This window comes from Dipodomys merriami, unplaced genomic scaffold (assembly GCF_024711535.1).
Source record: "Dipodomys merriami isolate MVZ:Mamm:240054 unplaced genomic scaffold, mDipMer1.0.p SCAF_25, whole genome shotgun sequence".
Taxonomy (NCBI): Eukaryota; Metazoa; Chordata; class Mammalia; order Rodentia; family Heteromyidae; genus Dipodomys; species Dipodomys merriami.
The window spans coordinates 20,357,097-20,418,044 of record NW_027203937.1 but is presented as its reverse complement, the minus strand read 5'-3'; the positions used below and the strand labels follow the sequence as shown (position 1 = coordinate 20,418,044).

The 60,948-nt window shown below is 39.4% G+C and overlaps 5 protein-coding genes across 6 annotated transcripts in view; 3 read left to right on the top strand and 2 right to left on the bottom strand.

Annotated features, from left to right (window-relative positions):
- Positions 1-2,741: 2,741 nt before the first annotated feature.
- Or52w1 (olfactory receptor family 52 subfamily W member 1) lies at positions 2,742-3,704 on the bottom strand. Its single transcript, XM_070034745.1, has one exon. It carries the CDS (start codon positions 3,702-3,704, stop codon positions 2,742-2,744), a length of 963 nt encoding a protein of 320 aa, XP_069890846.1.
- A 12,113-nt stretch (positions 3,705-15,817) lies between these two features.
- Positions 15,818-17,887, top strand: Or52b2 (olfactory receptor family 52 subfamily B member 2). 2 transcript variants are annotated; one of them, XM_070034744.1, is made up of 2 exons: positions 15,818-16,929; positions 17,885-17,887. In XM_070034744.1, exons 1-2 carry the CDS (start codon positions 16,015-16,017, stop codon positions 17,885-17,887), a joined length of 918 nt encoding a protein of 305 aa, XP_069890845.1. In that variant the 5' UTR covers positions 15,818-16,014. The 2 variants fall into 2 exon arrangements, with proteins under 2 accessions (XP_069890845.1, XP_069890843.1); XM_070034742.1 differs by lacking the exon at positions 17,885-17,887 and having other exon boundaries at positions 15,818-16,983.
- A 12,398-nt stretch (positions 17,888-30,285) lies between these two features.
- Or56b4 (olfactory receptor family 56 subfamily B member 4) lies at positions 30,286-32,949 on the bottom strand. Its single transcript, XM_070035379.1, is given in 7 exon segments — positions 30,286-30,336; positions 30,338-30,409; positions 30,411-30,496; positions 30,499-30,718; positions 30,720-30,979; positions 30,982-31,116; positions 32,928-32,949. Coding segments are annotated over 7 exon segments (846 nt in total).
- A 6,019-nt stretch (positions 32,950-38,968) lies between these two features.
- LOC138836606 (olfactory receptor 52K1-like) lies at positions 38,969-48,085 on the top strand. The gene is made up of 2 exons (XM_070035378.1): positions 38,969-39,069; positions 47,110-48,085. The coding sequence occupies exons 1-2, from the start codon at positions 38,969-38,971 to the stop codon at positions 48,083-48,085; spliced, it is 1,077 nt and encodes a 358-aa protein (XP_069891479.1).
- A 12,478-nt stretch (positions 48,086-60,563) lies between these two features.
- Or52l1 (olfactory receptor family 52 subfamily L member 1) overlaps positions 60,564-60,948 on the top strand; it is a 996-nt gene continuing 611 nt past the window's right edge. The window contains exon 1 of the mRNA XM_070034741.1: positions 60,564-60,948. This exon is cut by the window's right edge and continues 611 nt beyond it. Within this exon, the coding sequence (XP_069890842.1) occupies positions 60,564-60,948 (385 nt within the window).

Below are 60,948 nucleotides of genomic sequence, written 5' to 3'. Positions count from 1 at the left end.
CTGGGGAGCTTGTGGATAACAGATGGGGTTGTTTATCCAGAGAGCATGTGGTACTCTGCACATGGCTCTTGAGTAGTATAGAATAATGCTAACAAGACTTTAGAGGAAATGGTACTATGGCTGAAGTAGTAGAATGTTAGCCTTGAGCAAAAGGAACTCAAGGACAGCACACAGGCCTGTAATCCTAACTACTCAGGAAGCTGAAATCGAGGATCACAGTTTGAAGCCAGCCTGGGCAGAAAAGTCTCCATGAGACTCTTATCTCCAATTAACTACTCAGAGACTTGAAGTAGTGCTGTGGCTCAAGTGGTAGAGCCCCAGCCTTGAGTAAAAAGAGGCTCAGGAATAGCACCTAGACCCTGAGTTCAAGCCCCTCAACAAAGAAAAAAAAAAGAGTTTAGAGTGGTAAAGAACTCTTAATAAATCTTATCTCTCAGGTTGCAGGGATAATCATACAGATCCTTCTTCATACCTTATTTGAAACTTTTATAATTGAGAACTTGTCAGATTATAGGAAGGGAATATATTCATATATTAAGAACTACTCCAGTGGGATTCAGGGAAGTGCTCTGTAATAAACACATCAACATTTTTCTTTTTCAGTTAATGTATGGATATTTGCATTAAATGAGACAAAGACTATAAATAGGATCATAATGGCTGAAGTCAGGTTTTAGACCAAAGTTACAGAAAAAAAAACCCTGCTTATTTCTTCAGAGATTTTTTTTGAATTTTGAAATTGCAGGTAAATGAACTGTCACACAGTTAATTTTTCTCAGGCTTTTATGAGGAAGGAAAGAGTACTGGAAAAGCTTTCTAAACATATCATGTGGTAGGTATGTATTACAATCTCAATCCAGAACAAAATATGAATTTTCAACTGTGTAGTTTTGGCTTGAAGGAAGAAAGTTCTTACAATGGACAACGTACAGCTTTGGAACCAGCTACCTTGAAGTTGTGCACAACCAGTGGTTGAAGGTGCCTTAGAAGAGTCTTCCTGTGGAGGGAGGATGGTGGATGCATTGCTTATGAACATTGGCTGCCCGTGATTTCCCTTTTCATGTAAGAGGGGAAAAATGGTGTATGTATACATATGTGTGACACGAGATAATCACACAGGAATTTCTTTATATTTCTTTATAATGTTGTAATAAATATCTTACTGCATATGTGTTTGCTGACATCTCAGTTATTTTCTCAGGATACATTTATTAAAGGAGACTCATGAAGAGGACATGGACATCTTAAACATGATCCATTAGGATTAATTGTTGTCACAAGTATCCACAAAATCACTGCTTAGAGGGTTTTTTGTTTTGTTTTGTTTTTTAACTCAGAAGTCCAGAAAAAATAAAAGTCTTGAGAATGAATGAACTCCCACTTGGGTTGACTGTAGATATTTTCCTCATTCATTTGGGTTTAGTATGACCACACCTGAAAACCATGCCGATCTGGGCCATCTCTTCACTTCCTTGTCTGTAAGGATCTGGTGAGACCCTTGCATGATCCTAGACATGGCATCATGTGCTTTCTTCAGTTCTGCAACTGCCTCTTCTGTTTGGTGACCCATGGTGCTTGCTCCAACTATTTGAGCTGCATGAGCTGGGTGTTCCTGGTTCAGGTTTTCATGGCTAACACAGGTATTGACATGTGGTGATAAAGGTTTTCTTGGAGCTTGGGTCTGCCTGTGCAGACTGCATCAGACCTAATCGTGACTCTTCTGTATGAGCTTATACTCATTTTGAACTTTCTGATATGAAAGACTGTCCTACAATGCACCTTCCATTGTATAATCTTAGCTGAAAACCCAGTATTAGGTAATATCCTGACACTTCCTGTTAGCTTTCTCTATACTTTGTCAGCTACAGCAGTGTGAAATATTCCTTTTTCATCAGATGGAACCAACATGGTTGCTTACAGTGACATTGAGAGTACAGATACAGGTGCTGATGGGAATTATATTGGAGGCGTTTATATTCTTGTTCAAATTGCACAGAAAGGCAGTAGGGAAGCAGTCATTGTGATGACCTCAGGCAGGGAGGTGTTGTGGTTATCTGGGATATTAATTTTTTTCTTTTCATTTGGGACTCCATCTCAAGTGGCAGGCCTAGAGAATGATACTCTGTTCTTGTGGCTTTGGGGCGGGGGGAGGAAGTGAGGATAGGGAAAGACTGAAGATTATCTGAACAGGGGATGTTTTTAAACCCATGTTCTATTTAAATTGGTATGACAGGGCACACATGCAGAACATAGAAGATGAGTCTGTATAACACCTTGAGAACAAGCTAAAAACAGAAATCTGGCCCCAAGGTAGGGAAGGCTTTGATCCCAGACTAGGACCCAGAGGTAGTTTATCCTCTGTGGGAGTGCTAAGTCTCCACATTTGGGATTGGTAGAGGAGTTAGGCAGACACAGGTTTAAAATAATGGGCTGCATATTGTGGGGGGGGGGGAGGGAGAGGTTATTAAAGAGATTTCAGTTAGATCTTATGATCTCCACTTTAGGTTCTTTATCTTCCTAGTTTCCCTGTATGTTAATGTGTAGTTCCCTGTCTCTACCTCCTTCCAAGCAGGACACATGGCTAGGCTAAAGTCTACAGATGCCAGTGGGGGTGTCATGGAAATGTCTATTGAGTGATTATCACAGTCATATACATACAACAGAACAGACAGCATAACACACATGTAGGCTCCAAGTAAACCTTTCTCTATTCCTAGGCCCAAGTGTTATCTCTCTGTCCATTAGAATTGGCCTTTTCTGAATGTGAGTGTTGCAAGGAGCCGATCCCTGATCTGTTTGGTGCGGGCCCCGTAGATGAGGGGGTTGAGGGCAGGTGGCAGCAGCAGGTAGATATTGGAGAGCAGGATGTGCACAGGCTTAGGAACAGTGTGACGACCAAAGCGATGTGTGAGGTAAGAGAAGAGACCAGGCACATAGAAGGCGAGAATGACACAAATGTGAGAACTGCATGTCCCAAAGGCCTTGGCACGGGCCTCCCGAGTTGGCAGCTGAAGCACAGCATGGGCAATGAGCCCGTAGGAGCCAGCGATGCCCAGAATGTCCACACCTGACACAGCCAGTGAGAGTGCCAGCCCATACAAGTTGTTGGCCCGGGTGTTACCCACCACCAGCTCTACCACTGCCATGTGTGCACAGTAGGCATGGTGTATGATCTTGGCATGGAAGTACTCAAATCGTGCCACCAGCAGAGGAAAAGGTATGACAATAGCCACAGCTTTCAGTGCAAGTGCCGAGGCAGCGTAGCCTACACGGGCTTTAGTGATAAGGATAGAGTAGTGCAGTGGGCGTCCTACAGCCACAGCACGATCACAGGCCATGGCCAAAAGCACACCAGACTCCATGGCGGTCAGTGCATGTACAAAGAACATCTGGATCAGGCAGGCAGCGTATGGCATAGGTAGAGGCCCAAGCCATAGCACAGCCAGCAGCCCTGGGGCTACAGAGGTGGCTAAGCCCAAGTCTGTGGCTGCCAGTGTAGCCAGAAGTAGAAACATGGGCTGGTGCAGTGTGGAATCTATCCACGTAACTGTCAGCAGTGCTCCATTACCTAGCAGCGCCAGCAGATACATAGGCCCAAGTACCAGTGTTAGCCAGGCCTGGGCACCCCCTAACCCTGGGATGCCAGTCAGTATGAAGAAAGCTGGGCGTAGGAAAGTAGAGTTGGAATGTAGAGTTTCTACCATCCTTGGGGGTGAGGGGATGATGATACAGGGTTTATGGGGGCATAATTTCTGATAGAGGAAGGATAAAAGGAGAGGTTTGGGAAGTGTCACAATGATACAAAGCCATTTATGGTAAAGGTATAGATGCAGAAAGGGGCCTGGAACATGACAGGAGTATAAGCTTTGCTTGGGTAATGAAGGTCATCCTTTGCTTCTAAAACCTATGAGTGCAATAGGGGAGATGCAAGGGCAGTGATAGGAAGAAGTAGTTAGGAAGCAGATGACTGCTGCAGTGGCTGGTATGGCCGGAGCGCTCTAATTGGAGGTCAGCTGAGGGTAGAGCTGTGGTCAGTGCTCTTCTCCCTCACAGTTCAAATGGAGTCACTCTTGGCATTTGTATATGGGTGGTTATCAGGTTATGCGGTCCAATTTTGAGAGGACCCTTGAGCCTCAACCTTCTCAACCCTACAATAAGGGTAAGTATAATGATCTTAAGTATTTCCTAGCTCTTAAGATTCTGGAACCAACTTTCTAAGAGGCAAAGAGGCAGAATAGAAAAAGTATAATGCAACAAATGGGATCTCGACGGAAGCTAGGAGCCTAGAGTAACAGGAGAAAACTGGGTGGGTTTGTAGATGTGGGATGCTTAGATTATTCTGAAATTGATGCTGAAATAGTAGACAAATACTAGGCAGAGAGTTAATGCTGTAACAACAGAGCAATGGAGAAAGAGATAGCAGCAAGAAAACAAACTTCCCTTCATTTGTCTTCTTTCATTCTTCACAATCCAGAAGAGGGTGCCACAGAGGAGGAGGAGGAGGAGGGAGGAAATGGCACTCAACCCAGAGTAGCAGGTACATGAAGAAGAGGCACCGCTGATGTTGGAGGATGCAGGATGAATAGATGGATTCCTAAATGTTGAGCAAGGAAGAAATCACTAGCAGAAGGTGTGAGCAGAGAAAGATCTGGAGCACTGTGTGTTGGCAGTCTCTCTTCACCTTTGACCAAAGCCTATGGGGCCATTTATGTAGCTGTTTTTATCTGTTTCCCTCAGGATGCTCCTTCCTCCCACTTGTGTCCTGTTAACTCTTCCCTGTTTGCCCTCTGCTCAATGAAGGTGGACTCAGCAATTAACTTAGTGAGTTAATTCGGAAAGGAGGCAAAGAAAGGGAGAAGCAAGGAAAGAGATGGAGTGGAAAAATTTGGGAAAGAACAATTTCTCTGGGAGATCTTTGCTAGGAGACCTGGGAGAAGGGACTGCATAATTCTTTAATAGAATCTACCCCACTTATTTGTAATTTTGTCTCATCCCAACAAACACTGTCTTCACTTCTTCATAATATCTAGCATGTAGTTGCCTATACATAGTTTTCTCTCTTCTTTTTTTTATTAGTAGATAGTGATTATACAAGGAGATTTCATTGAGCTATTTCCACACATGCTTATAATGTCCTTTATTAAATTCACTGTGAAGTTTTTGCATTTGGCTATGGGACAGAACTGTTAGCCTTATATAGCTCATGTGGGCAGCTACAGTTTTAGGAGTCTCAGGTATCCATGGAGAAGAGAGTTATTCACTATCCACTATATACCAGGTGCAGTGTTTTCTACTATAAAGAAATACCTTTAAAAACACCACAGTATGTCGAAAATTCACTTACAACATTTGAAAAAAGGAGGAGAGTCTAATAAAAATAGTGGAATTACTTTACACATGTGAAATAGAAAGTGTACAAATATGACATCTTGCCTTGAAAAAGATCTGAGTCTTCTTTGTTGAAATGAGTGTTGAAAGTAGCCTATAAATGACTGTGAAGCAGTATGAAGACTTAATAGAAATTGAGAGCTCTAACACCAAATTCCGATGGGTGTAGTTTACAACCTTACGTGATTGGCTGAGGTGGGTACTAGATGTTTGAAATGTGTACATGCTGGACTTTCCAGCTTGGTTATTTGTGTGCAGTTTTCTTTGTTCACCTTGTTTCTCAAAAATGAAGTAACATGTAAGCAAAGCTGAAGGCCACATGATGTTCAATTCCCTAATATATCAATGTGTTTTAACTAGTCTGCATTTCAAAATCAGCCCTGTGACAAATTGTTTGTTCTTGGCCCTGTGCCATGTAATGAAGACAATGGTATACACATACCCTGTTGTTTGAGTGATACCAACAGTTTGTTGGAGGTCAATAAAAACAATTGCATTAGCTGAGCTCAGGGCCAGCTATCATGGCAGTAAGGGAAAGCAGTCTTCCACTCTTCTTGGGAAGGTCAGTGGAAATGATCTCTGATCAAAGTAATGACCAACAGTCCCATAGCACATCTTACATTCATTTACTGCTTAAGACCTAACCTCTCAACAATCATTCAAGGTAACTTGGATGAGACAAAACCTTTCCCCCTTTTACAAAGAAACTATAGGCATATAGAGGTTAAATAACTTGCCTAAGGTCACACACAGCTAGTAATTAGCAAGAGTTAGAATACCAATTCAGACTGGCTTTAGCATATTTTTGCTCAGCCATTAACTTCAATAATTTCTGATTTAGCACATTACTAGTGGTTTTCTATAATAATTTAGGGGAAAATCATACCTGTTTCTGGGATAAAGCAAGCAACAAATTTTATAATTGGCAGATGGCTCCCAGATTTCCTACTGGGAATTTGTAGGAAGAACTTTTGATTTTTTGGGCTGTGTGATCTCTCAAGGAATGGGGAAGGAATGGAACACTCAGGAAGTATGAGCAGGACTTTGAGAGCCATGGCTTTATTTTGGCCACAAGAGAATGCTAATGAGACTTTTGGCTGTCTTGAACATTTGCTTAAATAAATCACAGACCTGTTAAATCCAACAAGGCCAAAAACGAAGTAATTAAGTTCTTAGAAATCTGCTGTCTTTTGAGTTCCCCACTCTCTAGTGATCTAAGATACATTGAGAGCTTGATCTCTGGAAATTTTCTGTTATTTTCTTAGGAGCTACTGCACACTTCTAAAAGTTCTCTGAGCACATGTAGGGGTTCCCTGGCTGGTTTTTCCCTGTGATAATGGAGGAGACAACTTGACACTATCACTGTCACCTTGTGAAACTCTGTCAGAGCCTGCTCCCAGGAGGATACCAGGCCTGTGCAGTGGTGGGAAATGTGATGGAAGGAGGAGAGGAAATTCATTTGTTGACTTTGAAATTGATTCTGACTTTACCACTGCGGTTAATCCAGCTACCATTCAATATTGTTCTCAGATATCAATTTCTGTCCTTGTGTCTATGGTTTTCTGCTTTCAGTGATCCTGGAGCAACAGCACATAGGAGTGCATTATCCACATACACAGTAGGTTACGGTGTAGCAAACCTTGGTTCCCGGTGGTCTCAAAACTGAATCTTTCTCTAGAAAGTTGTAATGCCAACTCTCAATTGTCAAATCACAATTCTCAGGTCACTGTGAGAGCCCTCTGTGACTACGTCGTCGCAGTAGTTGAAGGCTTACCTTTTCTTGATTTCAGGAGCCTATGTAGGTTTCTATTCTATGGAAATGTGGAAGGAGCCATGAAACTACTACACCCATTCTGTCTGTAGCTTTACTTTTCTCTATCTCAGACTTTCTAGTACTTCACTGTTCTGGTTCTTAGTATTTATTAAAGCTCTGGAGGTCTGGGAGTCCCCCATCCCTGACATAATAGATAAGCTTTCACCAAAGCTACAGATTTGAGAGAGCAATTGTTCTCCCTCTTCATTATAATAGAATCTGGAAAACTTAACGTAAGGTATATTAAATAGGTAGGTTTCATTAGGTAGCCGTGCTATTTAGGCAGGAAAAGAAGTTAATTTACCGAACTGCTGCCCCCACCATGCATGGTGGAGAAGCATGGCTGAAAAGGAAAAGGGCGGGGGAGGGGGGACCCTCTGGGCCAGGACTTATCTAGGCCAGGGACAGGAAGAGGTGTGGCCTGGTGGGGGAAAGGTGTGGCCACACTGGATCTGGATGTGACCTCAGGGTCTGGGACCCTCCTAAGGTCAGATGGGAGGCATGTGACCAGAGGTGGCCCAGGATGTGATCTAGTAGGAGGAGAAGGTGACTGCTTCCAGGTCTGCCAGTTACCTAGGTAACAGATACTGGGCAGAAACTTAGCCAAGAGGTAGGGAGGTGTCCCTGTTCAGACCTTACACATAAGTTCTAGTAAGGGTATGGAAGAGGTCTCATCTAGTGTTTACAAACCCTCTTGTGATATTTGCTCTCCCTATATATTTCTTCTTTCTCTGCAAAAGAGTCACAGAATCTCCGTGACATAACCTTTGACCAAATTCGTCCAGTAACCTCTTGCAGGCTGAATTCACAGTTGCTATCCCTGTCTCCTAGGCAACACTGTTGCTGTGTGCTTAGATTAAGACACTGAAACCCCTCAATGCATCCAGTAGTTCTTGTCCCTCAATGAGAGGCAGGGGAAAAGTGCTTCTTTTCTTTTCTTTTTTACCAATAACGATGGAGGAGATGAGTTCCAGAATTGTTTTCCAAAGCCTTTTCTTACTGAAGATAAGTAGTTCCCTGTAAGTGCTCTTCCGCATCCAGAAGTGAAGCATTCAGAAGCTCCTAAGTGAGATCAGATCAAGTCCATCTCTCAAGACGTGAATTTCTCTGAGGTACTACATAGTGCCTTTATCTTTTCTCCTCTTAGCTCCCTTCCTCTTTATAAACTCACACTGCAATGGGTGAGTCTTACAATGAAGAAAGTATTAATAACATTGACAGAATTTAGCAACCACTATTAAGTAGTCATTGCATGTCAAGTACAGTGCTGTAGGTGCAAAAACAGACTCACTACCTTTGTTAGGGATTTCGTGTTTGAATCTTCCTACCCCAAATTGTGGTATGTTGCAACCTCATTCCACAGTGTTATAGTGTTTGGAGATGGAGACTTTAGGACACAATTAGAATTAGATGAGGTGATGAGGGTGGGGTATCCTGAATGAGATTAATGTCTTTATAAGAAAAGGGACAAACACACACACACACACACACACACACACACACATATGTGCACCCCTCCCCATTTCAGTCTTTGGTGCTGTGTTACATGGACTAAGACAATATTTAAATATCCATTAAGACCTATCTCATTAGGAGCCTGTGTACCAGTCTTCTCTTGATTTCTCTTGGAGTATGTCCTATTTCATACCTCACAACTGTATTGTGGAATATTGCAGCAGCCTTATAACTAATTCCCTTACCTTCAATCTGTATTCCTTGTAATTTTTTTAAAATCATGCTGCTATTTGAGAAGTAACAATATGTATGTTCCTACACCCCCAATTCATGTGTTAGAACCTAATCTGCAGTGTGAGGGTATTTGGAGATGAGACTTTGGGAGGTAATTGGGTCTCGAGTGTAGAGCTCTCATGAATAGGAGTAGTACCCTTAAGCAAGAAACCCCAGAGAGTTTTCTCATCCCCTCCATCATATAATAAAACAGAAAGATGATAGTTGTCATGAGTCAGGAAATAAGCCCTCAACAGGGTGTTCACACCTTGGTTTTAGACTTTTAAGAATTGTGAGAAATAAGTTTGTTTTTTAATGGTGCAAGTATTTTAACCAGCTTTTAATTTACTGTTACTTCTTTTCTTGAAATTATATCGGGTTGTAGGCCCTCCAGCATAGCTTCAGTTTATTTCTCTTAGTTCCCTTAATTGGGGACTAAGTTCAAGACTGAGTCTGAAATCTTGAAAAAGTTCTTTGTTTTTCCCTTATCAGCTTTGTAAGTCTGTCTAAGCCTCTATTTTCTCATCTGCAAAATAGATAAAATAATAGTGCCTTTTCTCACTGGATTGTTCTGAAAATTAAATGAGACAATTTATGTTTAAAAGTTAATATAGTGATAGGGATGTAGAAAACATTAATAAACATTAATAAACATTAACCCTTAGTATTTTATTGATGGGATTCACCACTTCGTTTATGTTATATCTGAAAGCATCTATCTATCTATCTATCTATCTATCTATCTATCTATCTATCTATCTATCTATCTATCTCGATATCTATGCTTTTTGTCTGTAGCTACTAATTAGCCTTAGACTTAGTGCTACCTCCTGGCACCAGTGGAAGAGTTTTCATTTCTCATGTGGTTCATTGACCACATGCTCAATGATCCCAGGGGTGACATTGACACCGCCCTCTAGAAGGAAGGCAATGGTCTCTCTCTCAGACTCTAGATATAAAGTCCTAGTCAGGGTTGGAGCAGTGATCTTCTCTCAGGCCAACATGATCAGTCTTCAGCGTTCTCTTTTCTTATCATTCCTCCTCTTGCAGAATAAGCAAAGTGTTTTTTCAGTTCATTTCTACCACTTTCTCAATCAATGTAATAGGTGAGTTTCAGATCACTGGTGATGACAAAAGGAGGGACTGGTAGCAGTGGTGTGTGGGAGAGAGAAAATGGATATGTAGGAGAAACCGAGGTGAAGGAAGATATATGATGAGAGAAGAATTGTGGCATGTCAGAACACATGCATTGGGAGAGACATCAGTAGAACTAGGTAGTGGACCCTGGTAGAGATAGAAATGGAAATAGGGAAAGGGGCCAGGAAAAACACTAAGGGAATGTGATGAAAAAGAGAATGGAGGGAAGGAACGTGGAAGAAAATGAGGGAAGGGATAACAAGTTTGACAAAAAATGTACTTATTATCTTACTTATGTAACTGTAACCCCTCTGTACATCACCTTGACTATATTAAAAAAAAGAAAATTACTTAAAGAAAAAAGAAAAAGAGAATGCTTGATGAAAGGTTTGAAGTCAGTCTATAGAGTTTTCAAAATTGTATTATGCAAGAGAAGAGGAGTAGTCACAAAAATTGTGTAGATCTTGATCATCATCTTGTTTGTGGTGAAACAAGCAAAGCTACTGGAGCAACAAAGAATTACTAATAATTCCATGGTTCATTTGTGCAAATAGTGCTAAAGTACTTACCATGTTCCAGGTTCTTTGCTTAGTGCTGTTAACTGTTCAGTCCTAGAGTGAGGAGAATTCTTGGAGACTAAACTGGAAATATCATCCTAATTTCACTTCAGGTCCTGAATTTTGCAGTAAGGTTATTAATGAAGCCATGGCTCTCCATAGGAAACAGGTGGATGATATTCACATTTGATATAATATCATGTTACTCAAATTTGGGAAGAATCCCCAAAATATTTAGAGGTCATAAAAGAAATGAGTAGGTGGACATTTTCTTTCTTTCTTTCTTTTTTTATTGTGAACATACTGTACAGAGGGGTTACAATTACATGGGAAGATAATGAGTACATTTCCTATCAAGCATTGTAGCCTCCTCCTTTGTTTCCCCTTCCCATCCCTTCTCAGCCTCCCCCCGTCCCCCCAACCCAATCCTCCCCCCCACCAGAGTTGTAAAGTTCGTTTTTGACATGACAACTTGTACTTCTCATTGCTGCTACGGGTCCACCTGTATCCTTATTTAAACGACTTGTTTTTCCCCTTCCCCTCCACAAATTATACTGGAGGTGGACATTTTCTTGAGTCATAATAACTGCCAGAGGCTGGGGCAGGGACAGACTGCAGACATGTTGGTCAGGACACATAACATTTCAGTTAAGCAGGAAGAGTAAATTCAAGAGATCTATTTTATATTATAGTGACAATAGTCAATAACATAATATTTACTGAAAATTGCTGAGCATAGACTTTATGTTTTTTTCCATAAAATAATAAATGTGTGAAATAATATACATGATAAGTAACTTTGTTTAGCTATGTCACAGTGTATTTTACACATATCAAAATATATTGTATACACTGAACATATACATTTCTTATTGGTTAAGTAGAAATAATTTCAAGACCCATGGATTCACTATTAAGAGTATTTCATTATCTTAAGGCAATCTTAGTGCCTTTCAGCATGTGTAACACTAGTTTTAGATTGTGAAAACACTTTACATGATGTTGTTAAGTGCCTGTGATCAAGGGTGAGGTATAAATCTGATTTTGCTCCAGTATATGAAAAGGTAAGCCATTTACAAGTTTTGACATCACACTTTATACATATATATATTATTATACTGAATCACATTCATTTGTACAGTGAATACAGGTTAATGATAAAAGTAAAACAATAAACATGCTGCTGGCTGTATCCTGGTTTGAATCTTTTGGGTAAATGCTGAGGAGTGGAATTGCTGGATCATAGGGTAGTTCTGTGTTTCATTTTTTGAGGAACCTTCATACTGCTTTCCAGAGTGGTTGAACAAATTTCCATTCCCACCAACAGTGCATTAGGGGTTCCCTTTTGGCTGCATCCTTGCCAGCATTTGTGATCATTTGTTTCTTTATGCAACTCCCTAAAGAGGGAGCTGGCATTACCAAAAATGACAGCTGGGTAGGACTTGCAAGGTTTGAAGAAGATACTGAGCAGGAGATATGAAGAAGAAAAGAAAGAGAGAAAAGAAACAGGTGAGGGGCAATAGGGAAGTGTCTGTTTTTCCTTAGCCTGCTCTTGAGATTACTGTAGTTTCCACTCCAGGTTTTTTGGTTATGCCTGAAGCTACTTCTTCACACCACAGTGTCCCTGGGGCTTCTCTCAATAACTGAGGTGATTTCCCTCTTTCTGCTGAGATAGTGGGTGTTTTTCAGAGCACTATAAGGCAGCCTGCTGGGAAGTTCTGAGCTCATCTAAGTGCATCACTGGTGGACCTTCCGAGTGCACCTGAAGCCTTCGGGTCTAGGATCAGAGACACCAAGTTCTTCTGAGAGACCTGTTCTTAGGCTACTTTTCTCTCCTTGGATACTTCTTTCATTTATGTTTCTACTCTTAACCTCTTTGGAGAAAAGGAATTTCCTTTGGTCAGAGTTGGGTGAAAAATAGGGCTTTAACTAAATATTCACTAAGATGTTTTGCTTACAAGAAAAAAAAAATAAAACAGCATCCAAACAGATAAATAATGAGGACAATAAAGTAACAGTAATTCCTGCCTTTATGAACACTATATGGATGGATACACTCTTTTAATTCTCAAAATTATCTGCTGTGGTTTACTATTGCCTGTATCATACAAACGAAGAAAAAGAAAAAAGAAAGTTGTGTAGAAGTAAAGTACCTCTGCTGAGCTTGCCTTGCTAGTCAGGAATGACTGGGAAAAGAGCTCAGGGGGTCTGACTCTATAACTTAAAGTCTCCTTTTTCTCTTTCTCTTTCTTTCTTTCTTTCTTTCTTTCTTTCTTCCTTTCTTTCTTCTTTCTTTCTTTCTTTCTTTCTTTCTTTCTTTCTTTCTTTCTTTCTTTCTTTCTTTCTTTCTTTCTTTCTTTCTTTCCTTCCTTCCTTCCTTCCTTCCTGCCTTCCTGCCTTCCTGCCTTCCTTCCTTCCTTCCTTTCTTTCTTTCTTTCTTGTCCTGGGGCTTGAACTCAGGGCCTGGGCACTGTCCTTGATCTTTTACTCAAGGATAGCACTCTACCACTTGAGCTTCTGCCTTTTTCTGTTTATGTGGTACTGAGGAATCAAACCCAGGGCTTCATGCATGCTAGACAAGCACTCTACCACTAAGCCACCTTCCCTGCCTGTATTCTCTTTCTTTCCAATCTGGGCTTTTTTTTGTCATTCTGATGACAATTCTCTGAGAACTCTGGGAGTTACTTTCTATGAGACGTTGGATGTACTTTTTAATACATATGTATTTTGTTTTTTCTTCTCATCCCTTTCTTCTTCCTCCATGAGTCTAGAATCCTCCAAAGGTGTTTGGTAGAGCAGCAGCCAGCTGAGAGGAAGTTTGCTGAAAACCCACTGAGTGACATGAAAGCCCTTCCTACAGGCAGTAATCTTTTTCTCTAGAACTTCATGACCAGCTGTCCATCCCTTACTGTCTCACGCCCCATCCTGCCTTTGGATTCTCACTATTGGGGTGATATGGTATCATTAGAGTGGTAAGCAGAGATTGAGGGTTGCTTTTATAAGAATTTACATGAGTAGTCATACTGTGTTATTGAGAAAGGATACATTACTAATGAATGAGGTATGGGGAAGCAGTAAGAAATGTCCAATAAATTTCCTTCTGTGGAAAATGACTTTGATTTCTAGTAGAGATTTTGTTTCTGTAAATTTGAGTTCAGTGCTTTAAAATAGAGGCAGAAAAAATGTTAACAGTGGTCCTTCCTGTCTATGCCTATCCTAGAAAAGTTCAGTCTTTGTTCTAAGTAAAAGTTGAATAGATATTAAAAATATACTGACTAGGACTGTATATTACCTTGCCTGCCTAATTTCTTGTTGGAATTTGACCCTGTTCCCTTCCTTGTTCCCTGGGATGGGATTGTTCTCTCCTCACAATCCATTATGCTCGGAGAAAAGGCATTTACATAGAAGTAGAGGGATGGGCTCATTAATTGAGGATTTCATTCTTTTATATGACTTCCTCCATGAAGCGATCTGAACACCTTTATTAGAAGATACAGCTAGTATTTATTAATTTGATGCCTTTAAATACTTACTTTTCTCTTTACTTGTCTCTTCCTCTCTCTCTATCTCTCTTTTTCTCTCTCTCTGTTACTAGAGTTTGAACTCAAGGTTTCCTGCTTTCTAGGTTTGTTTGTTTGATGGGCACACTACCACTTGAGACATATGTATACTCCTATTTCTTGATTATTTTGGAGATAGAGAATAGGGAACTTTTCTGCACAGGCTGGCTTTGAACCATCCTCTGGATCTCAGCCTCCTGAGTATCTGGGATTACAGTGATGAGCCACTAGTGCCTTGCTTCTTTAAGAATCTTGATCAATAATCTCTTCCCTACTTCTAATAGCTTATATCTAGCTGTAGAGAGATAATTATTGTATGAGTTGTGGGAAAACTAGGATAGCAAAGTTTTATGTTTAACACTTTTTGTTTTGATGGTGTAGGGTTTGAACTCAGGGCTTTGAGATGGCTAGGCAGGCATTCTATGAATCTAAACCCTTTTCTGTTGGATATTTTTAAGATAGGATCTTCTTTTTTGTGTAGGCCAGCCTAGACCCTGATCCTCCTCTTTATTCTTCCTGGATAGCTAGGATGATAGGCACAGGCCACTGTGCCCAGCTTTTTCAGTTGAGATGGGGAATCTTACAAACTTTTTTTTTTCTTGCTTTAGGCTGTCTTGGAACCCAGATCTTGGTCTCCATGTCCCCAGTAGATACAGACATATGTCAATGGTGCCTGGCACTTATTGAATAGATTTCAGTAGCAAGGAAACCTGAGTCTTTCTGAGGGTTTCAGAACAAATAAGGTGGGAAGGAGAATGTGTTAGTGGAGCAAGTAGAGGGAAGGGGGACAGAATGTACTGATTCCATTTTCTCAGAAGTGCTGCTGTTTGAATCGTTTTATGGATAAGTCTATCTAGACACAATCAAGAGCTATTTGTGTGGTTATGTGGAACTATCAGGGAAGGATTATAAGGAGTTTATAAGGTGATGAATAATGATTCCTATCGGTTTCACCACCCAACACATTTTTTAAGAAAGATCTGAATCAGGGTCAGTGCTGATAAATACATTCTTTTGGTCCTTTCCAGATTTCTACTTGGTACTCTTCTTCAATGCACATGGAATCACAAATTCAAGTATTCTAAGAAATACTCAAGATCCAGCAAACTTAATAGGCTAAATATAGTCAAGTTAAAGTATGGCTAATAGGTTTTCAATTTTGTTTTTTTGGCCAGTCCTGGGACTTGAACTCAGGGCCTGGGCTCTATCCTTGAGCCTCTCTGTGCTCAAGGCTAGTGCTCTACCACTTGAGACACAGCACCACTTCTGGCTTTTTCTGTTTATGTGGTACTGAGGAATCGAAACCAGGGCTTCATGCATGCTAGGCAGGCACTCTACCACTAAGCCACATTCCCATCCCAGGAGATACATTTTTATGAACACATTTCAAAGTGGTATATCTGAAGGAGGTAATTTGTGATTAAGATTTGGCTAAACAAGTGGAAACATGAAAATTTAAGTAGGCACAGACTGATAGCTTTGGGAAAGGGACAAGAACAGCATGAGTAGGGGGCAGACAGTGCTGGTGTGGAAATGGTAGAATGAATGGTGGAAAGGTATTGTGGGGTCCTCTTATAGGGTGATTGGAGGCAGGTATAGCCTTTGTTGGATTTTCAAACAGTGTAGCCACAGAAACTCTATATACAAATGAAACACTGTGGGCCCGAGGCTGTTTCTACACCCTAGTGTGCATTCTCTAGGAGAGTCCAGCAGTTTTTGGAAATTGACCCTATCTTTTGTGATTTCTGTATAATCTCAATGGTGCTTTCCTATCATTTTCAGTGGACTCATCGGCTTCTGAGCCAGTGTACAAAAGACTGTAGTGTGCATCATGACTGACACCAACATTACCATCTTCCATCCCACTGTTTTTGTCCTACTTGGCATCCCTGGGTTGGAGGTGTATCACGTGTGGTTGTCTGTCCCCCTTTGCTTCATGTATGTCACCGCAGTCCTGGGGAACAGCATCTTGATCGTGGTCATCGTCACAGAACGTAGCCTTCACGAGCCCATGTATTTCTTCCTCTCCATGTTGGCCATCACAGACATCCTGCTATCCACCACCACGGTGCCCAAGGCTCTGGCCATCTTTTGGCTCCATGCTCACAACATTGCCTTTGATGCCTGTGTCACTCAAGTGTTCTTTGTGCACACAATGTTTGTGGGGGAGTCAGCTATCCTGTTAGCCATGGCCTTTGACCGCTTTGTGGCCATCTGTGCCCCACTGAGATACACAACGGTGTTAACACGGCCTACTATCCGCAGGCTTGCTCTGGCCATTGTCATCCGAAGCTTCTGTATCATCTTCCCGGTGATCTTCTTGCTGAAGCGGCTGCCATTCTGTCGGACCAACATTGTCCCCCATTCATACTGCGAGCATATTGGAGTGGCTCGTTTAGCCTGTGCTGACATCACTGTTAATATCTGGTACGGCTTCTCGGTGCCCATTGTGATGGTCATCTTGGATGTGATCCTCATTGCTGTGTCTTATTCACTCATCCTCCGGGCGGTGTTTCGTTTGCCTTCCCAGGATGCTCGGCACAAGGCCCTCAGCACTTGTGGGTCTCACCTCTGTGTCATCCTCATGTTTTATGTTCCTTCCTTCTTTACCTTACTGACACATCGTTTTGGGCGCAACATTCCTCGACATGTCCATATTCTCTTGGCCAATCTTTATGTGGTGGTGCCGCCAATGCTCAACCCCATTGTCTATGGTGTGAAGACAAAGCAGATCCGGGAGGGGGTAGCTCATTCGTTCTTTGACATCAAGACTTGGTGTTTTTCACCTGCCCTGGGCTGATGGTCCCCAGGAGTCTTCTTTCCCAGCTTCATCAAGGAAAGTAGATGTGGAAGGCAGATATTTTCTGTACTTGGATGGATTTTCTTTCTTTCTAATTCATTCTTTTCATCTCACTACCTTTCCTGTGTTCTCCTCTAACTTTTTATCTTTTTCTCCCAAGCCTTTGTTTCCTCTTTTCTGTTAATACATTCCAACTCACAAATGACAACTATGGGTACATGCTCTCTGGTTTGAGCATTTGGTGTCCTAAGTAAATTAGACGTTCTTCAGAAGCATGGGGAACTGAACTTCACATGAAGTAAAAGTTACAGACAAAATGTATAAAAAATAATTATCACTTAACATTATTTTCCTTTATAAATCCCCAAATGTGCTTGGATTCTTTATACAAAATTAAGTAGCTCTCCACTACCTTCTATGATACTAGGTGTTTTCAAAGAACAGTCTCATATGCCCTTCATCTCATTCTTTAAATTTTAATTCAAGAGTAGCCTTCAATGTGAGTTGAAGTCTCTCCTAATTTCTCCAGAGAAGTTAAGGATTCTACCTTTGGATGTCTTGTGCATTTTACACAAACTTATAACTATGCACAGTGAATTGTAATGAGCTGCACATTTATTTGTACCCTCAATTGACCATAAATTCTTTGAAATTTTTCATGTTTGTACCATAACTGCATTAAAAATACCTGATAATAAATAAAGGCAGATTGTACTTCAGGTGTATGCCCAGGGGAGAATGAAGGTTACAGCTATTTTTATAACAGGTAGGAAACAGGGTTAGAGGCATGGCATAGAGGTATGTAGTAGATACCCATTATTCCGTATATAAAAATGTACTTAAATTGTTTATGTCAGATATTTTGTCACAGCAATGGGAAACATGGATAGTACAATTATAGTAACAGTTCCTGTTTATCAAGAGATGACTGTATGCTTGAAGCCATGTTGAGTGCTTTGTTGCATTTCCTCATTTGCTCTCATATGACAACTAGTAGCTAAGGCTGTATTGATCTCTGTTTAAAATCTGAGACAAGGTAAGAGGTACAACTTTGGTGGGGGGAGACAAGGTAAGAGGTACAACTTTGGTGGGGGGGAGTGTAGTCATGGAGATGGGAGGGCAGGGATGGTAGGGGAAAAACAAAGGAGGAGGCAACAATGCTTGATAAGAAATGTACTCATTACCTTGCTCATTTAATTGTAACCCCTCAGTATGTTATTTTCAAAATAAAAAACTTATTAAAAAACAATAGTAATAAAAAATAATAGTTAAACATTAAAAAAATAAAATGCAGGGGTAAGCTGACCACTGGTGGCTTATACCTGTAATTCTAGGCTGGGATCTGTGGATCGTGGTTCAAAGTCAGCCCTGGCAGGAAAGTCTGAAAGACTCTTATCTTCAGTTAACATTAACCCGGAAATGGAACTGTGGCTCAAGTGGTAGAGCACTAACATTGAGTAAAAAAACTCAAGGGTGCTCAAGTCTCACAGAGAATAATCAAGATCACACATTTCTATCAGTATAGAGTACTGATGTCAGTTTCTTTTTGAAGTCTTCACCAGCCCCCCCTAAATTAGAGAAAATTATGAGCTTTTGTGTTTCTACAGCAATGATATTTATGGCTTCAACTGAATATTAGTTTACTTTGTTTATGAAACCATCAGAACTTTAATTCTGTGATCACAGAGAATATGTTATACTTAGTACAATTCTAGCAATATAGCATAGGACTAAATGTGGATATGAATTGAATTGTTGATGAAGTTATTGACCTATCGTCCCTTCATTGTTAAATATTATATTTATGATCAATAAAGTTTTATGATAGCTGGGTGCCAGTGGCCTCACTCCTGTAATCCTAGCTACTCAGGAGGCTGAGAGCTGAGGATCATAGTTCAAAGCCAGCCCAGGCAGAAAAGTCTGTGAGACTCTTATCTCCAATAAACCATTAGAAAACCAGAAATGGCGCTGTGGCTCAAGAGGTAGAGCATTAGCCTTGAGCTGAAGAGCGCAGGGACAGTGCCCAGGCCCAGAGTTCAAGCCCCACAACCGACAGAAAAAAAGTTATGATAATCACATACACATAGACACAGACACAGACACAGACACACACACATACACACACACACACACCTCACACCATTCATTTAGGTCCTTCTGATTTCCTGTTTCTTCTAATTCTCTACTAGTTTTTTTTTTTTTCCAATTTCTCTGCAAGTTTCTACGTACATGGAGGCTTGATTTATACTGGGATTTAATAATCTAGCTATTTAGTAGACTCCATAGTCATGAGCAGATGTAGTATATATAGAGAATTCAGGAAGGACAAAGATTTTATGACCTCCCCGCTCCCTGAATTAGTCCTCTCTAGACTAAGAATAGTGGGGAAGAGGATGAATCTTGATCCAAGGGTTTCCTAAGATGAGGATAATCATCATTCAGCCAACCACCTCTAGACTTCCCAGACAAGTGCTGTACAGAGGAAAAGCACTGCCACAGGCCAAACACCATGGAAAGGTTAAATACTACTCACCCTGCTGCCTGCATCTGAACTTCCTGGTGCAGTACTGGGGTGTTCTCTGTTAATAAGGTTCTACAACCCCAGTGCCTCATATGCTGTGTTTTTCAGCCCCTCAGCAACCTATTCTACTCTCCTAGTATAGCCATGGTTGCTATATTATATGTGGTAGTCAGTTTTTCATTGCTGTGCTGAAATACCTGAGAAAAACACCTTCAGGGAGGAAAGATTTGTTGTGGTTTACAATTTCATGATGGTAGAGAGCATGATGGTAGAGAGGATATAGTAGAGAACCATTCATCTCATGGCATCTAGGAAGCAGAAAGAGAGGAAGAAGAAGGGTCTGGGATAAAATATACCCTTTAGTGGACATACCTCCAGTGATCCACTTCTTTTAACTAGACTCTACCTATGAATTGTCCCTTGAGCTATGAACTCATCAGTGAATTAATCAACTGGTGATATTAGCAACCACATGATCTATAAACCTCTGATTTATATCTAAACTATAATGCTAGGTCATTCCTATCATCAGCTGGTTTATTTGCTATTATAGAAGAAGACTTGAGGGCTGGGAAGGTGGTTTAGTGGTAGAGTACTTGCCTTGCATGCATGAAGCCCTGGGTTCGGTTCCTCAGCACCACATAAGCAGAAAAAGCCAGTAGTGGCACTGTGGCTTAAGTGGTAGAGCGCTAGCCTTGAGCTGAAGAGCTGAGGGACAGCACCCAGCAGGCCCAGAGTTCAGGCCCCACAACCGACCAAAAAAAAAAAAAAAAAAAAGATGACGAATTGAGAATGCTCTTGGGTTGAATCTTCCTTTGTCTTTCATGGATATTGCTGCTTTTCTTTGGCCTTATTACAGAGAACATATAATTTTCCTCTCCCTACCACTCCTGGAGTTTTGATGATTAATGACTCCATTTGACCCTCCCCTAGTCTTACCTTCCATAGCGTTCTTCATTGTTGTCTCAGTACTACCAAACCTGGTCATTGTCTCACTTCAGCAGGGAAATTCCCCTGCTAGGAGGCTAGTTTCTGTAATTTCTAACAGATCTAACTCCAGTAGGTAGGCTAAATGGACAATTCTGCCTATTTTAATTTGTGATAGGAAGTTGTTATGGTTTGAATATCAAATGTCTCTCTCAGGCTCATGTATTGAATGCTTGGTTGCCAGTTAATGATGCTGTTTTGGGAAGTGGTAGAAACTTTAGGAAATGGGCCTAGCTAGAGGAAGTAGACAAACAAGGGTGTGACTTTGAAAGTTAAATCCCTGGTTTCCTGCCCCTTCTCCCACCCACCTGTTTCTTGCCCACCATGAGGTTAGGAGTCTTTGTCGCATGCTCCTATAGACATGTTGTTCTGCCTTTCTTAGGCCCAGAATCAACTGAGGTGAGGACTGCAGGTTTAAACAGCCGAAACTAGGAGCAGAGATAAGTAATTCTTCTCTTTAAGTTATTTCTCCTAGGTATTTGTTTACACCAACACAAAATTAATACAATGATGTTTTCTCCCTTATGTGTAAGCACACAATTGTATTCCTAAAGCCTTTCACTGACTTGACCTCTTATAAGAGATATCTTTACATATCACCTTCACTTCCTCATCTCTTTAGTCCATGGGCTATATAGTACTCTGTCACTATAATGAAATCACTCTTTCTAAGGACCCCTGTGTTGTAAATTCTAACCAGCATTGTGTTACATAGAGTCTCACTCAGGAACAGATGGTCTATTCAAATCAATATAATTTGAGAAGGGCCTCTTTACAAAGGTACAATCGATAAGAGTGTAGTCAGTAAAAGTTCTGAAGTAACAGCATGGTTTCTTATGGCCAGTAATGGCAATTGTTACTATCTCTAGACCTAAAGGGGAGAGCCACTGGAGTCCTGAAGCAGAAGCTGAGTTAAAGAAGCTTATGTTGATGGTGGTTTTGGTTTAAGTTGTTGAATTCATCCTCACTCTCCAGATGTGAGGGTATGTTTTAAAACTAACACCATTGTTTTCATGTTGATTTTGCTGGAATGTTTGATTGTGTATGATGTTAAAATTGTTCTGGACAGAAGAAATGAACAGTTGATTTTTTTTCCCTTGATGCTATTGCTATCAATAGAGGAGAGAGCACCAACCAAGTATGGAAATTCTTCTCTGCTAAAACAAAAGGCAGGCATGAGTTTGGATGTTAGAGTGGGGTGTTATGGGTCCAAGCATTGGGGTTACCTTCTGGAAAGCACTGCAGGATTTCAGTGGACAAGGTGATTGATGGAGTGTGTATGGAGCACATTGAATTATTCCTGAGATTGTGAGTGTTTTTCTCTGAGATTAGGCCATCTGTGTTTGCTAATTGACATCCATAAAGTCAGTCACCCACACTTCCATACGCTGAGAGGTGGGTGCTATCTCCTTCAATTTCAAGAGATGTTTTCCAGGTCCATGAGAAAGTCTTGTAAAATGGTTAGGAAGCTAGGAAATTTAAGTGCATTTCACAGAGGCAGAAAAAGTATTTATAATGACAAATGTTTTTTTTTGAAGCAGATGCCTTAAGAAAAAAGCCAATAGCCCAGAAGAAGCACCTTTAAAATTTAGTCAAGCTGAGGAGAATGTTGAAGCTATCTTAGTCACTGTATGGTTACTTTCCTTTCTAGTGTTAATCTTAGAATACTAACAAGTTGGGGCTGGGAAGGTGGCTCAGTGGTAGAGCACTTGCCTTGCATGCCTGAGGCCCTGGGTTCGATTCCTCAGCACCACATAAGCAAAAAGAAAAAAGCCGGAAGTGGCGCTGTGGCTCAAGTTGTAGAGTGCTAGCCTTGAGCTGAAGAGCTGAGGGACAGCGCCCAGGCCTAGAGTTCAGGCCTCATGACCGGACCCCACCCCCCCCACCCCCCAAAAAAAGAATACTAGCAAGTTGTGGTGGTATATGCTTATAATCCCAGTGCTTAAGAGGTTGAGACCAGAAGATCACAAGTTAAAAGATATCCTAGACAGTATAGTCAGATCTTGTATTGACAAATAAAACAAAAAGTAATCTTGGAATATTGCTACATGCAACTTTTAGAGGAGACATGGAGTATGGTAAAACCTTCATTTATGTTTGAGCTTGTCCCTCATGCCTCGTAGGATATAATGGCTCATAGTTGTGTAGGTTATCTGCCTTGTGCATTCTCCGATATTCTGGGGTTATCAACCCATTGCTTGATTTTGAGTCCAGTCCTTTAGACATGCCTCAATATTCCTACTGTACTCAAATATTAATTACATGCTGCCTATTTTAGTATGAAGTAATGCTGAGTTTGAATCACCATTAATATTATTTGTAGTGGTTCTCTTTTAAAAGCCTCATTTTGGGGCTTCTGTCTTTATGTTTTTAATACCACGGAAGCTGCCTTTCATCTGTTGAAGACTCTTCGTGTTTTCTGTCACATTAGCAGCTCTGCATTTGTTGTTCAGTATGCTGTGGATTGATTAATTACTGACCACACTGTCAATGATGGCTAGGCTGTGGAGTGCAAGGGAGTTGCTATGAGAGGTAAGAGTGCTCAGTCTGTGCTACTTCTGAAATCTTTAGCATTTATTCACTCTTTGGATTGTTTCAAAACTTTCTTCATGACCCAGTACTTTTTATTAATGTTTGAAATGTCATATGAGAGGAAAGGGACACATATTGTCAGTTTTTTACTGAGGGATTATTTAGCATTCAAGGTTATCAGAACTTTCCCCTATTGTAGAGACTAGGAAGCTGTCTTGGCTTCCTAAATGACTAAGAGATGAAAATCAGATTCATTTCTGACTAATCAGATGTGAGCAAAAAAAAAATACAGTCTATGGAACATTTCATTTCTATCTCTTCATTTCTCTTGTCTGGAGTATGGAGCTGAGTGTGGAAGTCACTTTAGTTTAAGATGACAGCAGAAAGACAGAAAGAGTTTGGCTCATTGATAGTATGATGGAGGTAGTTTAACAATGCCAAACTACCAGATTCTCTTTCTTTCTCTGGTATGAGCTATACAAAGTCTAGTTTTGTTAATCTTCTATTCTAGTTTCTTTTGTGCACAGCTAAGTATAATCTAAGTTACTTATTTAGCAAGCATCACTATACATATAAATCAATACTGGAATAGGATTAAGGGCTGAGGAATAAATGCTTAGATTAATGGGTTTTCAAGGCAGTACAAAATCAATTAAATGGAGACAAATAATTGTCTTCTCTACAAATAAAATTAGCATGGGGGCTGAACAATGCACTATTGAACCACCAGTGGGTCATGGAAGAGATTAGAAAGGAAATCCAAATGTTCATGATATTTAACAAAAATAAACACACAAAGTACTAGCTCCTCTGACACAGCAAAGGCAATACTCAGAGGCAAGTTTATAGCTCTGAGTTCCTACATTAACAAATTGGAGAGATTTGAAACCAACAATTTAATAAGGCACCTAAGCTCCATGAAAAAGAGCAACTAGCTAAACCCCAATCCAGTAGATAGAAACAAATAATTAAAATTAAATCAGATTTAAATGAATTAGAGTCCAAAAAAAACCATAGAAAGAATCAACAAAACAAAGAGTTGGTTCTTCAAAAAAATTAACAAAATTGACAGACCCTTAGCAAATCTTTTTTTTAATTTTAATTTTTTTATTGTGAAAATACTGTACAAAGGGGTTACAATTACATGGGCTAGATAATGAGTACATTTCTTATCAAGCATTGTAGCCTCCTCCTTTGTTTCCCCTTCTCATCCATTCCCATCCTTCCCACCCCCCTTAGCAAATCTTATCAGAAAAAGAAGAGAACACACCAAATAAACAAACTCAGAGATGATAATGAAACATCATCACAGAAACATCCAAGATTCAGAACATTATAAGGGAATACTTCTCAAACCTTTATGCTAATAAGTTTGAGAATCTGGAGGAAATGGACAAATTTCTAGCAAATATTGACTTGCCCAAACTAAACCAAGATGAGTTAAACCAACTTAACAGCTCCATATCAAACATCAAAATAGAAAGAGCAATAAGATACCTCCCACCCAAGAAAAGCCCAGTACCAGATGGATTTACAGCTGAATTCTACCATGCCTTTAAAGGAGAACTCCCACTAATACTCCTCCAACTCTTCAATGAATTGAAAGTCAAAGTTCACTACCAAACTCTTTCTATGAAGCCAGCATACCCTCATCCCCAAACCAGGCAGGGACTCATCAAAGAGAGAGAACTACAGACCCATTTCTTTGATGAACATCAATGCAAAACTTCTCAACAAAATTTTGGCCAATTGACAACTCATCAAAAAAATCATACACTATGATCAAACAGGATTCATTTCAGGGATGCAAAGCGGGTTCAATATATGAAATCAATTAATATAATTCATCACATCGACGGTGCAAGGATAAGAACCACATGATTATCTCAATAGATGCAGAAAAAGCATCCAACACTACTTTATGATGAAAGCTCTGAAAAACTAGGAATCCTCAATATAATAAAGACTGTGTATGACAAACCTACAGCCAGAATTATACTTAATGGCGAAAAGCTAAAGTCATTTACTCTAAACACAGGAACAAGACAAGGATGTCCACTCTTTCCACTTCTCTTCAATTTATTATTACAATGCCTCGCTACACCAATAAGACAAGATGCAAACATAAAGGGAGCCAAATAAGGAAAGCTGAAGTAAAACTCTCTCTCTCTTTGTGGATGACATGATCCTCTATTTAAAGAACCCCATGGACTCCACTCCTTAGGTACTCGAGCTGATTTAAAACTTTGGCAAGAAAAAAAAAAACAAAAAAAACAAAAACAAAACAAACAAACAAACAAAAAAAACTTTGGCAAGGTAGCAGGGTATAAAATTAACCCTCAAAAACCAATGGCTTTTCTGTATGCCAACAATGAGAAGAACTCAGCTGAAATCAGGAAAGCAACTCTTTCTGTAATAGCCCCACAAAAAAGAAAATACCTAAGAGTTAATTTAACTAAAGAAGTGAAAGACCTCTACAATGAAAACTTTAAAAACTTGAAAAAGGAAATTAAAGCAGAACCAAGGAAGTAGAAAAACCTCCCACGCTCCTGGATTCGGAGGATTAACATTGTGAAAATGGCAGTACTGCCAAAGCCTGTCTACAAATTCAGTTTGATACCTATTAATATCCCAACCTCATTCTTCAATGAAATAGAAGAAGCAACCCAAAAATTCATATGGAACAATAAAAGACCCCGAATAGCAAAACCAACCCTTAGCAGAAAGAACAGTGTTGGAGGAATATCAATACCAAATTTCGAACTCTACTACAAAGCCAGAGTCATCAAAACAGCTTGGTACTGGCACAAGAACAGACCTGAGGACCAAAGATATAGAATTGAAGACCTAGAAATGAACCCACAGACCTATAGCCACTTAATCTTCAATAAGGGAGCTAAAAAAATAGAATGGAAGGAAGACAGTCTCTTCAGTAAATGGTGCTGGCAAAATTGATTAAATACCTGTAGAAAACTAAAGCTAGATCCTTATATATCACCCAGCACCAGAATCTACTCCAAATGGATCAAAGACCTCTGAGTCAAAGCAGACACTCTGAAAACATTACAGGATGGAATAGGAGAAACCCTAGGTCTCCTTGGCACAGGCTGAAATTTTCTAAATAGAGACCCAGAAACACAAGAAATCAAAGAAAGGTTGGACAAATGGGATTGCATAAAATTGCAGTTTCTGCATGGCAAAGGACATAGCTAGCAAGATCAATAGAAAGCCCATGGATTGGGAGAACATCTTCACTAGCCATACAACAGACAAGGGCCTCATATCTAAAATATACTTAGAACTCAAAAAATTAAATCCCCCAACAACAAATCCTCAAAGAAACAACCACCTGATTAATAAGTGGATTAAAGACTTAAAGAGAGGCTGGAGGTGTAGCTCAGGTGGTAGAGCACCCGTCCAGCAAACACAAGGCTATGAGTTCAAAGCTCAGTACTGGTGAAAAAAAAAATAGAGTAACAAAAGACTTAAAGAGAAACTTCTCTGAATAGGAAATAAGAATGGTCAATAGACACATGAAGAAATGCTCCACATCTCTAGCCACAAAGAAGTGCAAATCAAAATAAGATTGAGATTCCACCTCACCCCAGTTAGAATGGCTACAAAAAATCTAATAACAACAGATGCTGGAGGGAATGGGGCCAAAAGGGAACCCTACTGCATTGTTGGTGGGAGTGTATACTTGTTCAACCACTCTAGAAAGTAGTATGGAGGTTCTCAAAAGACTATACACATAGAGCTCCCCTATGACCCAGCAATCCCACTTTCTGGGCATTACCCAAATGATCACAAACAAGACCATACTAAAGCTACCAGCACAACTATGTTTATTGCAGCATTATTCACCATAGCTAAGATATGGAACTAACCCAGATGCCCCTCAGTAGATGAATGGATCAAGAAAATATGGTACATATATACAATGGAATTCAGTAGAAAGAATGACACCATCCCATGTGTTAGGAAATGGAAAGACTTGGAAAAAATTATATTAAGTGAAGCAACCCAGACCCAAAGAAACATAGGTCCCATGGTTTCCCTTATTTGCGATAATTAGCATATGGCTAGGAAAATCTTACCAGACAATCAGAAAAAGCGAAAAGCTATGTACATATGACCATATAAGATGATGCTAAGTGAAATGAACCCCAATATAGGGACACAAGAGATTTTTTTCTTTGTTGCTGTCGTTTTTAATGTAGTATGTGATTTTTTTGTTTCTTTTTTATGTTCTTTTCCCCCTATGGTATAACCCCTGTTGTCACTATATTTGATTCTGGCCCCCTGCATGTACATTTTTCTAATTTGGGGAGGGTAAGGGAAATAACCAAAGGCTGAAACAAGGATACAGGTTGACCCATTGTAACAATGAGATGTACAAGACACTGTGTTGAAAATGAACTTTACAACTTCGGGGTGGGGATGGGGGGAGGTAGGAGTTGGGGAGGTGGGGAGGGAAGAGATGGTAGGGGAAAATCAAAGGAGGTGGGTAACAATGCTGGATAGGAAATGTACTCATTACCTTACTCATGTAACTGTAACCCCTTTGTACAGTATCTTTACAATAAAATATATATTAAATAAATGTTTAGAACAATTTGATAACCATATGCAAAACATTGTAGTTGGACTCATTCCTTGCATCACACACACACACATTAACTTCAAATGGATCATACTATGACCTAAATGAAAGGGCTGAATCTCTAAAGCACTTAGAAGAAATAGGAATATGTCTGTTTTGAACTTGGCTTGATCAAAATGTTCCTAGATATTTCACCAAAAAGACAAGCAAAAGAAGAATATAAAGTGGACTTAATCAAAACTTAAAACATTTATGCTTCAAATGATTCCATAAGAAAGTAAAAACATAATCCATAGGATCAGAGAATTTATGGGTCATATATAGAATAAAGATCTTGTATTTGGCCCGGTGCTGTTGGCTCATACCTGTAATAATCCTAGCTACTCACAAGGCTGTGATTTGAGGATTGCCATTTGAAAACCAGCCCAGGCAGGAAAATCTGTGATACTCTTACCCTCAATTAATCATCCAAAACTTGGAAGTGGAACTGTGGGTCAAGTGGTAGAGTGCTAGCCTTGAGCACAAAAGCTCAATGATAGTGCCCAGGCTCTGAGTTCAAGCCACAGAACTCTCTCTCTCTCTCTCTCTCTCTCTCTCTCTCTCTCTCTCTCTCTCTCTCTCTCTCTCTCTCTCTCTCTCTTCTCTCTCACGCACGCGCGCGCGCGCACACACACACACACACACACACACACACACACACACACACACACACACACACACACACACACCCTCATTGAACCAGATTACACCTGTAATCCCAGATATTTATAAGGAAAAGGCAGGAGGATGAGAAGCACAAAGGCAGCCAGGGAACAGTGAACATGACCTGTATTTTTACAACTAGAAATAGCTGAGAAAAAAAGAAAATTGGATTCATCAGAAAATCGATGTCACCGAGCAAACTGTTACCCAAAATGTGGTGACAGATGAACACAGCTCTGGGTGGGTCACTGGTATCAGAAGCTACTGGAGAGAGAAACTGGGAGGGAGGACAATTTCAAGGAAAACTTTGACAAATCTCTCATGCCAGCATGAGAGTAACATGTTTGGAGGTGGCCTCAAGGAGGCTCCACACTTTATTCCAGCTCCAGAGACTGTCAGGGTCAAGGTCCAACCTTGGAGGCTCCTGCAATTTGTTTTAAGAACGGGACAGCTTCTAAACTCTGGTTCCATGTTGGCACGGAAAGGATGTCTCCCCAGGCCTTCTTTTCCATCTGGTCTTAGCTACATAACTTTGACTAATTGGTTAGTTTTTAAAAAATATTTTCATCACCACTTTATAATGTCCATCATGATCCTTTGTGATCTGGTAATGCCTGAATTACCCTCTCAGGCATCACCAGAGGTGGAAATCTAGTCTCTGAGGTTAAAAAAAATTAGAAGAAATTCCAAGTATCTTTTTTTTGTGTGGGGAGGGAGGGGAAACATTTTTCTATCTGCAATGTCAGAAGATTCAGGAGTTAAACCAAACCAAAAAAGAAAGGTCATTTTATTGATCTATTCATGTGCTAGTGGTTTTTTTTTTGTGTGTGTGTCATGTTTCTGTTCTTGAAAGGTAGGATCACTGTCAAAAACAGAGACAAAAATATATGGTTCAATTCTGCTTTATTCATAGATAGAATAGTATCTGTGCCATCTGCCTGACAGTCAAAGGGAAGATACCTCACCTGTCGACTTTTCATGCCCTAAAGTTCTCATACTTGAGCTTCTTTTACCAGAGTCTAGCATAATGCTGTGTGATTGGGTCAGGATGTTTTTAAGCCTTATCCACATTACTCTTAGCTAATATTCCATTCCTTACAGCCATGCTGTGACACTGAAAGAAATGCAATTTTACCAACATTCCCTCTGAATACGTCATTTCTCTTAGAGGAAAATTTTACTTTAGAGAGCTTTGGTGTACTTAATGCTGCCAATGAACTATAAGATCTCATTGTATTTTTAAAAAATTCATTAGAGAAGTTTAAGTAGTGTTAATTTATTTCTTTCAGTTTTGGGATATTCCTTTTAGGATTTTAAAGCAAACTAATTCAAAAGTTGGTAGAGAGTTTGTGACTTGGCAAAATAATTTCTGCTTTTCTCTTTAAAAAGGCCTTCTGAAGTGATTCTTTATAGAGGGTTTCAAATTTACTGTATTTATCATTAGACAGGAAACATTGCCACCAATTTTTAAATGGAATCTTATTAATATAGGAAGTGATATGCAATTTCACCTGGTTTTCTCATCTTAATTTGACTTTTTGAGGTTGAATAGAGAAAGGGTTAAACACAGAAGTCTGGAGATGAATTGCATGGTGTCAGAACTCACTCTAACTTCCTGATCAGCTCTGGGAAAGTTTCTCAATTTGGTTGCCACATCGGTACGATGTATAAATAGCTATAATTGCTTCATAGGGTTGTTATAAGAATTGAGAGTTAATATTTGTGAAATGCCTTAGGGTAATGCCTTGTACATGCTCTCAGCTATACAAAAGATTAGTTTGAATTGATGTCCCTAGGAATCAAGAAAATGGAATTTTAAACCATAGGAATCAAGAAAATGGAATTTTAAACCAAGGACTATTGGGCTCCCCAACTTGAGTGTTTTTTTCCCCCTGCATGCTGCCCTTAATGCTTTGTCATTTCAAATCAGCTCACTTCTGTTCACATACTCACCCAACTAAGCACACTCTGGAATGAGCTCCTGTGTCCTATGAGCATACACTGCGGGGGTTAAGTAATGGCTGTTTGGCAACATGTAGCATGTGGAGATCAGGAATAAGGGAAACCTTTTCTCCTGCTAGGCTGGGTAACAGATGCCTCAAAAATATTTCTGTAGCAAAAGAGAATGAGGATGAGGTGGGAGCTGCAGGTACTCGAGCCCTTAGAGTTGCTTCATCAGCGTTCAGCCTTAGAACTGAGTGAATAATCAAAGCATAGAAAACAAAGACCAGAATCACGTCCCTCCCAAGCACAAGGCAGACCATGCCTAACTGGTAAAACCTGTTAAGAGTAATATCATCACAGGCCTGTCTAATGACCCCAAAGTTAGAGCCCAAGCTGTGGTCAGTTTCCTTGTTGGAGCAGTATTGCTTTTGGCTAGCCAGGACAGGTAACTAGGATGGTCAGCAGGCCATTCCTGAGCACCATAGACAGGGTGGCTTTGATGATGAAATCTTCAGTGACTATGGAAGGGTACTGAAGAGAGTTAAAAATGGCTGTGTATCTATCCACTACTGTGCACAGGAAGATGCCCGACTCCATGCACATGAAAGAGTGGATGGCATAGATCTGAGCGAAACACTCAGAGAAGCAGATGGCCTTTGCATCAAGCCATAGGATGGCCAGGATCTGGGGCATGCTTGTGGTTGCCGGCCAATGTCCACCATAACACGGACACTAAGGAATCTATACATGTGCTGGTACAAGCTACGCTTATGGAGGGTGGTGATTAACATAAGGACATTAGCAAAAATGGAGGGACAAAGGGTGGACAAATGCAGCAGTGGTACTCAATAGACACTATATTGAACGTGGACTACACAACTTGTGGGTGGGGACAGGAGGGAAAAACAGAGAGAGTGAGGGAAGGGGTGGCATTGTCTAAAAAGACATCACCTGACTTGTGAAACTGTAACCCCTCTGTACATCACTTTTATAATAACAATAAAATATACACATTAATAAAAGAACACTAGCAACAAGAGGTGAGAGACAGAGCAGAGCCATAGGTAAGGAGACTGCTGCCGCTCATGTATGCCTGGGAAGCTCATGAGGATGAAGCAGACAGTTGAGATTCAGAGCTGCTGGGGAGATATCCATGTCACGGGATGTGTTGTGCTCAGCATCTTCCTGCGAACTAAGCAGAAACAGAATAAAGCTATGGCTAGCTCTGCTGAGGGGAGGTCGAGGAAGTCCTATAATAACTTGGTTTTTTTCCCCCATCATAATGCATTCTTTTTTAAAAATGCTACTTTAATTTTATTGCAAAGATACTATACAGAGGGGCTACAGATACATGTGAAAGGTGAGTACATTTCTGTCGAGCATTGTTACCCCCTCCTTTGTTTTTCTCCTACTATCCCTTCCCTCCCCCATGTCTCCCACTACCTCCCCCGCCCAAAGTTATAAAGTTCATTTCCAACATACTGTCTTGTGAGTCTCATTGTTGCAATGGGTCATCCTGTGTCCTTGTTTCTCCATTTTGTTATTCCCCTTACCCTCCCGAAAATTAGAGAAATATATAAAAGATGGTAAAATACAGTGACAATAAGGGGGCTAAGTACATGTGACCATATAAGATGATGCTAAGCAAAATGAACCCCAAGATATGGACACAAGAGTTTTATCTTTGTGGTGGCTGTTTTTAATGTACTATGTGATTTTTTTTGTTTCTTTTGTATGTTCTTTCCTGTATGGTATATCTCCTGTTGTCATAATACATTCTTGATCTTGATACTACCAGAAAAGTTCAGATATAAGACAGAACAGCCAAAATAAATTCTAATATAAAGATTTGAATAGAATAAAACCAGAGAAGTATTTATCTTTATGTTCCTGAAATTCTGAGTGAATTTTTTTAAATATAGAGAACATGGACACAAACAAGGAGGCATGTAAGCTAGAAACAACACTTTTATAAATGGTAAAATTAGATCTTTAGAAAGAAAATACATAGCCATAATGAAAATCCTGCCAATGTTTTTGTTCCAGATAGTGTTTTGTGGTTGGCATATGGATTCTTTCCCTTCCTTCCTTCCTTCCTTCCTTCCTTCCTTCCTTCCTTCCTTCCTTCCTTCCTTCCTTCCTTCCTTCCTTCCTTCCTTCCCTCCTTCTCTCTCTCTCTCTCTCTTTTTTTTTTTTGAGTCCGGTTGTGGGGCCTGAACTCTGGGCCTGGGTGCCGTCCCTCAGCTCTTCAGCTCAAGGCTAGCGCTCTACCACTTGAGCCACAGTGCCACTTCCGGCTTTTTTCTTTTTGCTTATGTGGTGCTGAGGAATAGAACCCAGGGCCTCAGGCATGCAAAGCAAACGCTCTACCACTGAGCAACCTTCCCAGTCCCTCTCTTTCTTTCTTGTTGGCAAGTTCAGAGATTTTAGTTCTGGGCCTGGGCACTGTTCCTGAGCCTCAAGGCTAGTGCTCTACCACTTGAGCCACAGAAACACTTCCAGCTTTTTGATTTAATGGGAGATAAGAGTGTCACTGACTTTCCTACCCTGGCTGGCTGTCTACTGCAATCCTCAAATCTCAGCTTCCTGAGTAGTTTAGGATTACATGTGTGAACCATCTGCACTGGGCTGGCATATGGATTCTTGTATTCATACCCCCTTTAATCCGCACCTCCATTCAGATATTCTTTTCATGTAAGGAAACAGAGTGGAATGACTTGCCTAGATAAGAACTATATACTAAAAGCACTAATAACTGACTAAGCAGCAAAAACTTAAATCTTTTACATTTAATGCCAGCTTTCCTTTATCCAATTATAGTCAATATGTCAGTACCCTTTAGCACAATCATTTGTTTTCTCCACTGATTATGATAGTAATGCCAAATGAACTCAGAGAACATTATGTTAATTGAAATATGCCAGACACAGACAGTATCACTCATTTCATCAAATGATCTCACTCACTTGTGGGATCTAAAAATGTTAATCTCATAGAAGGAGAGAGTAGAACTGTGGTTTCCAGAGGCTGCCAGGGTAGTACAGAGTTGCAATTGAATACTAAGAGTAATTTCTGTTGTGCTATTGCACAGTAGGGTAACTTAGTATTGTATATTTATAAATAGTGGAAAAAGAGAGTATTTTTGAATGTCCTTATAGCAGAGATATGACCGATATTTGAGATGACAGACATGCTGATTACCCTGCTTTGAACGATATATAATGTATACTGGCATTGAAACACACATTGTAACTCCATAAACATGTAAAATTATTACATGTCAAACATAACATAAAACAAAATAATACAAAAAGTTATCAGTGCAATGTAGATGGTAGGTATATGAATGTTTACTTTAAATGCATTGTAATTTATATTTACAAATTTTCATGTTGCAAAAAATTAATCAATGCAAGTTAAAAAGCTGTATTATTAATAATTATTTTTATTGTAAAAGATGTAAGGGGAAAAGATTAATAGCAAACTTCTAACTACTTGGAAATTTCTATATGAATCATTTGGAAATGAAACAGGCATTTTCGCATGTATTTCGATATTTTGGTTAAAGTCATTTCATGACTGTTTCTTGTCCTTTTGACTTCTAATCTTCTTTATTCCTTTTTTTTTTTTTTTTTTGGTACCAGCTCTGGAGCTTGAACTCAGGGACTGGGTGCTGTCTTTGAGCTTTTTTGCTCAAAGCTAATGCTCTACCACATGAGACATAGCCTTGTTTTGGGTTGTTTGATCAATTTGAGATAGAAGTCTCTTACAGACTTCCCTGTGTAGGCTAATTTTGAACTGCAATCCTCAGATATCAGCCTCCTGACAGCCACTGGCACCCAGATAATCTCCTCCTCCTCCTCCTCCTCCTCCTCCTCCTCCTCCTCCTCCTCCTTCCTTCCTTCTTCTTCTTCTTCTTCTTCTTCTTCTTCTTCTTCTTCTTCTTCTTCTTCTTCTTCTCCTTCTCCTTCTCCTTCTCCTTCTCCTTCTCCTTCTCCTTCTCCTTCTCCTTCTCCTTCTCCTTCTCCTTCTCCTTCTCCTTCTCCTTCTTCTTCTTCTTCTTCTTCTTCTTCTTCTTCTTCTTCTTCTTCTTCTTCTCTTCCTCCTCCTCCTCCTCCTCCTCCTCCTCCTCCTCCTCCTCCTCCTCCTCCTCCTCCTCCTCCTCCTCCTCCTCCTCCTCCTCCTCCTCCTCCTCCTCCTCCTCCTCTTCTCCTTCTTTTCTTTATCGGTCATATGGCTTGAATTCTGGGCCTGGGTGCTGTCCCTGCACTCTTCAGCTCAAGGCGAGCACTCTACTGCTTGAGCCACAGCACCACTTCTGGTTTTCTAGTGGTTTATTAGAGATAAGATTCTCACAGACTTTTCTGCCCCGGATGTCTTTGAACCATGATCCTCAGATCTCAGCCTCCTGAGTAGCTAGAATTACAGGCTTAAGCCACTGGTGCCCAGCCAGATAATCTTTTTTGTTCTTTTTTTTTTCATTTTATTTTATTTTATCTTTTTTGTTCTTGATATTGTTGATTTTTGAATTGTTAGAGAATATTTTTAGGTAACTGTATCAAAAGTGTACTTAAATATTATATTTTGTGTTACTTAACTGAGCTTTTACTTTATTACCTTTATTTATGAATATCTTTTCCCATCAAATATTTAGGTATTGGGTTGGGAATCTAGTTCTGTGCTAGGGTGCTTGTCTAGTTTCTGAGTTCAATTTCCAGCACTACAGAAACAAAACAGAACTAAATAAGCAATAGGTATTAGGATCTTTCACATCCAATATCCAAGTAAGGTATATTTATAGAATATTATTGTTTATCCCCCATTGGACCAGTTTTCATTTTCTTGTGAGTTTTTAATTTATTAACAAGGAATTAACTTTTCTACTAGTAAGAGATATGTAAATAAACAGATTCAAATAACTAAACAATGAATTCTACATTTCTCACCAAGGGATATAGAGAATATTCCATTTCTAAGAATATGCTATTGGTTATTTCTTTAATTTTTAAAACTTTATTATAAAAGTGATGTACAGAGGGATTACAGTTACATAAGTAAGGTAATGAGTACATTTCTTTACAAACAGCGTTTTCCCCTCCCCCGTTTTCTCCCACTCCTCCCCTTCCCTTCCCCCAAGTTGCAAAGTTCATTTCCATCCTAGTATCTTATGAGTATTACTGTTGGGTTAGTTCACCCTTTGTCCTTTGTCCCACCATTTCTGTGATTCTCCTTCCCTTTCCCAAATCAGATAAACTTATATACAAGACAAACGGTACTGAAATAAAAAAAAAACTGTGACAACAGGAAATAAACCAAAGAAAAAAATGATAGAAAATATAAATAACTGCAAACAGTACACTAAAAAAAAAACCCCAACCTCTTATCTCCATGTCTTGGAGTTCATTTCGATTAGCATCATTATCTATATCTCTCTGTATCTATCTATCTATACAGATATATGTTGATACATGTTCTAAGAATATACTGTTGGTTATTTCTTTTAGTGATTTTTGTGTCAGTAACAGTAACATTAATGCAAAGAAGACTATATTACCTATTATTTTGTTCAGTTTTAAACTCTTTCCATGCATATATTCTCCAAATTAACTTTAGAATTTTTGTGTTGAGTATAAAATAGCATGATAGGTGAATTTTGTAAAAACAACTGACATCTTTATATCATATCTTCTCATTCACAAATATGAATCCTTTCTGCATTTACTTGGAGCCTAAAAAAGTCATTAAAATTATTCTGCACTATGTTGTTCTTACTATGATGATCAGTATTTTGATATGCCTTAGTGAATCAGATTGTTTCTTTGCATTATGCATTTTTTTTTTGGGTCCGGTCATGGGGCCTGAACTCTGGGCCTGGGCGCTGTCCCTCAGCTCTTCAGCTCAAGGCTAGTGCTCTACCACTTGAGCCATAGTGCCACTTCTGGCTTTTTTTCTTTTTGCTTATGTGGTGCTGGGGAATCGAACCCAGGGCCTCAAGCATGCAAGGCAAGCACTCTACCACTGAGCCACCTTCCCAGCCCCTGCATTATGCATTTTAACATACATTTCTGGCATATGGTAACACATTGAATTGATCTTGAATCATTTCTTTTCTATTCAAACACTTTAACTACTTTGTACTTCTTGTAATTAAAAATTTGGTCCTCCTGTGATCTTTTTTAATGTTTTCCCTGTTAGTACTAAGCATTAAGTCTAGTGCTTGGTAAGCACTTTGCCTCTGAACTATATCCCAGTCCTCCTTTATTTTTGTTTTGTATCCTATCAATCAACTAACTGTTGCTGGTAAAGTAAATGCCTTGCATTTATTATTACTATTATTGTTGCTCTTTTTTGAAATATTCTTGCTATGTAGTCCAAGGTAACTTTGAACTAGAGGTTTTCCTGCTTCAATCTAATGCTGAAGAATTACAGGCATAGTTTACCATCCAGCTGTATTTATTATTTTGTGTGTAGTAATGATATGTTTTGCTATTTTATCTACCTTGCTACTTCAATTCCTAAAATTTTTATCATAGATATTTTTTGTAAAATTTCCTAGTTAGACCAGAAAGTTGCTTATATAAGAAATATATTTTAAAATAAATATCACCATTCCTTCATTTTCATTTCATGTCTTTATGGAATGTTTGGGAGTATGTGGCCAATGTTAATAATGCAATGGCATGCATATTGACTTTCTGGTTGGCTTCAAGGTCAAATATCTTTTATCAGACTGACTTAATGATGAATCTTTCACTCAAAGTTAGTTTTAGTTGTAGGAAAGCTGGGGTTAGAGTTTATTAATCTAGTTCTGTTGGTTTATCACTTATTTTTTGACTATCTTAGAGATCAGCTTCTTTTCTCTCATATTTCCTGATTACAGATTTTGCTTCCTGCAAAGAAGAGTCAACTATAGAAGAGAAAGGTAAGATATATAATCAAACTCAGAGATCAGGATATAGATTCATCTCTTAGCATGCAGGCCATTGGACTGGAGTACTTACTGCTTCAGTAGGGGCAATGAAGGGGCTCTGTGGCAGGCAATGTCCTTCTCTGTGCAATGACATAGAACCCTACCTTGGCTTGTCACTCCTGAAGTTTGATGGCTTAGTACAAATTATATCGCTAAGATGCCTGGTTCTGGTGTTCTGCCTTTTGGGCCTTCTTTAGTCTTTCCTAAGTATCCTCAAGGGCTTGGGTTTTACACATTGCTGTGGGAATTAAGACCCAGGTGTTCTTTGAGGTTAGCCATATACTTTTCTGAGAGTATACCCATTTAGCTCTGGTCCCAGGGACAACCTACCAAATAGACAGCTTTTTCATGCCAGGTCCCTAAGATATGCATTCACCCCCATCTGATGACTCATTATAGGAAGGTTCTGAAGTCTTCCTATGTCACATATCTTTTACTACCTGTCTCTTTCAGAGGTTTCATTCACATTTTTCTTGCTTCACAAGCTTCATGAGTAGTAACCTGTTTTACTTCCTCTTATTCATGTCCTGAATATTTTTTTTCTCACCTTACTTTACTTTTTGCCTTGGCATCACACAGATATTGCTCTTGCTAATGATCTCATATTGCAACAAAATAATGAATAATTTTAGAGCTCCACATTATAAGAATCCTCTCTAATACTTGTTCATGTCAATCATCTCCATCTAGGACTCCTTCTATCTTGACTTTACTAATAACATATGTTTAGGGTTAAGGTGGAATAAGGTGATAAAAGAGTTGGTGAGGTAGTAGTAGAGTACTTGCCTATCATGCAAACACCCTGGGTTTGAGTCTCAGCACTGAAAAGAAGAAATTCTCAAACAAAACAAAACAAAACATCTCAGTAGGGGATATATAATAATAAGACTTGGGGAATATATCCTTTCATGCATGTTCTACAAAACTAGGAAAATCGAGGAGATTGGTAAGGTTGGGAGTGGTGAGGGAAAATGATGAAAAAGGTGATATTGATCAAGATACATTGTATTCATAAATGGCATATTGAGTGGTAACCCCTTTTCTTAAATGGTAATCTCAAATACTTAAAGACAACAAAAATAGAATAAAAATGGAAAAAAACTCAGTAAAAGAACTAATCCACAGAGTAAAGAAGTATCCACAGAATGGGAGAAAATAATGGAAGAACATATTTGCCAATCATTCAGCTGATTTGGAATTAGTATTCAGAATAAAGAACTAAAAAAAGGTACTAAGAGAGTAAACAATCCAATCAACAGTGGGAAAATGAGTTGAACAGTTACTTTTCAAAGGAAGTAAAACAAATGGCCAATAAATAAATGAAATAATTGTCCAACATGGCCCTCAGGAAAATATGAATACAATTACATTGAGATTCCATTTCATATCAGAATGGTGATCATCAGGAAAAAAATATTGGTGAGGATGCAAAGGAAAAAGGAATCTCTATACTACTGATGGGAATGTAAATTGGTCTAGCCACTATGAAAATCATTATGGATGGTCCTTAAAACTTATGAATAGAACTACCATATGATCCAACTAAACAACGTCTGGGCATACAGCAGGAAGAATCAGTCAGCTTTCTATAGAGATACTTGTGCACCCCTGTTTACTGTAGAACTATTCACAGCAGCTAAGTTTTTGGATTAGCCTAGGACCTCATAACTAGACGAATTGATAAAGAAAAGGAGACATGCAATGGAGTTTTACTCAGCCATAAAGAATGACATTTTACCGTTTTCAGAAAAAATGGGTGGAACTAGAGATCATCTTGTTAAGTGAAGTACAGTCTAAAAAGTGTCATAAGTTTTCTGAGTTGGGGAAGTAAAAGGACATGAAAGCAAATGTGAGATGGTTATTGATGTGGAGGGAGCATTTTTTACTCACATAAAATATCATAAGGAATCCATTATTTTATACAATTAATATAATTAATATAAATCACTTTCCTTGCTAGAAATATATTCTGCTCTGGTAGATGGTTTTCTATTGAAAATAGAAATTGTGGAATTCTACTCAATTTGATTGTTTTCACCAATCAACTTTCTTAGGGGAAAGATAAATCTACTCAGTGGGTTTCTTCATGACATTAGCAGAACTAAATGGCATAACAATATTGTAGAATATAATTATACTTACTCTTAGGTCAGAGACAATGAATTGGTCATACAGTTGGAGAGCCTTTTATGACTGAATAATAAAATGAACCCCAGGATGTAAAACACTATGTTTTAAAAACTTTATGAGCTTAGAGAGAACCATATTGGCACTCATCAGAAAAACACTCTTGCATTTTAGGATAAGACTAGAGTCAACAAATCAATGCTCTAATCATTTCCTGGAGAAATCTTGGATTCCTACAATGAGTGGTCATGATGCTATTTCAACCATTCAAACTATTCAATTCTATGGACTCTAGCACAATTATTGTTGTATAATTATAACCTCTAACTCCAGAGCATATTCGTCACCTCCAAAAGAAACTATTAAGCAGACTTTCCTAATTTCTCTTTAGGAAATTTCATAAAGATAGGATGAGGTAATATGTAGATTTTTCCTTCTTTTTTTAAAAAAATCTATCACGATGTTTTCAAGATTTATCCATATGGTAGCATATGCTACTAATTCATTTCCTTGCCTTTTGTGGCTGAATGATATTACAATGTATAAATATGCCAAATTTTGTTTCTCTGTTTTTCATTTGATGAAATTTATATTGTTTTAAGTTTTAGGTTATTCTGGTTAAGGCTGCTATGAACTTTCATCTACAGATATTTTTGTGTATAGACATATTTCTAGTTCTTTGGGAGAATCAGGAATGGAATTGCTGACAGACAAGCAACTCTATATTTAATCATTTAAAGAACTTTGAGATTTGTTTCACAAAACAGCTGAGCATTTACAATCACATTAGCAGGTCATGAGTTTTAATCTTTCCACATTTCACCAACATTTATCTGTTTTCAAGTAGAAACACAGGAATTGTACTAGGTCTAAAGTAGTATCTCATTGTGGCTTTGCTTTCCATTTCTCTGATGACTAATTACTTTGGGCATTTTTTTTCCATGTGCTTTTTGGGCATTTTAATAAGTTCTTTGGGGACTGAGATCTGAGGATCACAATTCAAAGTCATCCCAGGCAGGAAAGTCCATGAGGCTCTTATCTCCAATTAATAACCAAAAAGCTAACGTGGAACTATGTGTTAGAGCAAGAATTCTTCCAAGGTAGACAATGAAGACCTCAGGAAGTTAGAGATGCCAGGAATGTGAAATGTCTGCCCAGGAAAACCCTAGAAAAGAGAGGAGCCAGCCCAAGAGAGAGGTCATGTGTCCTGCCAACAGTATGGTCATAATGGCAAACTTGCTTAAGATTTCTTGAGTCACAACACATCACACGTAGCAAAGTCAAATAGAGAACTACAGGATTTCCTGTTTGCCTTGGTGGATGTCAAGTCTTGCTTTAGTCTGATCCTTCCTTCCTATCTTTTATTCTTTCCTTTGGAATGGGAATATTTACTTGGTGACATTGTAGCTTGGAAGTATGGAAGTTGCCCACATGGCTCACAGCTATTACTTTGTTTTGGATGTGAACTTTTGAGCAATGCTGGAGCTACTAAGACAGGACTTTGAAGACGGACTAAATACACTTTGCATCATGAAATGGGCAAAAGCTTTTGGCAGAGAGGTATGGCATGTCATGGTTTGAATATGAAGGGGGACCAAAGGCTCACGTGTTGAATGTTTTGTCTCCAGTGAATGAAAGTATTTTCTGAAGTGCTGTAAATTGGGAGGTAAGGCCTAGCTGGAGGAAGTGGATAATTGCAAGCATGTCCTGAGGAATTATATCTTTGCCTGCACCTTACTATACTTGTGGGCTGCCATGAGTTGAGGAATTCTGCTCTAATACATGATGTCTGTTTTACCACAACCTGGAATCAATGGAGCCAGTTGTTGATGAAACCTTTGAAACAGGGATCTATGATACAGCTTTCCTCCTTTGTTTCCTTGGTGCTTGTTAAAACTATCAAAGCTGATGAACACATTTTTCTTAATCTATTTAAGACATGTCTTCTTTATTAAGGTGTAGTAATTTCATGATGCATGTGCCTCATTGGAAGAAGACGTTGTGACAGTCCAGGAGATGTGAAGTTTACTATGGATCAAAACATGTGCTAATTTTTTTTTTTTGGGTCCAGTCGTGGGGCCTGAACCCTGGGCCTGGGTGCTGTCCCTCAGCTCTTCAGCTCAAGGCTAGCGCTCTACCACTTGAGCCACAGCGCCACTTCCGGCTTTTTTCTTTTTGCTTGTGTGGTGCTGAGGAATCAAACCCAGGGCCTCAGTCATGCAAAGCAAGCACTCTACCACTGAGCCACCTTCCCAGACCAACATGTGCTAAATTATAGAGGAAGAAATACTGAGTAGAAGGAGAGATCAAACTGCAATACAGTTGTTACAAAGCCTCAGTCAACTTGCTATGGAGCTCTGGAGGAAATGTTGCCTTTCACAGTTTTTTTCACATCAGATTTCTATGACCAGCTATTAATCTCTCACCTTTCAATGTCACTGGTTGGACATTCCAAACGTTTTTATTTTTGTTTTATTTTGGGTCCGGTCGTGGGCCTAAACTCTGAGCCTGGGCGCTGCCCCTCAGCTCTTCAGCTCAAGGCTAGCGCTCTACCACTTGAGCCACAGCGCCACTTCCGGCTTTTTTTTTGCTTATGGGTGCTGAGGAATCGAACCCAGGGCCTCAAGCATGCAAGGCAAGCGCTTTACCACTGAGCCACCTTCCCAGCCCGCAAACATTTTTAAATAGCTAAGGCTATACATCAAGGTAGTATTCTATGCTCGTCCTATGGATGCTTCCTTCTTATTACTTTGCAATTTTACTCACCTTCTGTAGATCAGATCTTTCTGGACTTTGATCATTCTAGGTGAGAGGTTATTTCCCATGCAGGAATCTTCTTGTGCCTAGATCTAGGATCTTGGCCCCTCTTGGCACCTGGAGTATGCTGTTGAAAATATTCCCTGTAGGGGATATTCTCTGGGGCATCAATAAAAGGAAGAGACCTTGTTAGAATTTTGTCTGAAGAGCAGGAAGAAGTACTAATTGGTATCTAGGTGCTAGGAACTTCATCTTGGATCCCTACAGATAGTGTTTGAAAAGGTGCCATTAAATACACTATTCTTGGGGCCTGGCTGATAGTTACCTTCTCACTGACAGTTTCTCAGAGCTGCTCTTTGGTGAGTAATGGCTGAGGGTACGCCCAAAGAAGATAGATACATCTACATTTCTCCAGTCTCCTAACATTTGGGCAATCTAATAGCTTATCTTAGATGAATTTGTATGCTTTAAATATCACTAAGAAAAATATTCAACAAATTTGTAGGCAATACTGTGTGAGAAGATACCTAGAACAATCAAGGGAGAATTGAGAATCTGAAAATCCCTCACTCGAGAGAAGAGAAACATTCTTCTAGTCCTGTGTTAGGAATAGGCTATTTGGAAGTCTGGACCTCAGAAAGACCAGAAAGTGAGTTATAGGAAAACACTTATGAAGCCATCTCTGAATCAAGTCTTCAAATTCTCTGGCTCTATGCCCATTACCTTTCTTTACCTACTTCCTTGGTCAGTCTATCTATCTATCTATCTATCTATCTATCTATCTATCTATCTATCTATCTATCTATCTGTCTGTCTGTCTGTCTGTCTGTCTGTCTGTCTGTCTGTCTGTCTGTCTGTCTGTCTGTCTATCTCCATCTCTCTATCTTTCTATTGATCCTTCTATAGATATACTTGAGCTTTCTGAGTTAGATTCCTTTGAGCACAAGAATGTACTAAGAGTAATTTTCTGAGTCCTGAGGGGATAGTTGAGACATCAGATACAATTATTTCTTACAGTGTTCTGAAGATAGAGGCTGATGGATGGGTAGTTTTGAGGATAATTTGAGACAGATGCCAAGTGATCAGGGTCACAATTATAGTTCTTTTTTTTTCTTTTGCAAGAACATAATGAATTTTGGATGCTAGTGGGTTTTTTAAAATGTAATTTTATTGTTACTATTAAGGCATTGTACAGAGGTATAGAGAGGTTACTGTTTCATAAGTCAGGTAATGAATACATTCATTTTCTTTCCTTTTTTCTTTCTTTTATTTTTTTTTGTTGGCTGTGGGGCTTGAACTCAGGGCCTAGGTGCTCTCCCTGGGCTTTTTTGCTTAAGGCTAGCACTCTACCACTTTGAGCCACAGCTCCACTTCCAGTTTTCTGGTGGTTAGCTGGAGATAAGAGTCTCTTGGACTTTCCTGCCTGGGCTGGCTCTGACCTGTAATTCTCAAATCTTAACCTTTTGAGTAGCTAGGATTATAGGCATGAGCCACCAGTGCCCAGCTTATAAGTACGTTTCTTTTTGGACATTTTCATCCCTTTCTTTGCCTTCCCATCCCTGTCTACAAGTTGCACAGTTCATTTTCCACATAACATTGACTGAGTCCCATGGTTGCATTTGTTCATGTCTCCCTCCTCCATTTCTGCATCATCAAGACAGAAAAAACACCAAACCAAACCAAAGCAAGAAACAAAACATAAAAACAAACACCACTACTGCCATGAACAACAAAACCCCCCAAAGGTTTGAATTTCTTAGAATTTGTTTCAATAAATAGTATTTTAAATGTTCAGAGGTGTTATGCCTTCGAGTTCATTCCCTAATATTATCTTCCTTTAGTTTCACTGTTTTTGTGTGAATGCCTAGAGTCTTATGCTCTGGTGTATTTTATTTTATTTTTGATTATTTTTACTATCATTAAGTAGCTGTACACAGGAGTTACCATTCAACAAAGCACTTTAGGAATACAGTATGTCTTGATCATTGTTGTCCCTTTCAACATTCTCAGCCATTTCATCACTTTTCTTCATATTTAGGTTATATGTTGAATTTTACCATTTAACAAAGCAGTTGATATATTCAATGCATCGTGACCTGTGTCATCCCTTCAACATCTTCACCTCCCTTGATCCACCCCTTCCCTTATTTTTTCTCATTTCTGTGGTATATACAACACATTCTTGCCTTCATTTTCCACCCTTCCCACTTCATCTAGCTTCTGCATATGAGAGAAAACATGCCATTTGTCTTTCTGAGCTTGACTTACCTCACTTACTATGATTTGTTCTAGGTCCATTCATTTCCCTGCAAATGACATAATCTTATTCTTTCTAATGGATGAATAAAATTCCATGCATAAAAATACCACATTTTTTGGATCCACTCATCTATTGTAGGACATCTGAGCTGTTTCTATAAGTTGGCTATTATAAATAGTACAGCAATGAACATGAATGTACAAGTGCCTTTGTGGTACCCTAACTTGTAATGTTCTGGGTAGATAATGGAGAGTGGTATGATTGAGTCAAAGGGGAGTTCTATGTTTTGAGGAACATCCAAACTGCCTTCTAGCGTGGTCACACAATTCCTTTTATAAAAGCTATTTTTATTTGAAAATGCTAAAAACAGAGGGGTTATAGTTACATAAGTCAGGCAAAGTGGACATTTTCTTTTGGACAATGTCACCATTTCCCCAACTCTCTCCCAGTTTTTCCCTTCCATCCCACCCACAAGTTGTATCATTCATTTTCAACATAGTGTCCAGTGAGTACCATTGGTACATTTGTTTACCCTTTGTCACTCCATTTTCTGTGCCCCCTTATACTCTCAAAGAGAGATAACAAATGAACAAACTAGACAAAAGAGAAGAAAACAAAAACATCAAAAAGAAAAGAAAAATCCCTCTTGTTTTCTTTTCCCAGAGTTCATTTCAATAGGTATTATTTTGTATGCTCAACCATAGATAGGCATTGTACCTTTCTGTTCCTCTTCTAAGAGTATTCTCCTATGGTTTCAATGTGTATGAGTGCCTAGAGACCTGTATAATTTATTATATTCCAATGTGTTTTAGATCTAGTGGTTGCACAATTCTTGACTCTTCCTCTGACCCTCCTAAAATCACACATTGGAGTTCCAGAGAACAAAGTGTTATTGGGAAGAAAGAAAGCAGCATTGTGGGAGAGGGGGTAATATCTTTGATTGGATTGATCCAGCTCATCTGCCCATGAAGTGCTGGTTATCTCTAAATTTTTATTTATTTTATTTTATTTTTGTCGGTCGTGGGGTTTGAACTCTGGGCCTGGGTGCTATCTCTGTGCTCTTCAGCTCAAGGCTAGCGCTCTACCACTTGAGCCACAGTGTCACTTCCAGCTTTCTAATGGTTTATTGGAGGTAGGAGTCTCACAGACTTTTCTGCCTGGACTGGCTTTGAACCATGATCCTCAGATCAGCCTCCTGAGTAGCTAGGATTACAGATATGAGCCACCGGCACCTGGCCTATCTCTAAATTTTGTAAGCCTCTATTATTCTCTGTCAGACAGCTCCCAAGTCCATCACTTATTACATAAGATAGAATGAAAATAATGATGATAATAGTCTTAACATTTGACATTAACTTTTATATGTTATATTTCATACAATTTTTCAAAATGACATAGATATTGGTATGGCTAGATACTTTGCTTAAGGTTACAACTGACAGCCGGGCTCCAGCAAAGTTTCTTGGTCATTTAAAAACTCTGATGTTTCTCAGAAAGAATGACATTGCTCCATTTGTTAGGAAATGGAAAGACTTGGAAAAAATTATATTAAGTGAAGTAAGCCAGGCCCAAAGAAACATAGGTCCCATGGTTTCCCTTATTTGCAATATCTAGTATATGTCTGAGTCAAGCAGAAAAGGTCAGATAAGGTTATGTTAGGGAAATGAACCCTAAGATATGTATTCAAATGTTTTTTTCTTTCATGTGATTGTTTCTGACATATTTATAAGATTATTTCTTTGTTGCTTTGTATGTCCCTCCCCCACAGTTGATGTCGGTATAATTTGTGGAGGGGAAGGGGAAAAACAAATCGTTTAAATAGGGATACAGGTGGACCCATTGCAACAATGAAATGTACAAGTAGTTATGTCGAAAACGAACTTTACAACTTTGATGGGGGGGGGAAGCAGGGAGGATTGAGTGGGGGGGGCAGGGTGGGCGGATGGGAAGGGATGAGAAGGGGAAACAAAGGAGGAGGCTACAATGGTTGATAAGAAATGTACTCATGGGGCTGGGAAGGTGGCTCAGTGGTAGAGTGCTTGCCTTGCATGCATGAGGCCCTGGGTTCGATTCCTCAGCACCACATAAGCAAAAAGAAAAAAGCCGGAAGTGGCGCTGTGGCTCAAGTGGTAGAGCACTAGCCTTGAGCTGAAGAGCTGAGGGACAGCGCCCAGGCCCAGAATTCAGGCCCCACGACCGGACCCAAAAAAAAAAAAAAAAAAAGAAATGTACTCATTATCTTGCCCATGTAATTGTCACCCCTCTGTACAGTATTTTCACAATAAAAAAAATAAAATTCCCCCCCAAAAAACTCTGATGTTTCAAATGCAGTGACACCGGACACTTTGTTGAAAATGAACTATACAACTTGTGGGGGAGGGGAGCTGGGAGAGGAAAAACTGGGAGCAAGGGAGGGAAGAGGTGATACTGTTCAAAAATAAATGCACTCATTACCAGACTTATGTGACTATAACCCCTCTGCAATCACCTTTATGATAAAAATAAAAATAAATTAAATACATTTTTTAAAACTCTGATGTTCACCTCCCCCTCTCTCTTTCTCTCCGCACCTTGTTAAAAAATTAACCAAAATGAAATCTGTTGACTTTTTCCTGAGAAGTTTGGACACAAGTGCAGTGGTGGTTTGGGTGCGAGTGAGGCTGTGTATGCAGAGTTCTCAGTCTCTATGTCCCTGAATCTCCCCTTTCTGCTCTTCTTTGCAGTGGCCTCTCTTCTTCTGTGTGGGTGAGGACATGGCTCTTCCCAATAGTTCTCATTTCTTCCCACCTCTTGACTGGCGTTCCAGGACTGACTGCAGCCCACGTGTGGATCTCACTTCCCTTTTGCTTCATGTTTTTCCTGGCACTCACTGGGAATGGTGCTCTCATGTCCCTCATCTGGACAGACCACAGGCTTCACCAACCCATGTTTTTATTTCTTGCTAGGCTCTCATTTGTCGATCTGGTTCTCTCCCTCTCCACTCTGCCCAAGATGCTGGCTATTTTCTGGTTTGGTGCTACAGCCATCCATTTCCACTTCTGTCTTTTTCAGATGTTTTTAATTCATTCATTCTCGGCCATGGAGTCAGGGGTGCTTGTGGCCATGGCCTTTGATCGCTTTGTGGCCATCTGTAATCCACTCCGTTATGCAATCACCCTCACCCCTGGGGTTGTCAGCAAGATTGGAGGCCTGGTGGTGCTGCGAGGTGTGGGGTTGACCCTCTTCTTTCCAATTCTGGCCCAGCGGTTATCCTTCTGTGGCTCACATACAATTGCCTATACATACTGTGAACATATGGCCGTGGTGAAGCTGGCCTGTGGGGACACGGCTGTGGACAGCTTCTACGCCTTTGCGGTGGCACTCTTTCTTGGCGTGGGGGATATGGCCTTTATTGCCTACTCGTATGGACAGATTGAGAAGACTGTTCTGCATTTTCCCTCACCTGAGGCACGTGCTAAAGCCAGTAGCACCTGCACGGCCCATGTCTGTGTCATCCTTTTCTTCTATGGACCAGGCTTTCTTTCTGTCGTCATGCAGCGCTTTGGGCCACCCACTGCCTCTTCTGCCAAGGTTCTCCTTGTGAATCTGTACCTGCTCTTCCCTCCTGCTTTGGATCCTATTGTCTATGGGGTCAAGACAAAGCAGATCCGGGAGCATCTGTTCACAATTATCCACCCAAAGTGGAACCAGTCTCATTGAGAATAATTTTTATCAACTGGCCCTCAAGTCTAAGTGGTCTTACCTATAGGGTAGACACCTCACAGCTCAGATTACTTGCCTGATGGGGAGATGGAAGAGAAAGCTCACGATGTTATTCTGAGAGGCTGTTGAAAAATATCTTTTGTCACTTAGGAAATATCTTTTGATTACTGTGATGTTTAGATTTTAGGATGAAAGACTCAGACAAGCTGTAATACCTCAATGGATGAATAAACATGTAGGTTTTTATACTTTAAAAATGTTTTATTGGGCAAGCCGCTGGTGGCTCACATCTGTAATCCTACCTACTCAGGAGGCTGAGATGTGAGGAATGCTGTTCAAAGCCAGCCTGTGCAGGAAAGTCCGTGAGGCTCTTATCTCCAGTTAACTACCAGAAAGCTGGCAGTTGCCTGTGGCTCAAAGTGGTAGAGTACTAGCCTTGAGCTAAAGAGCTCAGGGGCAGCACCCAAGGCCAGAGTTCAAGACCCTATGACTGACAGAAAAAAAGTTTTAATGTTAATATAAAGGAGGTGTACAGAAGAGTTATAGTTATGTAAGTCAAAGAGAATATTTCCTTTTGGATTATGTCACCTCATCCCTCACTTTCTCCTAGTTTTTCCCTTCCATCCCCACCCACAAAATGTATAGTTCATTTTTAACATATTATCCACCCCGTACCTCCAAAGACATATTAAGGAACAAACAAGACAAAAAGAAAAGAAAAGAAGAACAACAACAAAGAATAAACCTCTTGTTTCCATTTCCTGGAGTTCATTTTGATATATATATATATATATATATATATATATATATATATATATATATATAATATGATCAGATACACATAGGTATTGTACCTTTGTGTTCTCCTTTTTTATGCTTTTATCTTTTTCTCTTCTAAAGATTTACAACACATATTTGTTGACAATATAAATATATCAGTTAAGTAAGATTTTGAGAGACCAAATTTCTAGTGACCTAGGAATTCAGAACAAGAATAAGCTGCAGGAACATTTTGGACTTCTGTAGAACTGCCACCACGATGGTTCTCACATATTGGCTAAGTATGTGTCAGAAAAACTGGATTCAGAGAAAGATAAGTAGCTAATTTTGGAGGTAGTTTAGAGTTGAAGTTAATGAGAGAAACCCTTTCAAATATTTATGCACCGTCTGGCACTAGAATTACATATGAAAGTTTACTTTCTTTATAGTTTGTATTCTTTCTATTTTTGAGATAAAGGACTCTTGCTGACACCTACAGTATTATATACTTTTGATCCATGAAAACAATGACAAGTATTCTTTCATTTCTTTTTCATTTCAAGAGCAGAGACTCAGGTTAATCATATTCCCAAGGTCATTGCCCACAAAAAATTCTTTTTCTTTTTGTACTTGTCAATTTTCCCCCTAGTTCTGACCGCTGACATTCACTTCTCTGTATTTGCAGTATGCTCTTAATTTCTCCCATATTCTTGAAATCAGGGTTATGTGCACCCCTTGTCCTGGGATTGTAACTCTATTTCTTTATATTTACCACTTCTGCTCATCTCTAACCATAGCTTAAACACTATCACCCTGCAGATTTCTAGCAATGTCACATGTACTTGTACGCTGCTCCAATTGCAATTATATATATTTTTGTATATTTGATTAGATATATAACCTCCAACTATAGTAGACAATAAACCCCTAGTAGACAATCATTTCCTCTATATTCTTAGCATAAGTCATGGCACGTAATATACTTTCAACAAATGTTTAATTAATAAATAAATATCTTTACATTTATGGCCTGTTTTTTTCACAAGCACATTTCTTCATCAGTGGCTTCTGTGTCTCCATGGAGACTCTGCCTCAGATCTTATTTTCTAAATGGCTTCTACTTTATTCCATATACTAAGATTCCATTTTCAGCTGTTAAATATTAATGTTCAATATTGTTCATAAGGAGACAGCTCTGCAGTGATGAGTTGGGAGGAGAGAAATAGACTCTGAAGATGGGAGGGAAGTAAGAAGGTGTGGGGCTGACAGGGAGCCTAAAGGCAGTTAAATACTGTTGAAAAAGATTATTTCCAATTATGAAAAGGAAGCAAAGATTCATTGTTGGGGGATAATGTTTTTTAGAAGGAAGGGGCTAGAGAGTGTGATAGAGCGAGTGAGAGTGATCAGAATTCAGTGTCCAGATGTGTGGATATGTAACACTGAAACCCACATCTATAAAACTAACGCAAGCTAATAAAACAGAAGATGGCTCTTCAAATAAAGGAGACAAAGTGGAAGCTATCCTGTCCTTGTCCTGCTGCATAGGATGGAGTGAAATAATGATCAGAAGGAGAGGAGCAGCCACATGATTGCCCAGAAATCTTCACCTAGGTTGGACGATTGAGTGATGGTCACCTATAATGGACTTAAAAGTCTCTAAGTGCTTTAGGCAAAGTAATTTGTACAATCCTATCCTGAACATGTTGTATATGTGAAAAAAAATCTTGTTGGTAAGGGCAACTTCTGTGTGTTTAGCTCTTATTTCATGGTACCTTAATTCCTTGACTTAAGTAGATTGCACATATTCTCTCTCATTTAATATCTTCCACATGCAAACAAATTCAATGTCACCATCATTTCTATTTTATTTCTGTTGGTCATTTTAACTTCCTAGTAAGTGAGGGCCATTTGTTTTGTTATATGTTTTCTGTCCCATTAGGCTGTTTCCAACTATAATTTTCAGCTCTTTCTTGAAGTGAAAACACACAAGCAAATAAATAAGCAAGTACAGACTGGCACCTCTTTGAAATTCGTGATGTCTATGTATATTAACCTCTACCATTCCTAGTTAATGTCCTTTCATAATGTTCTCTTTCATTAAATAACAATGTGATCCAAGTCTATTTATTTGGCCATTCACAATGCTTGTTGGAGGCCTGTGAATGATCCATCCATTGGACAGTGACTTTTCATAGTCCTGATACTTACATCTCCAAAGATTCTTGTCCTGCCTACACATTCCAGAGATGTATTGTTGAACCCCCCTCTAGAGTTCCCTGAATTTGCTTTCCTAACATGTATCAGTATCTTTGCTTAGTCCCTTCCTACCCATTCTTATAGGATGATGGACAGTTAGATTTAGACCATGTCTTAGTCTTTCTTAGCAGTCACATCTTCCACTGCCTTTAGTAGGCAGAGAAGCTCCTTTTCAGACTGTGACATGACTATGTCTCCTTAATTTCCTTCTTACCACTGCTGGACTCCATGAAATTGGGAACAACAACAACAAAATAAGAGCAAAGAAATAAATAACCAAGTGGGCACAAAATAGGTCCACAATAATGACCAAATGAGGGAAGATACCAGAAGTCAATTACTGAGAAGCAACACTCCAGAATATACATATAAGACCCACAGATAATCAAGTGATACTTAGCAGGATGCTGTTTTCCTTCCTGGTCTTTGGGCTATTCTTTGATGGTCTAGCCTTTAAAGTATTGATTCAGTTTTGAGAATGATTCACAAACAGAGAAAAAGCTTGGGGAAAAGAACAATATTCGGACTCTGAAAGGTTCTATAACAGCCCTTCTGTTCAACCTCAGTGACTCCAGGTGCCAAGGGTAATAGAGGTTTCTATCCACATTTCAAAGGAAGGCCTGAGAAGCCAGAAATTCATAGCAGTTTTGAGTATCCTAAGGACACTCCTTGAGAAGGCAATGTATGAAGCTGTAAGAATGAAGTTACAAGCTACAGGTGAGGCCCCAAGAAATTAGAGATGCTGGGAAAATGAAATCTTTGTCAAGAACCTCCCTTCCTGTCCTCAGCAGAGGAGCTATCCAAAGAGAGAGGCCATTTGGCCTGCAAGCTGCATGGCCACCATGGCAGGCTACCCAATGTATTTGGGATCATTTCACACCATATGCCCCAGTTACTAGACAGGGAACTATAAGATATAATGTTTGCTTTTCTAGGTTTCAGTCTTGCGTCGATCTCATCTTTCCTTTCTATGCCTTCATTATCCCCTTTTGGCCGGGGAATGAATGAACACCACATGGTGTTGCAGCATGGAAGTATGTAACTTGTTTTTGATATTACAAGGGTTCACAGCTATTAGTTTGCTTTGGATTTGAACTTTTGAGCAATGTTGACACTACTAAGACTGGGGACTCTTGGAGATGGGCTAAATACATTTTGTGTTATGAAATGGGCAAAAAAGAGTGGAATGTTATCATTTAAATATGCAAATTTCTCCAAGACCCAGATGGTGAAGGCTTGTTCCTCAATGGTTGACAGTATTCATGTGAGACGATGGAAATTAGGAGGCAGATCTCAGCTAGAGAAGGTAGGTAACTGTTGTATGTCCTAGCCACCCCCCCGGCCCCTTCTCTCTCTCTCTGCTTCGTGGCTTCTATGAGGTAAGTAATTGTGTTCTATCATAGAGTGCTGCCATGATGTTCTGATTCACCACAGAACCTCCTACCAAAACAAAAATACAAAACAAAACAGAATCAGCTGTCCATGGACTGGAACTTCTAAAACAGTGACCCATAATAAATCTTTCATTCTTTCAGGTGTTTGTTACAGGTGCAAAAATGAACGCACCGTGGCCTTTTCAATGCACTGAAGCCTTGCATTCCTTGATAGTGCAAAAGGTAATAATGCCACGATGTGCACTAGGCTCACTGGAAGAAGAAAATATGACAGTGTGTAGTGTATAAAGTATATTAGGATCAAAACCTGGGCTAAAAAGTAGAGGAAGAAAGACTGGTTATAGGGAGAAATTAAACTAAGACACAGCTGTTCACATCCTCAGCCAACCTGCTATGGAGCCCTAGAGGAAATGTTGCCCCTTAGTATGTTCTCAAGTCAGACTAACATGACCCATCTATTAACCTTCCTCCACATACTGCCACTGGATGCAATTCCCAGAATTTGGGATTTCTGAAATTTTTTTTTAGTCCAGGCTGATCTTGAAAAGCTGATGGCTGACAATGGTGGTATGTTTTCTCTCCTATCAGCTGACTTTTTAAAATAAGAATCCATCTGCATTTATGAAATAACTGAATAAAGAGGATTTTTCACTAGCTGTGACTTAAAAATTATTGACAACACCAGGACTGTGTTCCTAAAACATTGTTCCCAAAGAACCACTATGTGGAGTGGCAAGTGTTTCATTCAGAGATGGAACCAAAGGGAAGGTCTTCTTTGTGATGGGGAGATTAGATAGGTGAAGGTTCTCATTGGGAATTTCCTAGCATGGGCTGCATTAGAATTCCTATTTATTCCATACTTGCTCTGCAACGGGTTGAATGTGTCTCAGTCCAAAGCAGGCAGCATTTGTTTTAAACTGGGCTCTCCCAAACTACATTCAGAAGCAGAGGCTAACGTGCAAGGAGTTCAATGTGAAATATATAGAGAGACAGTGACATTCAAGGAGTGAAAAGCAGGATGAGTAGAGGAACAAGTTAAATTATGATGTCTTCTCACATACTTCAGCTAACTTAGTAGGATTTACTGATCTGAGATGTCTCTCCAATAGGGTTTGAAATGGAATCCTTGTAACCTTACATCTCTAGTCATTGAATGTGAGCTGGACCAGAGAAGGAAAAGTAACTTTGGATGAGACAATCCTTTTTTGGCATGGAAATCACTCAGTTATGAGCTTTTAATAGCCAAAACTTTCAGCATCCGAAGACACAAACATTTAGCAACAGCTCTCCACTAAAGAATTTCCTGGATTTACATGTAAGATTGTTCTGTGTGAATGAGAAGTCTGAGTTCTAGACTGATTTTAGATTTCCTAGCTCATAAAGCATGAGGATTCCTAGCCGAGTAGCCAGGATGTACAGGGTTGGGGTGACAGCATAGGGTAATGGTGAGCTACTTGGTTAGGTGAAGGTACCTTTACTTGCTCTGCATCATTGTCTAAGCACCCATCTCTGTGGAGTCTAATTTGGCTTTGTCCAGATGTGTCTGTGAGTCCTCGGGGACCTGATAGTTGGTAATAACATCCTTCCTTCCCAGTATCCACTCACAGTCACCATGCTTGCTTTGGGAACATGTCAGGATGTTCAGAACCAGCCATGAGACGGTGCACAGGACTTCATATGTGGAGAGTAGTCAGGTTTGGGATTTACTCTTGTAGGAAGTCTATTAATACCTGATTTTTTTGGTTTTTCTCCTCACAGTTTTGGTAACTGTGAACAGGGACTATTTCTTGACTTGGTTAGTGTAGCAATGGTCTAGGTTAACACCTTTTAATAGTTAAAAGTTAATCTCTCCCTGTGTTTGAAGAGCTACTGTCTCCAGTTCTAACTTGGGCACTGTCAAGGGAGAATCAAGGATACAGTGAACTAGAGGAAGGCACATTGTGGCAATTTAATCGCTTGAGTTTAGAGACAGGGACCAGTCTCATGGCTCTTTCATGACCAGCCTGAGGCATCACAGGGATATTCAGCCTGTTCTAATGAAGAGATCCTCACAGTCTTTCCTAGCACCTGAAGACTTACTCCTTTGGTCTAAGTTACCAGAGCCACTACTTGGGTTTCGTATCTTGGGGAAACTTTAGCTGCAAAGAACTTGAGTTATGTGTTTAATTTCCTTCTCTACATTTAGAGACTGTGCTACAGGCATTCTGAATTAAAGAAAACGATCTCATCATGGCTGCTCCCAGCCTAGGGCAGAAAGTTCTCCTGGAGATTGAACTGTGCACTGGGGAGGCCGAGTTGCTGGGCAGAAGGGCTGTTTTGGAACCTTTCTGAGTCTGGGAATTTTTTCTTTGTCTATGTTGTTGAATCTTTTTCAATGCAGACTTGAGATTTTTAAAGGCCGTATGCTTGAAAACAATGCAAAGACACAAATAGTGCCCTGTCAGACTACTGTACTGATTATTTGTGTGTCTCAGATTTACTATCTGGAGTTCTCCTTCTCAATGCTCAACTTTTATTCTTTCTATCTCATTTGGTATTATCCCATGCCCTCCCTACTATCTCTCTGGCTATGTTATTGACTTTTCTTATTGTAAAGGTGATGTACAGAGGGGTTACAGTTATATAAGTAAGGAAATGAGTACAATTTTTATTGAACATTGCTACCCCATCCCTCGTTTTCAGCACTTTCCCTCCCCCCTGACTCCCCTACCCCACAAGTTATAAAGTTAATTTCCAACAGTGTCTTGTGAGTGTCACTGTTGCATTGGTTCCCCCTTGGTCCTTTGTCTCTCCATGTCTGTGATTCCCTGTCCCATCCCCAAGTCAGATAAACTTATATACAAGACAAAAGGTACCGAAAAAAAAAAAACAGTGACAAAAGGGGGTAAGCCAAAGGGGGAAAAAACGAAAGAAAATATGTTCTTGACTTTTTCCCATTTACTTTCATTGAGTCTATACCACTGTGAAGAAGAAAATAAAGGAGACCCAGTCAGATCATAGCCCACACTGAACCCCTTCCACCCAGTAGAGGCAATACAGCAGTGTCCTCTGGTAACTGTAAGACGCCCTGCATCATTTCTGAAGCACATCTAAGATTCAGTTCAGCCTCTGTGATAGGAAGATTCAACGGAGCCCACTGTACCATGAGGTGCATAGAGGTTCATTCAGGACCATCTCAACAGAAATTCCCTGTGTGTTATGTCATTTCTATCCCTAAAGTTCAGTTTCTACTATGTCAAGTACTTACAATTCCTAGTTCCTTTATGCCACTCATATATTGTTTATTCATTTTTTGGTTATTCATATGTTAGCTTATTTGTTTAGCCAACAGTACTATCAACCAGATTTCAGGCACTTTTAGAGGTCTCCCTGGAACTTTGGCCAATAAGTAAGGTATAAATCTTACCCTTCAAGGACTGAAGTACTGATTGGTTTTATACTGCAAGGAAATCAGTACAGTGATTATGATATGGAAGAAAAGGAAACACGTCTTATTGCTGTACAGAACTGAAGTACAATTTCATGACAGACTCAGGCTGCCTCTTTATGGATAGCTAGGTGTTGAGCAGCATATGGTCTATGCTAAATTGTTCTCTGCTTCAAGGACAGAGAATTAAATACATCTTCACATTTTAGGTTCCTGAGAATAAAGTCCCTTGTGCTTTTCCTCTAAGGATCACAGAGGCATGCCTTGTTTCTTCTATAACTAGTATTTAACATGCAGCTCTAGGCTTTTAGTCTAAAACTCATAAGCCACAAACACTTAGAAACAAGTGACTCTGTTTTTCTTCTTCACTTAAGGTTGTTGGACTTCAACCCAAGAGCTCCACTGATGCTGCTCCTTGTAAAGCCATGGGCACCTTCCATAAATGTATAGCTGCCCTCTGACTTCAGCCCAGGAAATGGGCTGAATCTTGTAGCAGCTAACTAAGGAAGATCAGTTTTCTCACGATGTAGAAAGTTGAACACTTAAAGTTGATTTTATGTTGTTGTTTTAATTGTTGTTGTTGTTAAGATTATAAAGTCTCCTGGAACTCTCAGTAGAAATATCAATGGTATTTTAAATAAGCTCTAGGGGAAAAGAAACAAAGGCTGGAAGATATATGCCCACCAGCCATTTCAGATTTGATAGTTGTGATATTCAGAGTTTTTGGACAATAGTATAATCATTGTTGATTGTTTGTGTAAAAGGACATAGAGTGATCTATATGCAAGTCATCCACAAGAACTGAGTAAATTTTGACTACCTTTGTACAAGTACATCCTCTAGTACAGAACAATGCTGCTTCTGAACATATCTGTCTTTAAAGACAAACACACATGCTGGTCTTATACCTGAACTCCTAGCTACTCAGAAGACTGAGGTTTGAAGCCAACCTGGGCAGAAAAGTCACTGTAAGACTTTAATCTCCAATAAACTACTCAAAAAAGCTGGAAGTGGCACTGTGGCTCAAGAGGTAGAGTACTAGCCTTGAGCACAGAGAGGCCCAGGGACAGTGCCCATGCCCTGAGTTCAAGCCCCAGGACCAGAAAAAGAAGACAAACACACAGGCACAAATATATCCAGTATCTAATTTTTTGTTTTAATGCTCAAGGGATGAATTACATGAGTAAGATTAAATGAAGCACCTATGTGTTCGTACTTGGGGGATATTAACAGAGTGATGTCAGGCACTGAGTTATCATAATTTTTTTAATTAAGTTTTTTATTGTGAAAATACTGTACAGAGGGGTTACAGTTACATGATCAAGGTAATGAGTACATTTCTCATCCAGCATTGTTGCCTCCTCCTTTGTTTTTCCCCTACCATCCCTTCCCTCCCACTTCCTCAGCCTAAATTGCAAAGTTCATCTTTCAACATACTGTGTTGTATTTCTTGCTGTTGCAATGGGTCAATGTATCCCTACATAATATTATATGAGTCAGATATATCAAAAAGTAGAAACACAGGACAGTCACAGAGGTTAAAGAAACATATGTATTATCTCTTATTTAGTTATCTTCTATTAATGTTAATAGTAAAGGTAAGCATAATTTAGAGGATAACCTATAAATACAGATTTGCATACATAATTACCATTTATAACATGATTGATATTATTGCTTGGCTTGCTTTTCTACTTGAGTCAGATCTCCCGTCCATCTTTTTTGCTGGTTATTTTTGGAATTTGAATCTCATGGACTTTTCTGCTTGGGCTGGCTTTGACCCTTTGAATCTCAGCCTCCTGAGTAGCTAGGATTATAGGTATGAGCCACCAGTGCCCAGCAGATACAACTTATTCCATTATTATAGGAAAAAATCAGGCTTAAAGAGTATAAGTAGCCTGCTAAAGTTTTCCTCCTAGAACAGGAAATGGGTAGAATTTAAACCTGTCTGTCTACTTCCAAAGCTCTCTTTATAATATCTCATATATATTGTGAAAAGTATACCATGCTAACTTTTCGTAATCAACTTTAATGAGATATGCTCTTATCTCTTGAATCAAAGCATTAAGACACTGAAAAGCTAGAGTAGTAGAAATTCAAAAGTTAAGGATTATCATAAAATAGAATTCTCAGCATAATTAGTGTTAAAACGGAAGAAGAAATTTAGAGTGGACTCCAAAATTTGATGAATGAGAGGGATCAATTTACACAAAAGAGGAAGAAAAGGAACACATAGTTGTTTGTAAAACAGGATACTTTAGTCATGTCATTCTGAGGAGTTTGCAATGGTAAAACAAAACATATATGTGGAAATATTTTAGTCTTGAGATGAAAGAAACACACAAAGATAGTCTTTGAAAACCCCATGCTAAAAGTATGATTTTTCTTCTATGCATTGAAAATTTATGGAAGGATTGTAAAATGATGGAGACAAAAGGACATTTGTGTGTTAGGAAGAACCTGTGATCTGAAGGTGGATTTGGAAGGGGCTTCCAGCATAGGCAAAGAGATAAAAGGAAGTAGTCCAAATAAGAGCAACTGGAGTATGCTGTAAGCTTGTGAATCTGGGGGGTGGGGAAGCTTGAGAGAATGAAGTGGCTATGTGAGAAATTTTAAAAAGTCAACAGGAACTGATGAAGGATAGGATGTATAAGAATAAGTAATGACAGTTACTAAGTTCCTAGTTCAAGCTGGGAGGGTAACTCACAGAAATACTGACAAAAAGTAGATAAGAAGATTTGAAAGGGTATGTCAGGTTATCCAGTCTTGAATATATTGAGTGTGTGGTATGTGTTAAAGAAACAAATAGGAAAATTGACTTGTTTTTCAGAGAGATACTTGGCCCCAAAGATAAGTTCAGAATCAATGAAAGTGTGCAAATAGTTGAAACCATGGGATTGGACCAAATCAATTCAGAGATAATGGATAGAATAAGAAGAGAAGAGAATATGAGTACCTGGAATTAACTTATAATGAGATGGCAAAGATGGCAGGTAGTAGTACAGGATGAACAGCTATATCTTGGAAACTAAGAGAGGCTAGGTTCAAAAGTAACAGTACTTGCAATGTTCATTGACATCCAGAGTATCAATAAAGAGAATTCTTTTAAATTGACAGTTCTAAAATATTGACAGTTCTAAAGTGGCACCATTTAATCATCTCTCCTAAGACAAGCATGCATTTACTCTTCTTTCTAAGATAAAATTGACTTAGCTGACTCAGATATGTGAAAGATATTATAATGATATTATATAAAAACATATTATATAAAAACATAGGGCTATCATGAAGACTAAAGCAAAGGAAAGCCTGAATATAATAATTGATAGACTTAGCTATTACTTTTTCTGATGAGTACCCTAACCTTTACTCTCTAATATGAAAGTTAGATCGATTGGTGAGATATTACCATGGGGCCCTTGGGCAGTCCAACAGTCTTCCCCAAATAGTAGGTTTTTTTTAAAGAAATATAAAAGAAAGCCAGAAATTAGCCTTTTACAATCTGTTCTTAACACACTTTTTCTTCAGTCATTATTGATTAAATTCCAGGCACATGGGGAAAAATAATTCTTCAGAAAAGTGGGCAAGTAAAAGGCCAGTTTCAAAGTAGGCCCTATTTATTGTGCTTACAGTCAGAAATGTCAAAAACAAAAATAAAACCTGATGTTTTCTGTCTAAAAACACTTAATAGGTTACAACTGCCAAACATTTTAATATGTCACTTTGTCTAAATATTTTTGACCATCAGATTAATAAAACACCCATGTGAGAAGTGAATCCATTACTGAAATGATCAGAGCATTAAGGTAATGTGACAACAAAAACCTTTGTGTTCCTTTTGATACTAAAACCTAGATCTCATGACCCTGCTTATTATGAATCTGTAAATGCACACATTGTATTTCTGATGCCATGCTGTCCTGAGCACTATTTGATGAGTTAATTCCTATTGCTTTGAAACATGTGCTTTGGACTTCACAAACACAAGCACCATTGCTTGGTTCCTCAGATTGAAATCTTACTGTTATGAAGAGAAATTTTTACCCAAGATAGGGACACAAGAGGCTTTATCTTTGTTGCTGTTGTTTTTAATGTACTTATAATGTACTATATGATTTTTTTTTGTTTTTCTTGTATGTTATTCCCCCATGGTCTAACCCCTGTTTTCACTGTATTTGGTTCTGGCTCCCTGCGTCTTGTATATACATTTTTCTAATTTGGGGAGGGGAAGGGAAATACAAAATGCTGAAATAAAGATACAGGATGACCCATTGTAACAATGAGATGTACAAGACACTTTAAAAAAGGAACTTTACAACTTTTGGGGGTAGGGATGAGTTGGGGCGGTTGGGAGGGAAGGGATGGTGGGGGAAAAACAAAGGAGGGGGTAACAATGCTTGATAGGAAATGTTCTCATTCCCTTACTCATGTAACTGTAACCCCTCTGTACAGTATCTTTACAATAAAAATATATATTAAAAAGAAAGACCTTGTGCATAAATATCTCCAAAGAGGAGAATTTTGTCTTCTTTATATCTGACTTTATTCTTCTGTGTTACAGTTTAAGTCACTTGTTTCTTCTGATGAAGATGGTAGCCCTATTTGGACAACATGAGAATGTATCAAGAATGGACAGATCATGCAGCTGATTTCTTTTCCCTCTTTCCTGTCTAAGCTGTTGCTCATGGCCCTCAGCAATTCTAGCTGGAGGCTACCCCAGCCTTGTTTTTTCTTAGTAGGTATTCCAGGTTTAGAGGAAAGTCAGCACTGGATAGCCTTGCCCTTGGGTGTCCTTTACTTCCTTGCTCTAGTGGGCAATGTTAGTATTATCTTCATTATCTGGAATGACTCATCCTTGCATCAACCCATGTACATCTTTTTGACCATGCTGGCTGCCATTGACCTGGTTCTGGCCTCCTCCACAGCACCCAAAGCCCTTGCGGTGCTTCTGGCGCATGCTCATGAGATTGGGTACATTGTCTGCTTGATTCAGATGTTCTTCATTCATGCCTTCTCCTCCATGG

Coding starts and splice junctions, on each gene's coding strand:
- Or52w1 (XM_070034745.1), bottom strand. CDS start 3,704: ATGGTAGAAACTCTACATTCCAACTCTACTTTCCTACGCCCAGCTTTC.
- Or52b2 (XM_070034742.1), top strand. CDS start 16,015: ATGACTGACACCAACATTACCATCTTCCATCCCACTGTTTTTGTCCTA.
- LOC138836606 (XM_070035378.1), top strand. CDS start 38,969: ATGACATTTTACCGTTTTCAGAAAAAATGGGTGGAACTAGAGATCATC. Junction 39,070..47,109: donor AAGTTTTCTGAGTTGGGGAA/GTAAAAGGACAT, acceptor TCTTCTTTGCAG/TGGCCTCTCTTCTTCTGTGT.